This window comes from Equus przewalskii, chromosome 11 (genome assembly GCF_037783145.1).
Source record: "Equus przewalskii isolate Varuska chromosome 11, EquPr2, whole genome shotgun sequence".
Classification (NCBI taxonomy): Eukaryota; Metazoa; Chordata; class Mammalia; order Perissodactyla; family Equidae; genus Equus; species Equus przewalskii.
The window spans coordinates 32466565-32528554 of NC_091841.1; the positions used below are offsets into that span (position 1 = coordinate 32466565).

Here is a 61990-nt window from a genome sequence, read left to right on the forward strand (position 1 = left end):
CAGGGCCCTGCTCCACACAGCCAACCTCAGGCAGGCACTAGAGATGGGCCAAGACGTGAGTAGAGGGAGGGTGTGGCCCCTGGCTGTGGACAAGGATGCTGAGGCCAGTTCTTCCCTCTAGGGCAGCGTTCCCTCGACTAGACGAACACCATGCCTCTCTCCCGGAGGGAGCTGGCTTCGGGCTCCTGGACATGTCTTTGGCACGCCAGCACTCTCGGCTGCTTCAAGCGCTGGCACTCGGAGTCAGCCGGGGTTTTCTTCCAGGAAAAGGTGTGCATTCAGCTCCCAGGTCCTTGGCAATGCCAGTCCTGTGCTGGCGGCCTGGGGAGTGCACCCCGACAGATGCCACATCCCTGGGCCTGGAGGAGCTGGCTGTGAAGGCCAGGCCTCGAAAAGCCGTTCTGGGGTGCCAAGCAGAGAGGCACATCTGGGGGGGCTCCCAGCCTGCCCCTTGAGTCTCCTGGCTGCAGGGGGCTGCTCCCTCCCACCCCCAGGTCTCTGGATTTTAATTATCCAGCACCATCTCTTATCGCCTCCCCCTTTCCCCATTCCCTCTCTTCTCCCTGACCTATTAGAAGAATGTTTTTCCATTTCCTTTGATGTCTTTTACAAGTTGCATCTCATTTCCTGCTTGGGCATTTCTGACCTCGAGTGACTTCTACCAGCCAGGCTGCGGGGCTGCAGCTCCTCTTGGGGCCCCGCCCCAGACGCCCGTGTTTGGTCCTCACTGTGCAGTGGCCCAGCCAACTCAATTTCCTCCCACCTTCCCCACCTCTTCCCCGGGCCTCCGAGGGGGCAGCCCTCGGCTGGCCTTAGACCGAGTTTCCCAAGGAAAGCTCCTCATTGGGAGGCCCCATCTCCCCATGGAAACTTGCTCAGATCTGCTTCCCCAAGACCCGTGGTCTTTGTTTTCCTGACGTTATTCCCCTTTGGGCAGGCTGGTTTTGTTCATTTGGCCTCCTTGGTGGGGAGAGCTGGGTGAGAGGTGTGAGGGCAGCATGGGGAGCGTGGACCCCCGCACCTGGGCACAGAAGTCTGTTTCCGAGCCCGGAGGCTGTGGGAGGTGCAGGAACCGGGCAGAGCGGGGAGGGGGCTGGGGGCTGCTCCCTAAGCCTGGCTCCCTGCGCCCGCAAAGTGGCAGGTGTGAAACTGAAAACAAAATGAGCCAAAATGAGCCACCGAAAAGAAAAACAAAACAAGAAAAAACAAACGAGAGTGGTTGGACGGAATTCAAATGATGTGTCTTTCTCTTTCCCTCCCTCCCTCCTTCCCTCCTCCCTTCCTTCTCCTTCTCTCCTTCCTCCTTCCTTTATTTCTTGTTCGGGCACACGGCTCTGGGCCTAAAGCACCACAGAACTAATGAGAGCATCTCCCGCGAAGGCTGGGAACTGGGTGCTGGGACCCGGGACAGCCGCTGCCCCTTTGGGGTATAATAGACCAAAAAAGGACCTCCTGGTACAGGAGGGAGATGGCTGAGGGAGGTTTGCACAAGAAAACAGAGGAGACAGACATCTGCCTTTGTCTCAACCCGCAGCCGGACTCCTCCACAGGCATGGGAGTCTGGCGATGGTGAGGCTGAAACTGTGGGTCAGCATCCTGCAGAGTCCCTGCCCGCTGGGAGAGAGTCAGGGTGCGGCATGACCCCCTACCCAGAGGCGCCCCTGACCCTCCCCCCTCCGTCCCCCTCGGCCATAGCCTCAGTCAGAGGGCAACAGGTGACAGGTGAGCTCACTTCTGGCCTGTGCAGCCCCTGTTCCACAGGTGCCCCTCAGGTTTCAGCCCTGCCGTCTGGACCATGTGTGCGCTCCAGGACTGAGGGCGAAGGTGTCCGGGTTGGGTGATGGACCCCATGTGACTATCAAAGTAAAAAGCTCCCAGGTCTCCCGGTCAAGTGGCTCCCTCCCACTCGACGGGCCAATCAAGGTCTTCCAAGGTGGAATGCAGGAGGGCTGCAGGGTGGCGTCAGCACCAGGAGAAGCGGACGGTCTGAACAAAGAGGCTCAGGAGCTGATGTCAAACCACCCATGGCCTCAGAGACCCAAGAACATTCAAGCTAGAAGGCCCTCAGAGACCCTCGAACGCTCTGCTCTCCTTTCAGAGAGGAGAAACCGAGGCCCAGAGAGGGGAGGGGCTCGTGCAGGCCCCACCCCAAGGAGAGACCAGCTGGGGGAGTGTCAGACCCCAGCAAGGAGGAGGAAGGCCGGAATGGGAGACAATCAGGGACAGCCAGGCACTGGCCGTAACCAGCGCCCCCCCCCCCCCACTGCCGCCCAGCTCTCTCCCTATTCCTACTGCCACCCCACCCCCCTCCACGAGCTGGGCTGACCCCTGAAGTCCCAGTGTGGGGCTGGCATGAACACCGTGTGTTTTCTCTGTCAGCCAGGGGCCAACCAGCCCAGCCCATGCCCTTGGCCACAAGCCCCCAACACCGCGGCCCATTGCCCCTCCCCACTCTGAGAGCCCCTGGGAGGCAGGCGCTCCTGAGCCTCGGACCGTGGAGCCTGGGAAGTAGCTGCAGGCAGGCAGGTGGCAGTTTCAAGGGGAGGGGGGTAATTTGTGTTCACACGTGGACCGCAAATGTGACCCCCCGCCCCATACTCCTAGGACCAGGCAGTGTGGCTGGCATGCCTTGTGTGAAGGATGGTTTGCGTGGATAGCACTTCCATCTTTATTACTATCGCCGTCACCAAAAAGTAACTGATGGCTCAAAAAGGCACAGCAGAGCAGGGACATATCGACCAGCCAGGACTCCAGGGCTAGCGTGGGACATCCTCTACACACAGGGACCGTCCTCCCAGTGTGACACACCACAAAAGCAGCCAGAAAGAAGGGAGGCCCTCCGGGTGGCGAGGACTGTCTGGGAACGGGACCTCCCTGGACAGGGCCCCTGTGCAGGGTCTCTTAGGAAAGTGGGCAGGACAGGGGTAGGAGGTCAGCAATGGTTTTGCGTCGTTTTCAAACAAAGCACAAGGTTTTCCCTGGAAGCCAACAATATTCTTCCAGAACAAGGGAAAGGAACACTTTCCGTGACAAAGCTGAGGGACGCTGCCCTGAGGTGGGGCAGGGACCCCCAGGCGACCACCATGCGCTTGTAGGAACCACGTCTGCTTGAGTTGAAGGGGTGGATTTGCCGGTGGGAGGACCTGGGGCCTGGAAATTGCTTTAAAAAAAAAACAAAAAACAAAATTAAAAGTTGGGAGAGGGAAGCAAATCAACGTGATAAGGAAAATGTTAACAATTTTTTACAGTGGCCTGGCCGCTGGCACAGGGTCCCGTTCCACTAGCTTTCTGTATGTTTGTGAGTTCCCATGAGAATTCTTTTAAAGGAGGTTGATGGGATTCCATCACTACTCCTACGAAAATTTAAAACCAGCTACAAAGTTAACAACAAAAGAGAGAAATTATACATATGTATATACATGTGTATCCATATGTACTGTGTGGATGATACATAGACACATTGTATATATGTATGCGTGTATTGTATACAGTATGTATACACATAAAATATACTCACATACAATAAAAGAAGGCAGAAGGTGGGGCTGGTAAAGTGACCATATGGGGGTTGTTACGGTGCCATCTCAGTGGCCGTGGGGAAGAGGGGTCCACACTCTCGTGTGCACGTGCCCACAGCTCTGCCTCTCACCCGGACCCAGCTCTGATGTCTGAGCAAGAAGCCACTCCTGGTGTTTCGTCAGTTCAAAGACAAGGAGAAATGCTTGATGACCTTTTTTTTTTTTTTTTTTTCGCTATTCCTGAAAATCTGTGCTAAAGGAAAATAATTTTGTTTTAAATTTAGGTAGCAATTATTTTGTGAGTCCTGAAGTAAACCCCTCAGAATGTGCTGGGTGCTAACGGGGAACCGCCAGGAAGGGTGCTGTGGCCAAGATGGCTGCAAGCAAATTCTTTGGAGAAACAGAGGCAGGTTCACCTCCTTCGGCTCAGGGCCGATCTCCATAACTTGCCTGCTTAGGGTGATGAGGCAGCCCAGGCTGTTAGAGACCCTGCGCCTCCCACTGGGAGCTCCTGGAACCGTGCTCTCGGAACCTAGCTGCCACGCTGTGAGGAAGCCCAAGCAGGCCCACGGAGAAGCCACAAGCAAAGACCTGAGGCCCCCAGCTGGCGGCCAGCTCCGCTCTGCCAGGCATGGGAATGTGTGCCATCTTGAGACTTGATCCCCCAACGCTCATGGAACCACCCTAGCTGACACCCCCATAAAGCAGAGACAAGCTACCTGCCGGTGTTTCCCAAATTCCCGACTCATAACAGCGTAGATATAAACAAAACTGTTGTTTTCAACCACAAACCACTGGGATAGTGTTTACTTGGCAACGGATCATTGGAACAGGTGTTCTCATGCCAACGGAAGAGAAGGTCCTGGATGCCAGCGCTCACCTGACTTTACGCCCCGGGCACTGAACAGCACAGTTGTGGTCATCCTTCAGGGCTGAAGGGGGTGGCGACACAGCCATCCGACGCTGAGCGGGGCTGGCCCTGAGGAGGACCCCACCTGAGAGCTTTCGGGCAATGGCTGACACCAAAACATTTCTTCCTGAGGCCACTGGGGCAGCAGAGGCCATTTCTAGTTTTTATTCCAAGGAGCATGTCCCAGTGATGTGACGTGTATCTGGACTACCCCGGAAACGCTCTTCAGGGCCTAAACAACACCGGTGGGAAATTTCCAAATTTTCTTCTCAAGCACGCCCAACTGTGAGCAGACGCCTCGGTCTCTGGGGCTCAGACCCATCTTGATAATTTTCTTCCTTCATCAAAGAAAAGAAGAGATGAATTACTGGACACGTGTGCATGTGTGCATGTGTCTGTATGCGTTTGTCTCTGTGTGTGTGCCTCTCTGTGTGTCTCTGTCTGTATGTGTCTGTGTCTGTGTGTGTGTATCTCTGTGTGTCTGTGTGTGTGTCTGTGTGTGTCTGTGTGTGGTGTGTGTATCTGTGTGTGCCTGTGTGTGTGTCTCTGTTGTGTGTCTGCTTCTGTGTTTGTGTCTGTGTGTACGTGTGTGGTGTGTCTGTCTGTGTTTGGGTGTGTGTGGTGTGCGTCTCCATGTGTGTCTGCCTCTGTGTGTGTGTCTGCCTCTCTGTGTGTGTCTGTGTGTGTGTGTGTGGTGTGTATGTCTGTGTGTGTGTGGTATGTGTCTCTCTATGTGTCTGCCTCTGTGTGTGTCTCTGTGTTTGTATGTGGCATGTGTCTGTGTGTGTGTGGTGTGTGTCTCTGTGTCTGTCTGTCTCTGTGTGTATGTGTGTGATGTGTGTGTGTGTGTGATGTGTGTGTCTGCCTCTGTGTGTGTCTCTGTGTGTATGTGTATGGTGTGTGTCTGTGTATGTAGGATATGTGTCTCTGTGTATGTCTCCCTCTGAGTGTGTGTCTCTGTGTGTGTGGTGTGTGTGTGTGTGGTATGTGTCTCTATGTGTGCCTGTCTCTGTGTGTACGTCTCTGTGTGTATGTGTGTGGGGTGTGTGTGTGTGTGTGGTGTGTGTCTGTGTGTGTATCTGCCTCTGTGTGTGTCTCTGTGTTTGTGTGTATGTGTATGGTGTGTGTGTCTGTGTATGTATGTGTGTTTCTGTGTATGTCTGCCTCTTTGTGTATGTGTCTCTGTGTGTGGTGTGTCTGTGTGTGTGTCTCTGTATGTATGTGTATGGTGTGTGTGTGTGGCGTGTGTCTCTGTATGTATGTGTGTAGTGTGTGGTGTGTGTGTGTGTGGTATGTGTCTCTGTGTGTGTCTGCCTCTGTGTGTGTGTCTCTGTGTGTATCTGTGTGGTGTGTGTCTCCATGTGTATGTGTGTAATGTGTCTGTGTGTGGGTGTGTGTGGTGTGTGTCTCTGTGTGTCTGTCTCTGTATGTATGTGTGTGGTGTGTCTGCGTGTGGGTGTGTGTGGCATGTGTCTCTGTGTGTGTCTGTCTGTGTGTGTGTGTGGTGTGTGTCTCTGTGTGTGTGTGGTATGTGTGTGTATGTGTGTGTGTGGTGTGTGTGTGTGTCTCGCCCGTGTGTGCGTGGGTGTGGGAAGTGTCATGGGGGCAGCTCATGGGCTCCCGGCTGTGGAGGATGGAGGAGCGGGGTTGGGAAGACGGAGACGCAGAGCCGGATGAGGATCAGACAAAGGTCTCGGTCCATCCCTGGGGGCCTGGGGCTGGGAGGGACCCCAGAGTTGTCTGTTCAAGGCAAGGGCCTGGGCTGTGTCCCCAGTGTCCACCGGTCCCTGGAGGCAGGTCATCTACAAGAAAGGTCATGACTTCGGAGGAGGCAGCTCTCTCCATGGGAGAGCAGCCCTGGAGAGACGCTCCCCTGAGCCGGGCTGCCAGCCCTCCTGCCATGCCTCCGTCCTCCAGCTCTCACGTTCTGTCCACACTGTGACTCGGGAACCAAGCCTCACTGCCAGAGCCTGGGCCCCGGCCAACCAGCGTGCCAGCGCCGTGGCAGCGAGAGCAGAGGCTCTGTGGGATGACAGTCATTTGGAAGCTTGTTACCAGTTCTGTGGCCTCAGGAGAGCTCAGGTGGGAATGAACATGTGGCCACCACATCCAGTGATGCCATCAGAATCTGGGTCACTGTCACACTGGCCCTGTACAGGGACCGCCATCCTGTCCTCAAGCTCTTCCGTTCCTCTGTGCTGTTTGTCCCACCCGCAGCCCCCTCTGCCTGGATTCTCTCCTCCTCTTCTGGGGGATACAAACACTACTGCAGGACAGAAGGCATCCGGAGGGGGCACAGGACCCCACCACACGGAAGGACTCGGCCTTGGCCTCGCAGCCCCTCAACGGGACAGGCTGGAGTCAGCACCTGTAGGACAGCGGATGCAGTGCTCAGAGAGGAGTCTCTGTAAGTTCTGGTGTCCGAGTGACAACTCGACAATGCCACCAGGCCCTTACTGTCATTCTGGGGAACCCAAAACAGTGAGTCGGGATCTTCAAAGAAACTGTCTCTGTCAGCTGACTTCACTTTATGCTAAATAACAAAAATCTCAGCGGCTTACACCAGCTGCGGATGGTTCCATCACGGTGGCGGGCTGTGGCCGGGCTCCCTTCGTGTCAGTGGCGGGAGCAGCCCCTACCCCTATCAGGACCTAGCGGGTCCCAGAGTGGAGAGATAAAATCGTGGCGCCATGCGCCGGCTGGGGCAGCCTCGGTTCAGCTGTGGCTCTCGTCACGCCACTCACAGCTCAGTGGCCAGAGCAGGTCACGTGGCCAGTCTGCTATCAGCATGCAGGCCGTGGAGAACCCTCCCGCAGGGCGGGGCGGCAAATATTTGGACAATAATGCAATCCGCCGCGGAGCCAACGAGCTGAGGGGCTGACCGGCAGCTCGGGCTCCCCATCCCAGCCGGGTCAAACCAGCAAGGGCCGGAGATGGAGCCGCAGCTGTCCGTGTTAATTTTTAATGATGCTTTGTCCTTGTTCTGTCTAAATTGTAATGAGGCTTCTGTTTTTTTTTTTTTTTTTAATTCACTTGAAAACTGGTGGTTGGCATGGTCCACACGGGGGGAAAAGTTTGAAAAACAGTGTCTCGAACGGCAACTCTCATTCATTGCTGGTGGGAATACAAGAGGGGGAACGGCCCCTTTGGTGGTTTCTCACAAAACTCAGTGTTCTCTCACCACACGATCCAGCAATCGCGCTTCTTGGTATTTACCCAAAGGAGCTGAGAACTTGTGTCCACACAAAAAAACCTGCACAGCCTTATCCATAATTGCCCAAACCTGGAAGCAACCAGGATGCCCTTCAGTAGGTGAGTGGGTGAAGAAACTGCGGGACATCCAGATGACGGAAGATTATTCAGGAATAAAAGGAAATGAGCTCTCGAGCCATGAAAAGATAGGGAGGAAACTTAAAAAAGCTGAGTGAAAGAAGCCAGTCTGAAAAGGCCACATATACTGTATGATTCCAACTCTGTGACCTTCTGGAAAAGGCAAAACTATGAAGACAGTAACAAAATCAGGGGTTATGGGGTTGGGGAAGGGAGGGGTGAGTAGAAGAAGCAGACAGGACTTCTGGGGCAGTGAAATACTCTGTGTGACACTGTGACGGTGGATACGTGTCATTGTGCACGTGTCCAAACCATAGAATGTACACCACCGTGAGTGAACCCCGCTGGAAAATACAGACTGGAGTCAACCATAATGTCTACATTTTTTTTTTTAAGACACAGTGCTCTTGAGGCAGCATTGGGAGACAGCACCCGGGGCTGTGAGGCTGGCAGCACGGGCCTGTGTCCTGGCTGAGTCCTTTGCCGTGAGTGCCCCTAGGCCAGTTACGTGGCGTCTCGGAGCCCCGCAGGCCTCCGAGAATGGGGAGTGCTAACATGCCAGGCAGGTGTACTAAGAGGGCTGACCGGGCGCCCTGGCGTCCATGGGGCCTGGCTGAGAGTGGAAGTCGGGGCGGGGGTTGGGGGCTGAATTACAACTATGTCCAAGAGAAGGGGTTTTGACAGGCTCTCCCAGCTCTGAGAATGGCCCCTATTTACGCTTACACGGAACCAGACACCCCAGAGGCGTCCCCCTGCCTGCTTGCCTGGACCCCCCACCCTCACCCCGATCCCTATGTTAGCAAGTTCCACCAGGTCTCCCTCCCAAAATATCTCACAGCACCCCCGACCTCACCTCGGGCTCCAGCTCCTCTGGGCCACTATTCTGTGAAGACTCTAGGCCTCAGGGCCTTTGCACTAGCTGTTCCCTTGGCCAATGGGAAACTGTCTTCCCCCAGTTAATCCTCAGGGCTCAGAGCCCTCAATTCTGCTGAGCTCAGATGTCATCTGCTGGGGGGCTGGAAGGGGCTCCCTGGCCTGGCCTGCTTTAGACAATAGGTCCCCGGCCTGGGCTCAGCCTTGCTTACACCTAGCACTCCTCACCTTTGCTCTAGCTCACAGATCTCCCACTGCAGAGGCAGCTCCACTGGCAGGGAATTATGTCCCTTCCATGCGTTGCTGTGTCTCTGGTGCCAGAGTGGCCTTTGGCCCACTGGAGGCATCTGGAACATTTGCCAAAATGGTCCCTCTGCCTGGTGCCACAGCAGCCCCTAACCGGCCCCCATGTCCCTCTCCACCGGCAGCCCCAGGATGCTTCCTACAGTTGCCTCTGCTTTGCTCCCCCTGCTTCAATCCCTCCAGGGGACCCCCACTGCCTGCAGACAAAAGTCAACATTTGACCCCAGCCCATCAGACCCAGGAAGGTCGAGGAAACCAGTGGGAGAGGCCAGGGGGCAGGGGGGCGCCCGGCAGGCACACCCCAAAAGGCACTCTTACGTTGAATAATGTTTACACCCTGTGTAGGCCCAACACTCACCCGCAGGCCAGGCCATCCAGGGGCCGCGGCTCTCCTGCCTCATCAGGACCCTCTGGCTCTGACACACTCCCCTATGTCCCTCCTTTGTCCTCCCTCAGGCTTCATCCCACCGCTGCGCCATCTCATCCGGTGGCTTCCCTGAGCACTCCATTGAAGGGCCCTGCTGCTCCCGCCCGGGGCAGCCCCTTCTCGGCCTCTGCCTGGTCCTCATCGCTTCATGGGTTTATAGGCTAATGGCTCGACAGTCCGTCTGCCCAGCCGGGTCCCCAGCGAGCTGCTGCACCCATGGAGGCGCGCACCGTGCCTGGCACACAGCACGTGCAGGGCATGTTTGTGGAGTCACAAAGGGAACACGTCATTCTCACGGTCACGGCATGCCTTGCACGTGCCAGGCACTGTGCTCCACGCTTTGCCTGCGTGAACGCACACTCCCTCCTGTAGCCTCGGGGGCCCAGCTCCTCTCTCCATCTTGTGCCCGCCCTCCAAGGGGCAGGTTAGTGCCATGGTTTCCGACTGGAGCCCTGCTACCTCAGTCCAAAGGCCTGGGCCCTGCCAAGGTCAGCAGCTCATCCTTGGGCAGGTTGCTCCCTGCCTCAGTTTCCTCCTCAGAGAAACTGGGAACATGAAGGGACCTCATTGGAAGGACTCGTTGAGGACTACTGGTGCTCAGCACAGAGAGAGGACCCAAAGCTGCAAGCCATTGCGGCCCCATTTATGGTTGCAGTGGTTGTCACTGACATGCTGTTATGATCGTCTCGGATGCCCAAGGGAGCCGGGGTCAGACTGCGACAGAGGGCAGACTCATGCCCTGGGTGTGCCAGTCGTAGGTGCCCTGGGGACAGGGAGGAAAGGGCCCGTCCCCACAGCAGGGCCCCACTCTTGCTCTTCTCTGAGAGCACAGGTGAGAAGAGAGCTCTGCAAACGGTGTCGCACGATTATCCTCATATGAGAATCGCAGGAGTCAAAGGTGGGAAACTGAGGCCCACGGAGGGAAAGAAGGGCTTGCCTGAGGCCACATGTGCCCAGCGCCACACTCATGACTCGAAACCCAGTGCTTCTTCCCTGTGGAGGGCAACCTCTGGGTGTTTGTTGCCAGCTCCCGCCAGGGAGAAACCAGTGGAGAAATGATACTGGCATTCCCCTTCCCATCCTCACGCAGCCCTCCTGCTGCCCTTGAGAGAGCCGCCATGAGTGACACCAGGAAGCCCAGCGGCAGGGGCCGGGCTGTGAGCACAGAGCAGCGCAGCACGCCTGGCTGGCCCTGCCCGCAAAGGCAGGCCTCTGCGCCAGTCGTGTTGGGGGCTGTGAGGGGCTCCCCCCAGCCAGACTCTGTCCTTAGTAAGAATCTATAATTCAGGTAGGGTGCCCACGGACTCCCTGCCAGCACGCGGCCCAGCACCCTCCCGGCTCATGTCTCCACTGTCCTCCCTCAGCCAGGTTGTGCTTCGCCTGGTCACGCAGGAGGGTGTGGGGAGCCCCCTCAGCAGAGGAGAGGTTGGAGGCCCGAAGTCAAATCCACACAGGTCTAATTCCTAGGTTGTGCTCAGGCGGATGCTGAGCCGAAGGCGGCAAGGCCCCCCACTCTCATTTCCCAGGGGGGCATTTCTCAGGGTCAGGCCCCAGCTGGACCTTGGGGCCAGGCCCCCATCCCCCTCCTCCCTGGCCCTCTAGGCAGTTGGGGGAGGTTAAGTTAATTATGTGCCTAAATGCATCTCGAAAACCGAGGATTGAGCCCGGCCTTTGTCCCTGACCCGTGAGGGACATCAGCCTTGTGTAAAGTCCCAAATGGGTAACTTGAAAAAATACATCAGGTTCTCCCCTTCTCCTGGCCCAAGGCAGCAGCAGAAGTACTGCTAGCCGTCTGTTCCTGTGATTTTTACGTCAACTTTTCCATTGTAAGCCATAATTTTCGGAGGTTTATAGGTCAGCTATAAAAATAAATAAATAAACCTCTCCTTTTTCACTAAAAGGGAGCACTTTGAAACCAGAAGGCTGGTGGGTGCACGGGTGGACCCAGCCTTGAGTTCCTCCACGATGTGCAGACGGAGGCCACCCCTCCCCACCCTGGTCGCGGAGCCTCCGCTTGTCCTTCTCCCCTCCCGCGCAGGCCTGGAGGCTGCCCCTCCCCTCCTTCCCCCGCCCCCCAGTGCGGCGCGAATTGCCCAGCAACCCCTTAGGGGTGCTGCGATCCAACCCCGGAGGACCCGGGCCCACGAAGGTGGGCACCTTGGAGCAGTCGGGGCTCCACCTTGTGCGGGGCCTGAAAATTTTCGAGCAGTCAGCAGCGGGGGGGCCTGCGTTGGCCCAGCCCCTGCAGTGCCCACCTGAGCCCCATCGCGGCTCAGCCCAGCGCAGCTGGGGTGTGGATGGCTCCAAGGAGGAGCAAGGGAAGCAGGGATCCCGGGCTCGGGGGCTCGGCGCAGGGGCCCGCTCGCACGTGGCGAGTCGGGGGCGACAGGCGCAGGTCGAGGGCGGGGCCGCTCATCCCTAAACTGGGGGTCCTGCAGCAGGTGGGCGTAAGCCAGCCCTGCCAGGAGAAAGTCTCGCTCCCTTTGGGGCGGACAACCTAGAAACTAGCCGGGCTGCCCCGTGTGTTGTGTGTCCTATCTATCTCCCTAACTTCTGGGGGTGCCGGAGAGGAAAGCTGGAGGCAGTACAAGCACACACGGAGCTGAGATGCAGCATTTTTTTTCGGCCTCTTTATTTAGAACCCGGCGGACGAGGAGCCGGGGCAGTGGTGCAGACGGCTCAGGAACCATTTTAACAGATTTGTCTTCAAGTTTAAAATAGTCATAATAATAAAAGAGACAGCGAAAGCGCGAAGAGACTGCAAGCTAGATGGGCTTGTACGGCAGCTACAGCTTGTGAGCGACCCCCTATTCCCCAGAATCTTCTAGAAAAATAAATTTACATTTGTCGATAACCAGATGGTATGATGTGCCTTTGGCATAACCAATAACCGAGCTATGGCGTGGCAGAGCGGCCCACGCCTCGACATAAATAGAAAATATAAGTTAGTATAACTTTAAAAACTTTTTGTACAAATATACAGGTTTTTTTCTTTTTTCCTTTTTTTTTTCTTTTTTCATTTTTTTGCACTGTTTCAGCAGAGATTAAACATTTTATATAAATGACTCTTAAAGCTTTACACCTTGGGACCAGTGTACTCCTCGTGCAGAATACATTTAGATATAAAAGACGTTATTAATACATTGCACAGTTTTCAAACTTTAAAAAAACCGAACGCTGCTCCGTTGGCAGCTGCCGCCGGTTGCTGCTACATGGACGGTCCCAGCCGAGGCCCAGAGCTCCTCTCCTGTCCGCTGCTCAGCGGGCTCCCTCGAGGCTCTTTGGCCGTGAGGCTGCGGGAGAGAGACTCGTGAGCGAGAGGAAGACAGTGACCGCGAAGACCCCGCCGGGCGGCCCCCGCCCGCCCGTCCCGCTGCGCTCACCTCACCGCAGCCGCTTGCGCGGGGTTTGCTCCGCCGAGCCGACGGTCGGAGCGGCCCCAGCCGCGGCACATCCCGCGGGGACCTCGTTGGACGCCTTGGCGTCGGGCGCAGGTCTCTTGCGCTTCGCGAAGAAATCTGCGGGCGACAGCGCGCGCAGCGGGTCAGGGCGGGGCCGGCCGGGGAACCCAAGAGGGGGCCGGGAGGGGGCGCGGGCGGCTGGCCGGCCGGGGTGGGGGCGCCGTCCCCGCCCGCGCCGAGGTCCGCGGCGGGTCAGCTTTGTTTACGTCGCCGCGCAATGTGCTGTGTAAGCATTTCCCCTTGTCCCGCGGCCAAGCCCCCCGGGGCTGCCGCCGCGCTTAACCCCCTCCTCGCCGCGATCGCCGCGCCCAGCCGCGCCCGGGGAGGGGCTCCAGTGGCCGGGGCGAGGATCGCGCTCCGAGGGGGCCAGAGCGCTCCCTCCCATCCCTCCCGTGCGAGCCGCTCTAGAGTACGACAACAGGGCGGGGACCGGGTGCGGGCGCAGCCGCGCCCTGCGCGCTGCGGGCCCTTTAATGCCACGGGAGGAGGCGGGGACCAAGTGAGGCCCCCGCGAGCCGGGGAGCCCGGCCGGCCGGACAAAGCAGGGCCGGGCAGGGCTGGGGCGGGGCCGCGCGGGACTCACCGGAGATGAGAGGCCCGGGCAGCTTCTTCATCGCGGCGCCTCCGGCGGCTGCGGTGGTGGCAGCGGCAGCGGCGGTGGCGGCCGCGGCGGCAGTGCCCGGCGCGGGGCGCCCCGAAATCCCTGAGTGCAGCGGCTCGGCAAGGGGCTCCTGGCTGCGCGGCGGCGGGATTGCCTCCTCCTCATCGCTCTCCTGCGGCCCTACGGCTGGGGCCGGGGTGGGCGCCACGGCCGCACCGCTGGACGGCGGCTCCGGCGCCTCCCCGAGGCCGTCGAGGGGCTCATCGGCCGGCGGCCCGGGGGGCGGGCTATTAGCCGCACCGTCCGGGCGGGGCCGGGGCGCCAGGAGCAGGCGACAGCGCCCCACCTGCACCGTCTCGCGGTAGAAGGCGGGCACGGAGTCGCTGTCCACCTCGGTCCACTGCAGGCGTCCGGGGCCGCGCAGTGGCATGTCCTGCTGGAAGTTGTAGTCCCAGCGGCGCTGGTCCTCGGCACTCAGCTCGGCCAGGCGGATCCGCAGCTCGCGGCTCAGCTCCTCGTGGTCCACGGGCCCGAAGAGGCTGCGGCAGGCGCTGGTGCGCGCGAACAGGGGATAGGTGCGGCGGGCGACCAGGCGCTCCATTGCCAATGCGCTGCGGAGACACACGTCGGACATGGCCGGGGGCTCGCGGGCCCGGGCCGCGGGAGAGAAGAGGAGAGGGAGAGGAGGAGGAGGAAGGGAGGAGAGGAGGGCGGAGGCCGGGCGCAAGTGAGACCCCGCGGAGCCGGAATCTGCATTTGCAAAGGGACGCGGCGGGAGGGCGGGAACGGCGGCTACCTGGTTGTCCGGCTGTGGATTGCTCCTGCCTCTCGCTCGCTGTGTCGTCCGGCCGACGGCCGCGCCCCCTCAGTGCCTGTCCTCGTCTGCTTGGTCGCAGCCCTGGCTGGCACGCACCAAGCACAGAGCACTTGGCCTGTGGAACGCCCAGTCCTCGCGCGCCCCTTTATACGCGAGGGTCCCACCCCCCCCCCCCCCCGCGCGCGGGCCCCGCCGCGATTAGCATAATGTAGTATTTTCAGTTTCAACAACACCGCGGCGATTGGCGGACGCCGCGCTGCCCCCGCCCTCGGCGGCCTGGCCCCCGCGCACCGCCCATTGGCCGCGCGCACACACACCAGAGGGCAGGCGGGGCGCGCGGGCCGATTGGCGGGGCGCGGGCCGCGCGCAGTAGCGGGGAAGGGGGCGGCGAGCGGGGCGGGGCCGGAGTTAAAGGGGCGCTGCGGGCGGTAACGTGACACCGCGGCGCCCCGCCCCCTCGCCCCATCCCCCCCGCTCCCGCCCCCCGCCGGCTCCTTTGTCTGCAGGCGGGGGCTGTGCGGCGGCGGCGGCGGCGGCGGCGGCGGCCGCAGCGCGGGCGCCCCCATCGGCCGGCGCGCCCTCGTCGGCGCGGCGGGCGACAGTCCCCAGCAGGCCCGGTGTCCGGCCAGGCCCGATTTGTCCCCCGGAGGCGCCCAGCCTCGCCACCCGCGCTCGGCGTTGGTTCTCCCTCGCCCGCTGATGGGGCTTTAACCCGCCACGGCGGGCTCGTCCCTGGCTGCAGCGAGACGGGGTCTTTGGCTGCCCCCGCGCGGCCTTCTGCGCCCGGAGCTCGTGTCCCTGGCAGGGTTCCGCGCACCTGGAGCTCTAACACACCTGCTGGCCCTAAGGCCTTCGAGTGGGGAGAGAGGGACCAGGAGGAGGGAGGGTCAGCTCCACTCTCCCCAAAGAATGAAGTTGCGAAGCGGCAGACACCTTGAGAGCCGGCCCTCAGCCCCCTGGAGCCCGTGTCTGGAGCTTCAAGCTCTTGGGGCCTGCCCAACCCTGCCCAGTGGAGGGGAAACAGGCTGAGCCCATCCTGGGCTGTGCCTATGGTATCACTGACCAGGTGAGCCAGGCCACTCCAGGCTGCGGCCACAACAGGGGGGGCTCTGAGTGCCCAGGCTGGCTGGTGGCTCTTGTGTTGGATGGGGTATTGGACAGGGCCCGAGAGGTTTCTCCACTGGAGTGAGCCTGGCCCCACCTAGACTAGGGCCTTGACTGGATATGCTGATCCTCCGGGCCAGCCTGTCCCTGGTCATAGAGACCCACCAGGTTGGGAGGGGAGGAGAGTGAGGGGCGGCCTGGCTCTAACTGCGGTGGGAGGCGTACCTCTCTCCTGCATCCTGGAAGGCCCCCACCCACTCAGTTGTGCCCAATAAATGTTGGTTGTTGGGGACGGACACCCCTAAGAAGGACAGGGCATGCAAGCCAGAGGGCTCTATGGCAGGTGTCAGGGACGGGGAGGCCACCCCGGAAAGCAGGCGATCTGCAGGGCCCAGGCGCCTCACCCCCACACGGCACTCCCTGGTACAGCCCCAGGTCTCTCCTCCCGGCCAGGCCAGACCACCACGGGAGACCGTTACTTTCTGCTGCTTTTCCTTTAGCCCAGCCAGTCATGGGGCTGGAAGCCTAGGAAATGCCTCCAGCCCCCTCCACAAGCTAGGAGCCGCCCGAGGCCAGGGGGACAGGGGGCTGCCAGGCACCTGTTGGAGGGTCCAGTGGAACCCTGAGCTCTCAGCCCCTGTCCCACATGAGCCCACGAGCCCAGCAAGAAAGATGAGGTAAGGCCAAGCCAACCCCAACCACAGGGTCAGGAGGGTTCCCGGACACCCCAGGGATGGGACGCTGTAATAACAAGCAGATGTGTCCTGGAGGAGGTCTCCTGAGTCCAGGAGGCGAGGTTTGTAGTGAGAGGGGTGAACAGCATAGGGTATCAACCCAGGTGAGGGACAGAGCGGGTGCCACTCTTAGCTCTTGGTAGCAGGACCAAAGGCGATGGTTCGTGTTGACTTCTTTATTCTTTTCTGTACACTGTATTCCAAACCTCCCACAAGCATGGATGCTACAATTTTTTATCTTGAGGAATATAAAGAGAAGCTGACGAAAGCTCCCCACACCCCATGGACCCCTTGGGCAGGGCTCATATCACCTGGCCTGGGGTTAGAAGGAGGCAGGGCCATGCCAGGCCCTGGGGCCATGGCTACACTATCCTCCCCAGAAACATTGTACACAGGCAGTGACCACAAAATGTGGAACCATGTGGGCCCCAGGATTTCCCGAGAGGTGAGCATGCTCTGGCCATAGCCTTGTGGGAGGGCAGGCAGAGAAGGAGCCCACCCAGCCCCAGCCCTGCTCTGGACACCCAGGGGAGCCCATGCTCTCCTTGCTGGCAGGGACTGCCCCCTGATATGTCCTGGGTCCCCTAAGGGCAGGGGACCTAGTGAGTGCTTGATAAATGAGCAGGAGCTGGCCCTGTTCCCGGCCCCCATGGGACCCCACCCTCCCCAGCACAGTCCAGGGTTTCTCCCTGCCTTTGGTACCCACTGGACACTCGCATGGGTGCCAGCTAGTTGAGACCAGTGGGGTCCCAGGGCCCCCACAGTGACCAGCCCAACAGCATGTGACGCTGAGTTCTGCCTCGGAGTGGCATGTCATACACGCGTCGTCACTGGCGGTTGTGGAGCACTGCACAGGTTTTCGTGCATTCCCTTGCTGGGCCTCCCCTGTTTTACAGAGAAAGGAACGGAGACTGAGAGAAAGAGACTGAGAGAAAGAGAGAGCACGTGCAGAGGCTGCCAGGGCCACTCAGCAGGGAGGGAGCGGGGTTCGGACCGACCCTCCTCCAGCTGCCTGGCTTTCTCCTTTGGTTTCTATCTGGGCCTCCCACTTCATTTCTCCAGGGGCCGTGGGGCCCTCTCTCTCCGCCTCATTAGGGCAGGGAGGTGACCTTCTCTGAGTGTGTGACCCTGAATTTGATTAAGGATGGTACCCACCGGCTTCCTGAACCTGCTGGTCCCAGGAGTGGGGGTGGGTTCCTCCACCGGAGCCAAGCACAGCCCTGGGGGAGGACGGCCCAGGCAGGCTGGGGGCTGGGAGGCTGAGGCCCAGTCCTCCACCGCAAGGGGCCCCAGAGCCAGCAAACCTCTCTCCGGGCACAACAACCCAGCTCGACTTCTGTAATTAAAATTCTATCCCAAGGAAGAAAGGAAACGAGGAACAATGTTTGTTCTCTGTGCTGCTGCAGACAGCAGAAGCAACCCGGGAGGGGTCCTGGCCCCCAAGGACCGGCAAGGAAAGGCTCACGGGCTGCTCCAGCACCCCAGATCCTGCCTGCGTGGGAGTGGGGGAGCCTGTTTGGGGGAGCTCATAAGCACCCAGCCTCCCAGGCCCCTGCTGGCATCTTGCATGTACATCTCGGTAATTCTTAGCCTGTCCAAAAGAGAAGCGAGAGACAGTGGAGGAGCAGCGCGGTCCCCAGACCCCCTCCTTTCCCTCTGAGCACACACCGCGTTCCCAGCCCTTTGCAGCCACAAAGGTGGGGACACATGCTCTGCACCACTTCCAGGCCGGTGGGCCTGGCAAAACCAACCTAGGAATCCTTCTCCCCTCTCTCCACACTCCCCCCTCTGCTGGCCAGATGTGGGGTCCAGGGAGAGACCCCCCCCGCCCCCGGGGACAGGAGAGCCTCCGAATGACCACACGGAGTGGAACCACCAGCCCCACCAGCGCCCTCTGCACTGTGAGGGGAGTGAGAAACTTTGGCTGTGTCTTGAGCCGCTAAGAATATGGGGGGCTGTCTGTTACAGACACGCCTTACCCTGACGCACGTATATGGCATGGTGGGCATTTTCTACAGGAGGAAACGGAGGTCCGGGAAGATAAAGACCTTGCTGCAGCTCACAGTGGCTCGGCCACTTAATCTCGTGCCCCAGCCCTCGCGGGGCTGGCTTCTCCCCGCAAGTCCCAGCTGTGGGGAGACCTCGTGGGCTCCTACGCTTGGACAGGCTGAGGCTTGGAGGGGGGACACACTTGCCCGAGTGCGTGGCGAAGCCGCCAGGCGCGGGAAGCGCTGTCGTGGCCACATGCTGCCCCCTGGCGGCTGACGTCCGCACCAGAACCCTCCAGCTGCCCCAAACCTCCATTCTCCCCCAGAGCCCCACGTAGCTGCTTCTGGAAGCCCACTGGGGCGGTCTGTTGCCGGGGGTCCACCCCCAGCAGTGATCCCAGGGACCCTGCAAGGGGTGTCTGTGTCTGTCCCCCTCCCAGCGGCCTCTGTGACTGCTCTCCAGGGCAGTGCCCCTTCGGAGGAGGGCACAGGGACGTTACAAACGCTGACAGCCCCAGCTTCCTTGAGTCTGCCCCGCACCCGGCCTGGGCTCCTTGCCTCATTTAGGCCTTTCAGAACCTGCAAAGGGAGGTGTTTTGATGCCCATTTTGCAAGGGAGGAGCCTGAGGCTCAGAGAAGTTAAGCAACCTGCCCAAGATCACCCAGTGCTCAGTGGCAGCAGATCTGTGCCTTGCACCCAGCCCTGAGACCCTCCGCGAGACTTCTGTGAGGAGCTCGTGGGCAAAAAAGCAGGAGAGGAAAGAAGTCAAGGGTCCTGAAGTGCTAGTGGGCATCTGTGGGGGGTACAGCCCTGCCCAGGGATGGCTGACCCTTCGGGTGCATTCCACCAGGGGTGGTGACCAAGCTCCTGCCCAGCCCCGGCTGCCTTCCTTTGTGCAAGTCTTGGCCCGTCCACCTTGAGCCCCACCAGGGCAGAGCCCTCACTGCCCCATCCAACTCCCCAGCGTGCCAGGGTGCCCACGGTGTTGGAAGGGCCACCCCCTTGGCCTCAAGCCGTGTGACCCACCAGTGGTCCTTCAACAAGGCTCTGGACTGGCCTGGGAGAGCACCCCCAACCCCCGCCCCCCCCGGAGGCCGCTGCCCCTCTGAACCTCGCCTTCTCCTCCATCAGATGGGGCCTACAGGCCCCGAGGGGCGTGGGGAGTTACACATTAACTAGCCAGCCCCCAGGCACAGTCGGCGGGAGCGGGGGTGGGGGGCGCGAGGCGCGGGGGTGGGGGGTGGGAGGTTTTCCGGCACACACTTGGCGGGGGCCCAGCCCTGGGCTCAGCGAGGACGTTCCTCCCGCACCAAGTTCCCGCGCTCCGCTCGCCCCGCCCCCGGGCCCCCCAAGGACGGGCTGTTCTCGTGGCGGCTGCCAGGCACGTCCTCTGCAGGTGCTGGCCGCCCTCCGGTGAGGCGTCCACATGCCTCACAACGCGAGTCGAAAGCTCCGATTACAGGGACTGCCTTGTGCTCGGGGTCTGGGCCAGGGGTCCTCACTGCCCGGGAATGGGGGGGAGGGACTGGGCAGGCCCTGGGGGAGGAGCAGCAGGAACACAGAACAGCCCTGGCCGGGAGAGCTGTGCGCCATCTCCAAAAACCCACCGAGGGGCTGCTTCTCCCAGGGGTCTCCAGCAGTGTTACCAGCTTGCCCGGGGGCTTTTTCCATGTCACCACTGACTGACCCAGGAGACTCTGGGCCATGGGTCATCTAAACTCCGGACAGATCCTCCCAGGGCTAGGGAGGGGTCCCACGGCATGGGGGGACCCCCCTCAGGCACCCTTTGCGGCCAGCTCTGAGCCCCACCAGGCCTCCGCCCCCCTCCCCACCTGCAGGACACAGCCTGGACAGTCCCCCGGGGGGCACAGAGGCTCACTTTGCCAGGGAAACGGCAAGAAAGACGAATCTAGGGTGCCCACCGTGACCCCCGACTTCCTGTCTAGTCTTGAGTTAGTGGGGACCCCTATGAGTCGGCATCTTCTGCCCCCAGGAACCCCCACGTGGTGTTCAGAGAAGCAGGAAATGCCAGGGAGGAGATTCAGGGTCCTACCCGCACGCCCTCAGCCCTCCCTCGCCGCAGAGACCTGGCCCTCCGGTCACAGAGGCACCACAGGTCAGACCCGCAGGCCCACCAGGTCCGGGCGGGGGCTTCCTGGGCCTGGGCCCAGACCTCATCTCACACGGTGGCTGCGCACCTACGTGGTGGCATGCACTGGGCCGGCACTTGGTCCCGTGACGTCCCTGAGTGGCCCCCACGACAAGTCCGGCACGAGAGGGGCAGCCCCCTGCCCTCCACCCGGCGGTCAGGGAGCGAGGAGAGCCTGCCCCCTCCACCCACTCCTGCATGCCCGCGTCCGCGTTTCCCCAGCTCCTCCCGCTCCCAGGGGAGCAGCAGTGTCGCGACAGAGCCCCGAGGGGGACGGCGGGCTGAGCCCCTGCCCGGCCGCCCCTCCCTCCGCGACATCCCCAGGCCCTGAGACCCAAAGGTGGGCGGCTGCTGCCCCCTGGCGTCCATCGCCGGAGCCGCGCCCACCCCGCGGCCTCCCAGCCCGCCTCTCTCGCTCCTCACTGTGGGCGACCTGAGCAGTCTGTGCCCGACTCTCCTCGAGTCTAAGATGGGGGTCTTTCCAATGCGGCCAGTGGGGCTGTGGGGGGAGAGGCTCATTTTCAAGCCCCAACACCCCTCGGTGCTTGTGGGGGGCTGTGACGCACACCTTGGTGGCCGGCCTCTCCTGTGTCCAGGACCAAGGAGCAGGGAGGGGAGAGGGGAGAGACACAGAGGCTGAAAACCCGGGGTGAGGCCGGCCCTCCTCCCCTCCCCCTCCCCAGGTCCCCCCTCTTTCCCCCTCCTCCTTCCCCTCTGCTGCCCTCCAGCCCCTCCTCCCTTCCTCCTTCCCTTCCCCCCCATCCCTAACTCCTCCCCTTCCTCTTCCCGCCTTTTCCCCCCTGCGGCCCCGCCTGCATCCCAGCGCCCTCTGCCTTCCTTCCCTGCATCCCTGCTGCTGGTCAAAGCCCCCAGGCTGTCAGTGCTGACGCCAATGTGGGCCCCCTCATCATGCCCACAGCCCTGCCAGCCCCTGTCGTAGGGCCTGGGCCACCACGACTGGACACACGTGCACATACCTTCGGTTATCAAACACTGCTGCTTCTAACAACAACAGTGACCCAACCAGTAAAAACTCGCATTTCTGGGCTGGGAGCTGGTGCTGGCGGGGATCAGGGCAGACATGAGCCCTTCCAGGCAGGAGCGCCCGGCTAGGGGCGTGGAGGACAAGAAAGCAGGCCCGACGGGATGGGTCCCCACAATCTCCGTCAGCTGCCCACACCCCCCCAGAATGAACCTACAACCAAAGGGAACCCTGTGGGCCACCAAGGAAAGCCTGGGGTCCACCGCCCAGCCTCCCACAGCCAGGAACAAGCCCTGAGCCTCACAGCTACTGGGGCGCTCTATGCTCTGAAGGCGAGAAGTGGGGTACAGCCAGAGCTCCCATCAGGGAGAGGAGAGGGAACCTGGGAAGGGAGGGGGTCCCAGGCAGGGAGGTGGCCGTGCCCAGGCCCCAAGCCCATCATGGCTGGTGGCCAGAGAGTGAGCTGGGCTGAGAGAGGGCGGCAGGCCCAGCGCACAGGGCCTGGGAGTCCAGCCCAGGAGCCAGCCACGTCTTGAAGGCACCGAGGAGCCCCAGAGGGTTCTGCCCTGGGGTCCAGGGTCCTGTGATTGGATGGTGGATGCAGATGCCACAGCCAGAGATCGGGACGGAGGTGAGGATGCAGCTAAAGTCAGACAGCAAGGAAATGACTGTAGCCCAGGCCAGGGCAGAGGCCCGTGGCCGGGAAGGGTAAGATTAGAGGGCTCTGGGGCCCTGGGGGGTGGGGGTGGGAGGAAGGAGAGGGCGCGAGGAGTCTGGAGGATGGTGCTGGAGTGCAGGTGGGAAGGAAGCCGGCAGCAGGCCCTTGCTGAGGGGGCAGGAGAGTATGGACACGGCCCATGTGCCCCCACGGTGCCAGTGGGCCCGCATTCCTGCTGTTGGCCACCTGGCTTTCCACTCTGGCCACTCCATGTTGGCAGCATTCACATTGCAAGGGCAATGGGGCAGTGGGCAAGGTGGGGGCACTACCTGGCCAAGGGGCAGACCTGTGGGCTTTGGAGTCAGACAGAGTGACTGCCTCTTATGGCTGTGTGACCTTGGGCAAGTTGCTTAACCTCTCTGTGCCTTTTCTTTCTCATCTGCAAGGCTCCTGGTTAAGCTCGGAGGCCATGTCCGTATGAGACTTGCACAGTGGCCCTCTCCTTGACGAGGTGGCATCACCCTCACCATCATCGGTCTCTCCTCCAGCCCCAGAGGGGTGGGCAGGCACAATGCAGCACTGGCCACCCCTCCAGCTGCCATTGTCACTGTGGCATGTGGCATGTGGCATGTGACTGGACATTTGCTCGGAGCCCAGGGACGTGGGCTGGCAGGGAGACTCAGACCCCAACAGGGGCACTTAGCCCCTGGTCTGTGCGGTCTGTGCGGATCCTTAATAAATTGTTGGGCAGGATGAAACGGTAGTTATACACTAAGCAGCTTGGACAATGCACCCCCCAGGTTCAGGGGGGCCCCTGGGATGCAGATCACCGTGACTCTGAGGGGGTCTATCTTCACCTAAGACACAGGCCCGATCCGCCCGGCTGTGTATACCAGTGCTCAGCCGGGTCACCATCCAGCTCCAGCTGGACGCTGGTTAGTAGTACCCAGCTGCAGCTAGCGGCACACCCTCTCTGTGCCAGGCAGCCCCACGCCCTGCACGTTATGTGCGAATTATCTCATTTAATATCCTCCTGTGAGGAAGAGATTAGTGCTGTCCTCAATTCACAGATGGGGAAACTGAGGCTTGAGAGGACAGGACCCTTGTCAAGGCCTGGTAGGTCACAGAGATGCCAGCCTGGCGGGGCGGACAGCAGAGCCTGATGCGTAACCGCCGGGCGCCGTCATGAGCGCAGACTCCGGGACGCACGCCGGCTGCTGGGGGTTTGCGGCTGGGCCTCCCTGCTGAGCCGCCTTCCCCGTGCACTCAGGACAGCGACCAGGTGGAGGCAGGAGCTTGCCTCTGGCCGGACGTTGGGCCTCTAGCCTGGCGGCCACTGATAACAACACAACCTTGAGCATCTCTTCCTTCTCGAATGTCCAATCGGGGCCTAGACTTAGAGGTCTCTGATTTGTGTCCTTGTCCGTGTCCTCCTGTCCTTCCAACAGACCTCAGGGAGGCCCTCCCCACCAGGGGCTGCCAGGCCGGTGGGCGGGGGCAGAAAGAGGTGAAGTAGGCGGGGCCCGAGGAGAGAGGCTCCAGCGAGGACTTCAGAGCCATGACCTGTGCCAGTCCTGGCAGGGAAGGGGCAGGGCGGGAGGCCAGCATCTCTGCCGTCTTCAGTTTGCAAAAGGCGTGCAAGATGGATCGAGCGCCCTGGGGCTGAGCAGGGCCCAGGGCCCAGAGCAGGGAAGGCAGGCTGCTGCTTCGCGCTGCTCAAGATGTCGGGGTCGTGCCCCCAACAGAAACCAGATAGCCAGGCTCCCTGCCGCCGCCATCCAGGCTGGCCGGGGGACTCTTAGAGGAAGAGGGGGTGCGTGGGTTTGTGGTTTCTCTCCTGGCTTCCTGGAAGTCCTTCTGGCTTCTTTCTGAAGTCTCTACTGAGTTGCCAACGGGCAAGGTTCTAGAAGACGCTGGATGTGGGGTGGGGGGTAGAACATGGGCAATCCCTTCCAGCTGGGGCGTGCGGGGCAGGGAGAGGAGGAGGCGGTACTTGGGGGAGACGCAGGTGCCTAAGAGACAGGAGTTTGCAAACCTCCGGGTCCCTCAGGCACGTGCCTGCTGGGGGGACGGAGGCCCCAGGAACACAGGGGGAGAGGTGTGTTCATGCCACCTCTCCTGCCTCAGTTTCCTCCCCCACTCCAGCCTGGTGAACAGGTGTTCACCTTGGCTGCTCTGCTTTCCGTCTCTTCCTGATTCCAGGCCGCCCTTCCACCCTCTCACACCCCCTCTGAGACCCTTGCCAGGCCGGACCACGGTCTGCTGACCGCTTCCTCCTCCAGCCTCCCTGGATGGACACCCCTCCTTTGAAGCTGCTGTTTCTGCCCTTGGACAGAAGTCAGGGCGAGGCATCCCTCGACGGGGCCTGGGGATGGGGACCCATGACCTTACAGTGCCCCCCCGCCACTGCCCCAGAGTCTTCCTCTCCTTCCTCTAGGTCAAGGTCCCGCGTGAGTCTATCTGGCCTCCAGGGACCCGTGAGGGGAGGGTGACCATCCATCCCGCCTTGTCTAGGGCTGCCCCGTGCTCACGCGGAGAGCCCCACGTCCTGGGAACCCCGCAGTTCCCGGCTAGCTGGGGCAGGTGGCACCTGTGTGAGGGTCTCCCCACATGGAGACCGAGTTTCCCAAGAGCAGGGCCCCCCGATTCCTTCTCCTCTGGTCTCCCGGCCCGTGGTGGGAGAAAGGGGACACAGACACCCCTGACTACCCCCTGTCACCTGCGGGCCCCAAGTCTCCAGTCGGCAGGCCTCTGGCTATGGACACAGCCTCCAGTGGCCTTCTCGGCCACACCTCCCCATCAAGGCCTTGATCCCTCTTGGTGTGGCCATTGCTAGCAGGAACCCCTGGAGTGAGTGACCCCCAGCCCGCTGGGCAGGACCGCATCCCAGCACTGAGTCAGGACAGAGCAGAGCTCAGTGGGTGAGAAGTGGACGCTCACCCGTCCTGGGACCCCAGGCCTCTGCCCCCGAGCAGGCAGCTGCCCTCCCTCTGCCCGGATGCTGAGGCCCCTGGATCCCGGGAGGCGGGGAGAGCAGCCCGCTGGCCAGCACCACCTCCTCCCAAACGCCATTGTGCTCTGGCCTGAAGGCCTCTATCCCAGGACCCCTGTGGGGTGGGTCGGAGCCAACGCTCAGCTCCAGAGAACCAGCCATGGACCATGTCCAGCCCCGGCCCTTCCTCCAAGCAGCCCCTGTCCAGACTCCAAACCAGAAACCTATTCATGGACTCCAGTTCCTGAAGGTTCCTTGGCACCTGCCAGCCCAGCCCCTCACGTGGCACCTGCAGAGGGACTTTGAACCCACCCTCCCAGGCCCTCAACCTGACCGCCTCCAAGAGGGAGCTGACACACTGAGGCCGGGTCCCCAAGGCCTGCACTGGGCTGGAGGGCCCCTCACAAGGTTGTGACTCCAAGGACAGTGTACCAAGCCGCAGTCTGACCACCCAGGACTCTGGGCGGGGCGCACCTAAGGGGTGGAGCACAGACCTGCTGTGGGGTCCAGGCGCCCCTGCTGGCCTGAACCTCCGCCTCACCTGGGCTGAGACGGGGCTGCGGGGTCAGGGGACTGCATCCGACCCCGCCCTGTGTCCCGGTCCCACTCCAGCCAGAACCTTGTTGGCGGGGAAACCTTGTTCAGAGGAAAGTGTGACATTTGAGGCGAGCCCTCGGGGAATTACAAGAATTATAAGTGCCATTCCACGTGCTCTCCATGGGACCCCTCGCCAGCCCACTCCTGGACTCACTTCATACGGAGTCAGGGCGCTAAATGCTGTCTCAATGCAGAGGATGCTGAGTCCCACATGCAGCTCAGACCACAGCCCCAAGTCGCAGGCTCCTGCACCTGTGCTGACCTGTCTCCAGCCCGTGAGCACTGACCACCAGCAGCTTCTCCCTTGAGAGCCACCCCCGCACCCCTTCTCAGTCCCACACTGCGGGCGCTCTCCCAGGCCGCACCCAATCCATCAGGACACGCTGCCAGCTCTTCCGACCCCTCGCACCCTCTGCTGCCACCTCCCATCCAAGTCCACGTCACCCCCGTTGGGACTGCAGAGGCCTCCCTGTGCTGGTCTACCCCCTGGGTCCCTGATCAGCGTGTCAAAGGCTCCTTCTAGAACACAAGGCAAGCTCACAACCCTGAAATTGCTCCACTGCACACAGGGCAAAACCCATGTGCTCACACTCAGTGTGTCGTTTACTTATACATCACACATACTGGGTATTATCTGCTCCCCCTACACGCGTGCAAGCACATGCATGTACATGCACGCACACACATGGGCATACACATGTACACACGCACATGCATGTACATGCACAGGTGCACACACGGACATACGCACGTGCACATGCATGTTACACAGACACACACAGACATGGGCATACACACATACACTTGTGCACACACGCATACACATGTACACGCATAGACGCACACAGGGGCATACGCACGTGCGCACACATGCATGTACACTCATAGACACTCACACATGGGCATACACACATGGGCACATGCATTTGTGCACACACACAGGCACATACATGCGTGCACACACGTGTACACGCACAGGCACTTTCGGGCTCGGTATATTGAAGCTAGGTGGGCAGTTGAGTTGTGGGCTGGGTATCGCAAGCCCCTGGCACAGAGCCCAGCACACCGCAGGCGCTCAATAAGTGTCTGTGGGTTTCAGCAAGGCCTCCTGTCTCTGGGCCCAGCAGCAGCTCAGAGGCCCAGGCAGCGGTGTGGGGGTACCCTCCAGCCCATTGGATCCTTGGGCTCGCAGGGGTCTCACCCTCCAGCACACTTGAGCCAGAGTGACCCTCCTCAGGGTGCATCTCACCTGTCACTCCCCCTTCCCACCCTTCTGGGCCTCCCGAGGGCCTTTGTGGAGACCCTCTGCAATCTGGGCCTCACCGCCCCTCTCCAGGCTCAAACTTCACCCCCACCCCACCAAAGATCCTCGGTTTCCTAAACACCCCAAGCTTGGTCTCACTTCTAAGCCTTTGTCCATACTCTTCCCTCTACCCGGCATGCCCTTCCCGCACCTGGCTTATCTTCACTTGTGCTTAAGAGTCCATGGAGGCGTCACCTCCTCTGAGAAGCCCTCCTCCCCAACCCCACCTAGATTCCTCGAGTCAGCCTGGATCAGCCTCATCTGGCAGAACTGGCAGCATGTTTCTCCGAGGGGTGGGGCCTGGAACAGTGAATGCCCTGGGGTTGGGAGTGGGTCCTGGGAAAGGGCCAAGGGTTTGTTGAGTGGCTAAGTGAGTGGGTTAGCCACACTGGCCTCCAGTCAAAGCTGCTCACTCTGGAGAAAGAAGGCCGGGTCCAGGGGCTCCGGGGTTCTGAGTGCTTCTCTTTCCTCATCCAGCCCAAAGGACGATTTTCCCACACTCCCTGGGGACCAGGAAGCTCCCGCCCACATTGATCCTGTGCATGACAAATACTTAGGCTGGATCTGATTGCTTCTGCTCCAACCTGTTCCAAGCCACCCATAGGCACTGCTTGACTCAGGAGGAAGGGAGAGGTGAGTAACCAGCCCCTTCCTGCCCACCTGCACACTCCAAAGGGCCCTTGGCCTCCCCCATCTGCCCCCCACCGCCCCTCACCTCTTCACCCCCAACCCTGTCTCGGAGACCCAGGAAGAGCCAGGTCATGTTCCAGTCTCCTGATCAGGTCTGTGGGAAGCAGGCAGCCGAGAAGCTCAGTAGGTCCTGGGGAGACTGGAGCCACCTGGGGACAGTCCCTTTATTTGCCCCCTGCCATGGTGCATGGAGCCATCCAGAGTCCTGACCTTTACCCCAGGAGTCCCGAATCTCAGACCCCCTGCACCTGCTGTCAACTCTGCTTCCACAGGGAGCCCTCTTCGCGGTCCTTCCAGACCACGGCTGGTCCACCTGCCCCAGCTCTGGGCTCTCCGCATGACCCCTGGGTGGGCAGAGGACAGGGGACATGGTCCCAGGCTGCGAACGCATGTCCCCCGTTTGCACTGTGTGGACTAAAATCGTCCTTGAACACAGGCCCGCGATGCCGAGGGCCGGGATGTGAGCCACTCCCTCGCTGACCCAGGGCGCCCTTGCCCCTGTCCTGAAAGGCCCAGACAGCAGGCCATGGGCTCCCTGGCTGTGCCCTTAACTGCGGGAGGGGCTCCGCTGATGTCTGCCCCCTGTCTCCGGCCCCTGATCTTGAGCAGCTTTCTGCTCCGCTGAGCCGCAGTCCACACGTGGCAGAGAGGACTTTGGTTTGACGTTTGGCCCGTGGCCTGGCTCCTGGCTGCAGGGCGGGGCGTGGGGCAGGGAGTCCTGAAGGAGCATCTGGTTCCTCATCAGGGGAATTGTGTTTGGCCCCAAGGTGGGGTGGCTGTAAGGGGGACCAGCACAGCCCCGTGGAGGGACAACTTGAAGCCATGTGTACCTACATACCGTGGGGCTTGGTGGGCCGGGCCAAGGGGTTGTGGGGGAGGTAGCAGTGTCAAATAGGCAAAACTGGCATTTCGGCAACTGCCGGCAGCCTCTTGGTCTGTGGAGGGAAGCGGGAGGGGGTGCCAGAGCAGTTCCCAGAGATGCTCCTGTCTCCCTGCCCCTCCTCTGGGTCTCTGTGCAGACCCTAGGCCGGGGGCAAGCCAGGCAATGCCCGTCTCCTCTCCCCTTGTCGTCGTCTTTGCCCTTCCCAACACCCTTCTCCCCTCCTGTCCTTCTTCCCAGCCCCTGTCCCCCACCCCTCGCCACTTCCCCTCTCCACCCTTGCCACCTAGTACTGCTCCATGCGTCAGAGCTCCTGCCTCCTCCGCCGACCTGGGAGAAAAGCAGAAGGCGGCGAGGGCGGGAGGAGGCGGCCGGGGTCCGGGCCGGGGGGCGGGGCCAGCCGGGGGCGTGTCGGGCTCAGCCAATGAGAGCACGGAGGCCGCGCCGGCGGGGGCGGGGTGTCCCGGGTCAGCCCCGGGGCGGGGCTGGAACTCACCCCAGGAGGGTAATTGTCCCAGGTCCCCGGGAGAGCCGGAGTCCCGGGCCACCCCAGGAAGGCAGGAGTTCCAGGTCACCCTGAGCGAGGGTGCCGAGCCCAGGAAGGGGCAGGCCCGGCTCACCCCGGGAGGGCTCCCTGGACCTGCGCCGGTGCCCTTGCTGCCCTAGAGGAGGCAGGCACCGGAGCTCACTCATTCACTGTGGACCCCTGCCCAGCCAGGGACCCTTGAACCGCTGCTCGCAGCCTCTGCCCCAATCCCCCCAGTCTCCCTGCACCCTGGGGTGGGGACGGCAGCTGGGCACAGCCCTGAGTCCCCTCCTTGCTCTCACCCTACCTAACTCCTGGGCTCCGGATTCTGAAGGGCACCTTTGGGGTCAACCGTACAGTCAGGTGTTAATTTGGTATAATTTTATGGAGGCCCCGGTGGAGCTGAGAAATCTGGTTCCTGCCGAGTGGGACGTGGGGAGCAGACAGGGCAGGCGCAGGGGGAGGCAGAGCGCCCGCCCGGAGGGCCTGGAAGGCTGAGCAGCCCTCACCCCACCCCCAGACCACTCCAGGAGTGCCCGTGGGCTCTGGCTGGAGGACCAAGGGAAGGTGGGCCTTCCCCCGAGAGTATTTCTGTAATGCTGGCGGGGTGGGGGGCGTCTCTGTGGACCCACGGAGCCCCACCCCCGCACAGAGACCCAAGCTTGCCCCACACCCTCAAAGGCACCTACCGAGCTGCAGTCAGTGGCCACTCTGGGCCTCTGTTTCCCGCTAAAAGTGGGGTGCTGGTGCCTTCCTCTGTAACGCATGCTGGGGACAGGGTCTCCATCTCCCAGCCCGCAGGGGCTCTGTGCCCAGAGACCCGGAGTTGGGTGTGAAGGGAGAGGGCCACCTGCTGTGTTCTCCAAGGGCGAAACTGGCCCAAGGTCACAGAGCAGGTGACTGGAGAGCTGCCTCGGGGTCCTGCAGCACTGTCCTCTCCCGCAGGCCTTCTCCTCAGGGCGAGGCCAGGCCGGCGCCGCCCGCCTCCTGCCCCGTGACTCAGCGCCCTCGCCCAGCACAGCAGGACTTTTGCCCCGTGCCCGCTCCGCTGGTCTCCTGGTCACATCCCGCCAGGGGCTCCCGCAGCGCCTGTCCGGGATGCAGGGAGCCAGGGCCCCCAAGGCCCACGGCCAGTCCTTGGATGCGATGGGCACTCTGGGGCGGCCCTGGGTCATCCTGCTCACCTATGTGCTGACCGCCATGGAGCTCTCCTGCCTCTTCCTGCAGTTCTCCATCATCCCGGTGAGTACCCTCCCGGAGCAGCCCCGCCGCCAGCAGGCCCTCTCCGTCCCTCTCATCCTCCATCTGTGCAGTGGCAGGGGCCGGGGGTGGGGGGGTGATGCTCCCAGGCCCTCTCCCTGGGGGTCCCTGCCATGCTGAACCCAAGTTAAGGGACCCAGGAACTGTGCCTCTTGACCCCTCATCAGCACGTCCTGTGTTCTGGCTGCTCCACGCCCCCGGAGAAGGGCCGTAGGGAGCCACCCCCACAACCACACAGCCTCCTTGTGGCAGCGCGTCGCTCCTGGTGGCCTAGCTCCCTTCCTCCCGCCCCACCCAGGGGCCTTTGCCCTATCGATCCCTTGCCCCAGCAGCTGCTTGGCTCGCTTCCTCATTCTCTTCAGGCCTCTGCCTGGGTCTCCTCCAGGATGGGCCCTCCCCCGACACTACCTGGTACCTGGAACCACTTCCCCTCCATCCCTGGGCCTCGTTGGTGCGTGCTCAGGCAGATGCCCACACTCGCAGCCTATTCCATGCCATCAGATTCGTTCTGTCTCCCTCACCAGGACGTGAGGGTGCGGCTCGATCCATCTCATTCTCTGCTGCCTCCCCTGGTCTGGAACTGTGCTTGGCCATAGTAGGCGGTTGGTAAAGCGACCATAGACAGCTGCCCGGTTCCCATCCACCCACCAGCCATTCAGTGCACTCTTGCTCATTCGTTCAGCAAACCTCTGGGAGCTGGCCCAGAGGGTCCCACCCTCCTGGTGCAAGAGCATCTGAGGGGCTTTGGAAGCAACAGATCCCCAGAGTTCTGCAGGAGATTCTTATGAGCAGCCCGGGGCTGGGGATGGTGGGGGTATATCGTCCTTGTCACCATTCCCAGCATGGCAGGAGGCATGGTTGAGCCTGACCCCCTCTACCTGCCTCCCAAGCCCGGCTCACTCCCACCGAGTGGCCTGGCCGAAGCCCTGACGTGCCCCCCTGCCCCCCCCCCCCCGGCACCTGCAGCCTGGGCAGGCCCCATCATAAATGGGTCCCAGCCATCCCTCTTGGCAGGGTTGATGTGGGAGTGACGAGCGGACAGTTAATATCCTGGGAAAGACGGGCACAGAGCAAGGACCTCCCTCCTGGGGAGAGACCGTGTTTGTTCAATGAATACCCACTGAGCACCTACTGTGCGCACCTGTTCTCAGAACTTGGAGTGTGGCACAGTGACCGCAGGCTGAACAGTCCCTCCCTTGCAACGGGCAGTCAACTACGCTGGTGTGAATGGCAGGGACGGTGACCCCGCCAACAGTAAACAGTGGGCAGTCAAACTGCTGTGTGTTAGATGACAGCCAGCTGCAGAAAGGGTTTGGGGTCAGGAAGACCTCCCTAAGAAGGCGACATTGAGTAAAGGAGACAAAGGAGCGAGCCCAGCCTGTGCAAAGGTCCTGGGGCAGTCACGAGGCCAGAGCAGCTGGAGATGGGTAGTGGAGGGGAGGAGCTGAGGCCAGAGAGAAGTGACGAGGACTCCAGGAGGGTGGTGGCAGTCGGGGAGGTGAGAAGCAGCTAGAACTGGGACCTGGGGTAAAGGCTGAGACCAGAAGTGGCTGATAGATTGGAGTAGATGTGCAAGAAAGAGGAGGTCAGGGCTAAGGCTGAGGATTTGGACCTGAACCCCCGAAGAGTGGAGGCATCAGTGATGCAGCAGAGGAGCCGGTCTTCCGGGAGACCGCAAGCCAGTTCTGCGTGTGCTGAGTTCGGGGTGGTTTTAGAGGGCATGGAGAGCCGGGGCAGCTCAGGAGAGAGTCTTGGGTCAGGGGTGGAGACAGCGACCTCGTCAGGGAGTGAGAGGAGGTGGAGGCCGGGGAGCAGGAGGAACCAGGACGGTCCAGAGCAAGGAGCAGGGAGGAGCCCCCCCTGGAGGGAGCAGAGGAGGCCCAGGTGACCTCCAGGAAGGTGGAGGGAGCGCCTGGTGGGGGTGGGGTGGGAGAAGGAAGGGGAGGCAGGCGGTGGTGAGGAGGGGTTTGCTGCAAAGGGAACAACAAAGCTTTGGGGGCAGTCGCTGGAGGCGAGGGGTGAAGAGAAAGGAGAAATACCAGCCAGAGACAGAAGGCGCAAGGGGAGGAGCGCCTGGGAGCCCTGCCCTTGAGCAGGCCAGAGGCTGGAATGTGATGCCCGGGGCATGGTGGCTCAGGGGGGTGAGGACAGCGGACAGGTGGGCAGGGGTGGTCTCGGGAAGTTCTGCTTCCTCACAGCAGCGGGATGGGGAGGGCAGGGGAGGAGGAGGCAGGGTCTGAGGGAGAGAAGGAGGGATGTAGTGGGATGGGGAGAGAAGGGACTGCCCGGGGCACGTGCCGTGATCGTCCAGTCAAGTCCACAAACAGAGGAGAGCCCAGCAGACGGAGCGGCCCCGCTCACACAGGAGGGGAGGGGTCTGCCCACGGCTCTGGGACTTCCGCTGCACCGGGGAAGACCGGCTTAGGGAGAGCACACGGTGTGGGGTTGCGGGACGCAGTGTATTCGCGTCCTACGGCTGTCAAGACTGAAAACTGGGTGGCTCAGAGCAACAGAGGTTTATCGTCTCACAGGTCTGGAGGCCAGAGGTCCAAATCCACGTGTCACAGGCTTCCCTGTGACAGGAAAGCCCGTGGGAGGGACCCCTCCTGCCTCCTCCAGCACCTGGCGGCCGCAGACATTCCCTGGCTGGTGGCCACACACCCCAGTCTCTGCCTCTGTCTCTTCACATGGTCATCCCTCTGTGTCTGTGTCCAAAATTCCCCTTTACACACGGACCTCAGCCGTATAGGACTGGGGCCCACCCCGAGGACCTCACTTTACCTGGCTCACCTCTGTAGAGACTATTTCCAAATAAGGCCACATTCCCAGTACTGGGGATTAAGACTTCAAGATATTTTGGGGAGGGCACAATTCACCCCATAATAGCTGGGATTGCTGGAGGGAGGGGTCAGGAGTCAGGAACTCAGAGGCCAGGGGCCGGAAGGAGCAGCTACAGGACTATTGAGGTCACAGAGGATTTGGGCAGCATAGGACAGGAGGCCCGGGGTCCCCATGACGCCTCGGGTTCCCTGGAGGCACGCTGCACACTGCTGTTTTCCTCCCCAGAGGGGCGTCCACACAGGAGGGGCCGGGAGGGGCTGGGAAATGGGCCACCTCCTGGAGGCCATCAGGGTACTTTGGGACAATGTCTTGGTGGCCCGGAGACACTAGTCTTCACCATGCAGTTTTGAGACAATGAAGCCAAAATGGTAGGGGTGGGTGCCTCTCCTCGCCCGTTTGAGGCCTACCCTGCAGGGGAAAATGAGGGCCAGCAGCTGCCTTCGCTGACCAGCGTGTCCCTGGAGCCTGGACCCGGAGGTCCCGATGGGGACCCCCCCGACAAGAGGAGCAGCCAGGTCCCAGGGTGCAGGTGCCTTCCAAGGCACACCGAGGGGTGGTAATAGCCAGACCCTCAGTTGCCTCCCACCCGCTGCCCACCAATGACCCTGGATTCCAGATCCTGGGCTCGTTCCCATGAACCACCCCCCACCCCGGTGTTTCAGTACCTGTCTCGGAGCCTTGGCCTGGATTCTGTCGCCTTTGGCTACCAGCAGACGATCTTCGGTGTGCTTCAGCTGCTGGGTGGGCCGCTGTTCGGCAGGTACAGTGGGGAAGGGAAGTTTGAGGGGCCCTTGCCCCACAAGGACCTGGGCCCAATCCTCGGCGGTCATGGGCGGGGTCGTCCCACCGGGGTGACAACTGCTCCTGTTTCACAGATGGGCACGCTGAGGCACAGAAGAGCTTTGGCCCCCTGGAGGGCTGGGGGTCCCCCGCCCATGACTGACACTAATTCTGGTTTGTGGGGAGACAGAGGATTTAGCTGGTGCGACTCACGCCTGTAAACACCCAGCCCTGCTGAGCTGGGTGTCCCACCGGCAGCTTTTATGGACATGCAGTTCTGGAAACTGGGGCCTTCGGGGTCCCAGGCAGGAGCTCCGAGAACTGGGGAGCCCCCAGACCCCCACTAATCTCAGTGCTGCAGGGGCGCTGGGCTCAGGGACATGATTGCAGACATCTTCCCGCAAACCAAACAGTGGCAGGAGTCAGATCGCTAGAGTGATGCTGGCAGAAAAGAAGTCAAGTGAAACGGGGGGGCTCGGGGGGTCAGCTGCCTAGGGACGGATGGAGGAAAGCTGGGGCCTGGGAAACGCTCTGTACACCACACACATCCCCTCGGTCCATTCAGGTCCCACAAGGAGTGAGAATGCCACCCCGAGGTCACAGAAAACTGTCCCATTGGAAGGATGGGGAAACTGAGGCCCTGAGAGGAGTGATGCCTGCCCAGGGCCCCCGCCCACCTTCACAGGACCCCACCCTGCCTGATCAGCCCTGTGGGGAGCACTGTAGCCTGGCTCCCTGGCAGCCCAGCATGGAGGGCAGAGGAGGGGGGAGCCAGCCTGATACCTGGAGGCTCACAGGTGTGGGGTCCCCCAGGTTTGCAGACCAGCGTGGGGCGCGGGCCGCGCTCACGCTCTCCTTCGTGGCGGCCTCGGCACTCTACCTGCTCCTGGCAGCCGCCTGCAGCCCAGGTCTGCCCGGCGTGGCTTTGCTTTTTGCCTCCCGCCTGCCCGCCGTGCTCATGCACACACTGCCAGGTAGGGCCCTCTGGGGGCAGGTGCGAACAGTCAGGACCAAGTATAGGCCTTCGGGCCTGTGGCAGGCCCAGGGGTTGCGATGGGGGCAAATCCAGGTAGCCTGGGCAGAGGGCGGGACCAGAGGGAGTGGGGGACCTAGCTGTGGGGCATGGCCTGAACCAGAGGGTGGGGCGAAGGTCACTCCCACGGTGCTAGTCTAGTCCGGAGAGCAGGACACAGGTCCCGGGATGAGGTGGGGGCGTGGCCTGGGGGCAGGGAGTAAGGTGGGGGCGTGGCCTGCCGGGGGATTGGGGGGGAATGGTGCTGTGGGGGGCTTCCAGAGGAAGGTGACAAGGAGGAGGAGGTGATGTGGAGGCGGGTCTGGGGTACAGGGGATGTGTGAGGAGGCGGGGCCTGGCCCGCAGGCCGCATGGGGTCAGCTAGGCAGGCCGCACCCCTCAGCCCCGCCCCGCCCCCAGCCGCCCAGATGATCATCACGGACCTGTCTGCGCCCGAGGAGCGGCCCGCGGCCCTGAGCCGACTCGGCCTGTGCTTCGGCGTCGGCAGCATCATCGGCTCCCTGCTCGGCGGGACCCTGAGCGCTGCATACGGGTGAGTGGCCCGGGCGGGAACAAGGCCGGGGGCGGGCCAGCGGGGCAGAGTGCGGGGGACACTGGTTAGGGCGGCCGAGGCTGGGTCGTTTGGGCGCTCTGGACCCTCGGCCCAGCCTCGCCACCACCGGGGCCTCGGTTTCCCCATCTGCACGTTGAGCAAGTCAGGCCGGCCAGAGGGTGACCCTCTGGACCTACCCGGTGGGCGTGGCCGGAGGGCGGAGCCTGTGGCCCCTGGGCCGGGCTTGGCTAGCTCAAGACCGCCTCCGGCGGCTTGTCCCCAGCGGTCCCAGGCTAGGGGGCTCTGCCTGGCGGTCCTGGGCCTGACGGAGATCAGGCTGGCCCGACAGGAAAAAGGACGGCAGCCCCTGGAGGCTGGATCCCAGGGTGACAGGGGCCCTGTGATGGGGACACTGCAGGCAGCCAGACCCCGAGCCTCTGGAGAGTGTGAGGGCAGCTTGAGGGGGTTTAATAACTGGTGTGTGTGAAGTAAAGGCCTCTACGGCCCCCCGCCCCAGCTTGGCACACCCAGAGGTCCAGGGTCTTCCCAGCCCCAGTCCCGCAGCCCCTGCCCTGTAAGTCTCAGATTCCGCCCAGCACCTTGAGAGCACCGGGCCGGCAGCCCCCACACGTGGTCTGCAGAGTGGACCCACTCCAGGGCTCCTGAACCTGCGGTAAGGCTGGACAGAGTGGTCTGTCCAAGCGGTCCTGGGTGCGCCTCCTAGGGGAAGAGCTTACCCTTGGACCCAGGACGCCCAGCCCTGGAGAGGCCCCATGCTGTGCCACCCACATCCCTCCCCATCCACGATTGCTCCCGTGCCCACCCAAAATTGGCTTCCTTCACAGGCGTGGACTCTGCGCCTCTCCATCCGGGCCAAGCCTTTGGTCTTGGTCTAGGGGGCGAGTGGCCCGCCCAGCTATGGGTGGAGACCCCTACCTGCTCCCTGACGAGAGGCCCTGTGCCAGCTGGTGACCCACCCACCCTGTGTGGGCCTAGGGGAGCTGCCCTGGGACTCTGTTCAGAGGAGGGGCCTTCCTAGTGACGTGATGCCAGCCCCTGGGCCTGAGTTCCCCCAGACCAGCCCCAACAGTGGTGGAAGAAACTGGGTGATGGCTGAGTCCCAGGGACTGGGGGAAGGGAGGGCACGGTGGCCTTGTCACAGCACCTTCTTCCCTGGAGGGAGATCTCTGTTCAAGGCCCCTCTCCCCACCCCGCCCCAGCATTTTCATCAGAGCCTGGGTGGGGACAGCTGTCTCTGCTGAGCGCCACCGTGAGCAAGAGGCTTGGGAGGGAAGGCAGCACCCCCTCGTCCATTTGTTTCCTCTCTGACTTTGTTAAACACCTGCTGAGTGCCCCTGAGATTCTGGGTACAGTGGGAAACAAGACAGGCTGAGTCCTCGGGTGACAGGAGTGTGATACGTATTCCTGTAACGTCAGGTTGAATTTCATGGTGTAAAAAGTATTACAGTAGCATCGGGGGCCAGATATACAGGTGGTCTCAGTGCCTCTCCTGAAGGAGGTGAGGGGGAGACAGGGGGACATCTGGGGAGGCAGAGGCAGCAAGTGCAAAGGCCCTGAGTGTGGGGAAGCAAGGAGGCCCGTGTGGCTGGAGTGGGAAGCAAGGAGGCCCGTGTGGCTGGAGTGGGAAGCAGGGAGGGGATGGAGGAGGGGTTAGCAGGAGTCCAGGCCATGAGCCCTGGGCGGGCTTGAGCAGGGGCTAGGTGTGACCTGGCCACTGTGTTGAGAATGTAGGGGCTAGGGCCACCGCAGGGAGAGCGGGGGGGGGGGGGGGGGGGGGATGGCGGCCGGACCACAGACGGCCATAGAGGGAGAGGGCAGAGGCCAGGCCCGGGCTCAGTTTGCTGATGAGTGGGGTGTGAGTGTGAACTGAAGGCTGTGTCCCGACTCTGGGGTGGCCCTGGGGGAGCCGTGGGCCTTGCTGAGATCTGAGCAGCCCGGGGAACCTGCGGGAGGTGGGGCTCCGTCAGGCTGAGTCCGGCGCCCATTAGGAGCATGAGGGAGCCCTGGAGTGGGCCTCTGGGTAAGGGAGTCTGAGCTGAGGGGGAGGACAGGGCTGTGTCCTCACCGGGGTGGTGTCCAAGCCCTGAGAACTGGTTCAGATTGGGGCTGGTGCCGAGCACTTTGTGCAAGGGGCCGGGGGTGAGGAGGAGGCACAGTAAGAAAAGAAGGAGATCCCAAGGCCGGGAGGGGCCCGTGACTGTGGATTCAGCCTGGACCTGCGCTGCCTCTCTTTGTGCGCAGGCGCGGGAGCCTGACTCGGTAGATGGATCAGGGTCAAGAGAAAGAGGGCCTCTGTCCCCCCAGGGAGAGAGAAAGAGGGCCAGGGGCCACGGCAAGGAGGGGGCGTCAGGGCATGAAGAGGGTGCAGGGCAGGGAGAGGCAGGGCAGGAAGGAGTCCCCCCCCACGCCTCACCCCCACCAGGAGCCTCAGTCCCCCGGGCAGGTGGTTCACCTCCCAGCCCGCTACCTGCTACCATGGGCCATGGGGCATCTTTCCTCGCCTCGCCAGGTACTCTCACCTGTGAAATGGGCCCGTCAGCCCTCGCTCACTCCCAGGGGTGCTGTGGGGTGTGAGGGCCGGGCCCTGTGTCCAGGGCGCACACACGCACACGCTGGCCTCCCCTTATCAGCCCTGACCCATGCCACCTCCTGTCATCATCCGCCTTTTTCTCCATCCCAGATGCTGACCCAGAAGACATCACTCACTTTCCTCTCCCTCCCAGTAGACCCCAAGATCACCTCCACCCCTGCCCTCACCTTCCAGAACATTCCATTAGCTTCCCTATCTTCTTTCATCCCAAGATCTTAAGGCACTTTATAACCTTGACACTTCCTTTGATGGGTGGGGAAACTGAGGCCTTAGAGAGGGTGAGGCTCCTCCATGGAGCTCCGGGTCCCCGTACAAGGCCCAGGCTGCGGGGCCCAGGAGAGGCGGGCTCCAGGACCCTGAAGACCCATGGCAAGGGTCACACACTCTCCTCCTTGCTGACCTGCAGCCTGTTAGGCCTCCTGGCACAGCCAGTGACAAGGTGTGAAGGCCACATCCCCACCCTCCTTCTCCTTCCTTCATAAGAACCGAGGCACGATGTGAGGTCTGCCTGGCTGCAGCACCCTCCCTGCCCATCCCCCCACCCCCATGTCCAGTCCCCCCCCAAAGGCCCCAGCCATGCCCCACCCCCACTGCGGGGAGAAGGTGACGGGAGGAAGTGGCCTTGGCAGCCACAGCTGTGGGCCTGGCAGTGGTATAACTGGTTTGGGCCCAGCCTGGAGCCCGGGGCTGGGAGGCCTGGCTCCCGCAGAAGGCACAGATCTGCACCCTGAGTCACTCAGCAGGTGGGGGGAGCTCTGCGACTCGTGGCCCTGAGCCCAGCATCTCACAGCCTGGGGAGGCCTCCATCACCCCTTCCCCACTAGTGAGCCGTGTGCCTCGGGGATAGGCAGCACCAGCCTGCCGAGCCCACCAGAGTCAGGTCCCGGGGATGGGGTCCTGAGGAAGGGGGGTCCTAGGAGCCAAGGAAAGACAGGGGGAGCCACCTGTCAGAGGCTGCTGATGGTGGAATCAGGCAAAACCCGAGGCCTGATGGTTGGACTTCATGTGGGGGACCTTTGGCAGGACCCCTGCTCCTCTGAGCACGGAGGGGCTGCCCCACACAGCCGGTCACAGGCACAGCTGGGCCCACAGTCCGAGGCCCTCCAAGGTGGCCAGTCATTTAGTCCCGGGAGAATCCGAGCACTGGGCTGGGGGAGCATCCAGCCACAGACCCTGGAAGTCAGGCAGAGCCGGGTCTCAGTGTCACCTGCCAGCCTCCTGGGCACTAACTGGCCGGCAGGTAGCCCCACTCTACCCCCAGCCCCGAGCTGCGCCCCCTGGGCCCTCAGTGATCCAGCAGGTGTTTACCTCACTCGGTAACTGGAGGCCTGGGCACGCCGGCCTCCCTGAGGACCCTTATCTCAGCCGGGCAGTCTGGGCGAGGGGACGGGAAGCTCTTATCCTGAGGTTCCGCCCCAGCGACACGCCAGCTTCCGCTGAAGTTAATGAGTAGACATGCCAGGCTGCCCTGAACGGCTCTGGGACAGGAGTGACTCACGGGTCACCCAGGCCTCCTGCCCCACTTGGTGCTCACGAGGGCTCAGCGAGACTGTGCAGGGCCAGCCAGGCCAGCCCAGGGGCGGCGCAGACCCTTCAGAAATGACCTGGGTGTTCCAGGCACCGGGAAGTACACAGGGCACAAATGGCCAGTGGGAATGGGGCCGGGGCCTCAGCTTAGACCTGAGAGGTAGAAGTCAGCCGTTGAAGGAGGGGCTGGGGCAGTGCTGGGGGCAGAGGGGAGGCAGGGCAGAAGCCCCGGGCAGGAAGGGGCTGGGGTGCGTGGAGGCCTGTGCAGGCCGCAGTGGAGGGATCGGGCGCTCAGGGACATGTGGCTGCCAAGGGTTATGCCAGACATGGCTTTAGGGTCTTTGTCTGAGATGTGGAAGCCAAAGGGAGGCTGAACGAGGAGTGGCCCCACATGACTTCTACTTTCAGACTTTGTTCTAGCCACAATGTCTCGAGGCGTGGATTGGGCGGAACAGAGTGACCTCTGCCCCGAGCCCCAGGCTGGACATGCGGTGACTCTAGAGAGCATCCTCACAGCCAGATGTTATGTGAAACTGGCTCTCAGCTGATCCCAGCCTGTCCCCCAGGCTGGACAGAGAGGGGCGCGCAGCCCGGGAGGCCCTGAGCCCCACCTTCGGCCAGGCCAGGGGGACCTTGGCTATGGACAGTCCCCTCTCGGGGCCTTGAGCAGGTGGGATGGGCAGCTCCAGCTTCACAGGGAATTGTCACCCTGGAGCCGGCAGGAGCCCGGACAGGGTCAGGTGAAAAGGACAAAAGCGCAGAGTCCACCCAGAGTAGGCGGGTGGCCAGGGCTGTCGTCCTCCTGATATAGTCCCGTCGGCGAACCCTGGGCCTCGAGATAAGGATGAAAGGCAGTGCTGCGGCCGCCGCTGTTGGACCAGCACTGCCGACCTTCCTGAGGAAGCGTGATTCCAAGGGGACACGGGGTGGGCAGGGATCCGGGACAGCCAGGCAGCCCCCAGTGACTGGTGTAGCCTTGGGGTTGGGGACAAGGTGTCCTGGGAGGGTGGGACCCCAGAGTTCAGCCCTCATTTGCATCTGAGGAAAGGATGTTACCCAGGAAGGTAGCTACAGAGAAGGGCAGGGGGACAGAAGGACTTGGGTGCCCTGAGTCCTGCCTGGTACCTTTTCACAGCATCCGTGAGTCCGTCCGCCCAGCCTCTGTCCATCTATTCAACCAAAAATAAAACGGGGGTGGACAAAACCACGCTAATGGGTGCCTGCCCTCAGTTTGTAAAACAGGGCCAATGAGCCAACAAAAACCCTGCAGCCTCACCCGTGTGACCCTGCATCACGACAGTCCCCACTCTGGCGGTGCGTGGACCGGAAGGCCCTGGGGAGGGCACCCGGGCTGTGTCCTGGAGGACAGAGCGGCACCCAGGGTGGGGGCGCAAGGCTGGAGGGCATTCCCAGCGGAGGGGACCCTCCAGGCAGAGGCTGGAGCTGCTGCTGAGCCTCCCTTCCGTGTCGCTCTCCTTTCTGGCGTTGTGTCCTGGGGGAGTCAGAGAGAGCTCTGAGTGGGGAAGGACACCTCGGCTCCCCGTAGGGGCCCCCCAGGTCCCTGTTCTCCTTTCAGTTCACAAGCCACCGTGCAAGGGACAGGCGAGATCCCAAGAGAAGGGGCCTGGCTCCCTGCCACCCGCCCCTCACTTGTCACCAGCCTCCCAAAATAGCCATCTAAGTGGCTGCCTCGGCTCCCTCGCATTTCCGGGGCATCTGGCAAAGAAAGCAGGTTTTGTCCCTGCCCGGCCAGGCCCTGAACAGTGACACCCAGGCCCCTGGGGCCAGAGTCCTGAAGAAAGGGCCCTTCTCTCTGGGACCAGCCAACAGGGCTGGGGTGTCCCTGCTCACGTCACAGATCAGTTCCTGATGGCCAGAGGAGGGGGCTATGGGGCCTGTACCCAGCCTTGGCCCTCCCCAGGCTCTGAGCGGAGGCCTCACTCTGGGGTCCAGCGCCCTCTGACCCTCAGGCCTGGCCGTCAGTGGAAATGCTTGTTCATTTGGGACCCCAGCGGTCAGAAAGTGGGAACACCCAGTGTCCTAGGCGGTGAGCGCTGGCCAAAGATGGGCCGGTGGGGGCAGAGAGGGCTCAGTGGCACATGCAGGCTGGACAAGTGTCAGCGTCACCACTGACCGACTATGTGAGCCCAGGCAGGTCCAAGAAGCAGGCGGTGGCCGAGGCCCACCCTCTCCAGTGCAGGGGTCCCCACTGGCTTCCCAGAGCCCTTCCCCTCTCAGGTTTCCCACCGGAGCTCTGGCAATGGGGGTGTGTGTGTGTGTGTGCACATGTGTCCATGTGTGCATGCGTGTGCACCTGCATGTCTGTACGCTCATGCAGCCAGGCACAGAGGGCCAGGAAGGCCTCTCTGAACCCTGCAGAGGCCTGTCGGGAGGAGCGGGTTGCGTCTCCCAAGACGCTGACGAGGTCTGGGGCTGGACTTTGTCCATGTGAATGGCTCACCCATTTGTTCCACCATCTAATGCCCACTGGGGGCTTGGCACAGGGTCCCACTGGGCCCACTTGCCCTGAGGGGCTGGATACTGGCCATCTGATGGAGTGAGCCCTTCTCAGAGGACGGAGTGCCCACTGGGGAGGAGAGATGGGGTGTCCTGGAGAAGGGCCCTTGCAGAATGTATAGGTGTTTTCTCTGCTGCTGAGGGCCAGGGTGTTCCAGCCATGCACCAGCCTAGGGGGCCAAGCAGCCTGGCTCAGTAAGAATGTTTTGCTCCTCATATTCCCCTGGGGAGGGTGCTGGGCTGGTCCTCAGGAGGAAATGGTGACCATTCAGAAGGGCCAGCCCCCAGCACCTGGTTCCCAGGTGACATGGCCTGCCCACACCTTCCAGAGGGGTCCAGGGCAGAGTTCCCATGTGGTGACTCCTGGAGGGGAGAGAAAGCAGAGGAGAGAGCCGGAGCATGGTGGTGGTACGGGCAGGTGGGTGGCCTGAGGGTCGTGTCCTGGGCCCTGTGGGGCCAGCGTGGCCCACCCCCTCCAGGGAGCAGGTGGGCGAGAAAGGGGGCTCCTGAAGCCCACTAAGCTCAGGCCCCTCCTTGCCCACGAGGGGAAAGAGATGGGATGGTTCCCATGACACAGACGAGGCCGTGCGGCCGTCCCACGGTCTCCCACGCTGGTGGAGCCCAGATTCAAATCCAGCCTCTTGCCGACCTGCCCAGGCCGGGAGCACACGCACACACACACACATAAACGCGCACGCAGGTCCTGGGGGTGTCTTTCCTGCCCCTCAGTAGCCTGAGAGCCAACCGTCCCCCCAGAGAATCCGCCCCCACCCTGCAGGGGCTCATCCTGCCTCCCCCGCCACCCACCCTCAGAGGCCCCCAGGACCTACATGCTGTGGCCACCTAGGGCTGCAGCCACCACGAGGGGTCAGGATGGCGAGAGCTTCATCTGTTCCTTCATCGTCACCTGAGACGTGTGCCCTGAGGGTCCTGGTCCTGCCCTCTGAGTTGCAGGCTCTGGGGACGTGGGTGGCGGAGTTTGAGCTGTTCTGAGCCATCGAGGCCTAAGGGTGACTGAAGGAGCAGGTTGGGGAGATACTGCAGGCGGCACCCACACCCTGGGACCCTGCGTGACTGTGACTGTCGTCCCCAGCATTCAGTGTCCAGCCTTAGTGGCTCTTGGCATCAACCTCCTGGGAACCGTCCTCAGCTTCACCTGCATCCCTGCTAACACCAAGGGGGCCGGCGCCCGTGCCCAGGCTGCCCCGCCAGGTAAGCCCCGCCAGGTCTGCTGCGCCGGGATGCTTGCCAGTGGAGGTGTGAGCCCGCCCCTCCCACCAGCCTGCACGGGGACCTCGGGCCAGGCCTCTGCTACTGGAGCCCTCCTTCAGGGACAGCCTGTACCAAAGCGTCCACAGTAGCTTCCTGTCCACTGAGGCAGGTGTGGGGGCTCCGGGCAATGGGCCTGTGGGGCATGGGGGCATTCAGGGCCACTCATACCCTCTCTCCATCCTTGAGCCCCTCCGGGGGCCGAGCATTTCCTAGCTGCCGACACCATCAGAGCCGAGCTGGATGTGGTCTTGGAGGGGTCTTCGTGGAGCAGAGGATGTGGGGGTCAGACAGGCTGGGGGCCCAGGCAGGGGAGGTGTTAGGAGGGATGGCCTGGGGAGGCCTGCGCAGGACTGGGAGGGACCAGGGGGTGGGCGGGGGCACGTTAGCCAGGATCCGGAGGCCCACAGCAGCCAGGTGCCATGGCGAGAGGGGAGCACCCAGGTGGGGACAGGGCGCATGCAGCCAGGTTGGGGCGTGTGAGGCTCGATATGCCTCCTGGGGCTTCGCGGAGGGGCCCCTCCAGGGTGTCCCAGCCCAGCCACTACATGCCTGGCACAAAGTAGGGCCCTGTGCCTCTTGGCCCAGTGTCCGAGGGCACGTTCTGGAATGGAGAGACCCAGCTGGGAGCCACGCTGGGACAGGAGGACCCTGAGCCGTGGCTGTGACCGAGTGACCCAGAGTCAGGAGGGAGGACCTGAGGTGGGGGCCAGCACACAGGAGGGCCCGGGAAAAGCCGGGCAGGGAGAGGGCAGGGGGCAGGGCCAGCCAGACACATGTGGGAGGCCGATGGCACAAAAGCGTCCATTGGGTCACTCGGCGCCAAGAGTGGCCCCTGCTCCCCTGTGCCTGCCTCACTGGCCTGGTCATGCTCTTGCTGGGCTGGGGAAGCGAGGGCCCAGGTCCCGGCCAGGTTGCCTGAGAGCAGAGGCGCTGGGTTTCCCAGGCGCCTCCTGGAATTCGGGGGTCCTCAGGGTCAGCAGGCCTGAGGGCCCAGACCTGGGAATGTGGTGAGCTGCCCGTGCCCCCCAGGGGGGCCAGTGGAGAGGGGGACCAGGAGTGTTACCAGCTCGCCTTCCTGGGAGCAGGCGCCGAAGCCAGAGGGAGGAGAAGCTGCTGCGAGCTCCACGCGTGACGGGGGGGGACTCTGTGCTCCCCCAACCCTGCGGCCCGGGAGGAGTGACACCTGCAGGCCTGGCCCCCACAGCCAGGACGGGCAGGCCGGGGTCTGGGCCGAGGGCCTCTGGGTAGTCTGACGGGCCTCTCCGTGCCCCAGGCAGCTCCAGGGCCAGCGTGTTCGACCTGAAGGCCATCATCCGCCTGCTGCTGCAGCCTGGCGTCCTGCCCGTGTTCCTGGTCAAGGTGGTCTCCGGCTTCCCCTCAGGTGAGTCCCGACTGCCCGGGGCGCAGTGGAGAGTTCTGGGCAGGGACCGGAGTCCACGCTCAGGGTGGCGCCCTCCCTCTGCCCTGCGCCCCGGGCCCCAGGCCGGCCTTGTCTCCTGCCTGCCCTGCCCCAAAACCAGTGACATTTGTCCCCGAGAGGGAGATGGCCTGGGTCTCGCCAACGTGGCCGTGCGGGCGAGGAGGAGGAAGAAGGGAGGCGCAGGTGCCTTCCTGCTCTCGGGCAGCCCCTCAGGGCCACTCACTCCAGCTTTACAGCCCGTCTGGCTGTCATGCCCGGAGGTTCCCAAGTCCTCTGGGGACAGTCTGAGAGGCAGAGAAGGCAGTGACTGTGACGGGGAGCACGTGTTCTGCAGACTCCTGTGTCTGGCCGTCCGGTGAAGTGGCCATCTCTAGGGACCCTGAGGGCATCACCCATCACCATCGTACCCATAGCGACCCCTCAGAGCCCCTCTCTGGGGTCCTTAAACTCGGGGAGCAGCCCAGACAACAAACTCATGAGGTCCCATTCAGGTGCTCTCAGATGCTGCACGTGGGCTGAAGGGCTGAGCCCTCGCCCATGCGGGGAGGTCTCCCCACGGCCCTGCGGAGCTGCTGGAGCTCCTGGGGTCTCGGGGTCCAAGGCTGAGGCAAGGAGCTTCGCGGCCAGCTCCGTCTCGGACCCAGGCCAGCTCTTTGGAGCACGGTGACTGGAACCGCATCACTGACATCAGTAAAAGGGCCTTTAAGGGCCACCGGTAGGTCTGGGGCCAAATCCTCCCACATCATCAGCCCTGGGTTCCCGTCCCCTGACTGCCCTCCTCCGGGATGCCTTGGGCTCCGGCCACCCTGTCCATGGGTAGCTTCCACACCTGCCTGCTCACAGCCGACAGCAGCCCACAGGGGAGACACTTCCCCCACCAGGGATCCAGAAAAATCTCAGGGAAGGCTCTCATTGGTCCCACTGGGGTCACATGCCCCTCCCTGAACCTGTCACTGTGACCAGGGCCCCTGGTACCCTGATTGGCCACCCTGGGGCTCCCACCCCAGCTGACAGGAGGAAGGAGAGGGCGGGACAACAGCAGCCTGATGCCCCCCTTGCCCCCCAGGTCTCTTCATGGTCATGTTCTCCATCATCTGCATGGACTTCTTCCAGCTGGAGGCCGCCCAGTCCGGCTACCTCATGTCCTTCTTCGGGGTTCTCCAGATGGTGAGTGGGTGCCAGGTGCACAGGGCAAGCCACGGGGTGGGCGGGGGGCTCCAGACGTGATGGACCCCATGCCCGCCTGACTCGGTTTCTCACCAGTGCTCGTGCTGTCGTGCGCTCCCCTTTTTTGGAGATTCTGCGCTGTTCACTTCCGGCTCCCCTCCCACCTCTCTGAGCAGCCTGGCCCTCTCCGCCTGCTCGCGGCTCCCAGGGTCTGCTCCCAGGCCACTGCACGGCCCCAGGCCTGAGTGCCCGCAGCCTCCCTGCCCCATCTGCCAGGGGGGCCCGTCTCAGGGGCGTGAGGCTCTCCCCACTGGAGGCTGGGAGGCCTTAGCCTCCCGTCTGGAAGCAGGTCAGGGGTCTGTGGTCCACTGAGTGTGCATCTGGGCACCAGCAGGGGACAGGACCCGGCGGGGAACAGGCCCTCCTGGGTGGTGGGGGGCGTGTTACAGGAGAAGGGCCGGGCTCTGCATCCTGCCAGCCGTGTGACCAGGGCAGGCTTACCAGGCTCTCCGAACCCCCATCTGTCAAACCATAGCGCCCTTCATGGGCCGTGGGACAGAGTAAAGGAGCTAATGTGACAGAGCCCCTGGGGGGGGTCCCATCGAGCGACGCTGTCACTCTGTCATTATGGGATGTCTGACCCTCACAGCTCCAGGTCTGGAGGTGCCAAGAAGCACTTTAAAGTGGGGCGGGTGTCCTGCCTGCCAGGCCCAGGGCGAGCCCTGCCCGAGCCCAGCCACCCCCAGCTCCTCCTGGGCATCTGGACCAGGCCCTGGGGCGATGGGGACAGGTGGTGACGTGCCGCCGTCACCCGGGACATCTGCCTGACAGCCGGAGCGCGGGAGGGGCTATTCTGGGACCCGCCTGAGCCGGGGAGGGGCTCCCGACCTCTCCGGAAGTGGGCGGCATTCCCGGCACCTCCAAGCCATCTGCTCCCCTGCCTCTGGGCTGGGGACTGGCCAGACCCTCCTGCTAAAATAGCTGCTCCTGGGAAGGGCCAGCCCCCACACCATGTGGGAGGAGAGGGCCCCTGCGCTGTGGGCCGGGAGGGGCCGCCCTGTGGGGAGAAACAAACAATAATAATACCACTCCGACAGTGAGGGCGGCTGGAGCCATGCTGCACACGGCTGCCCCAGCCTCCTGGGCCAGGGCGCCAGCCTGAGCTCTGTCCTGGACTCCCTGGGCCCGGCTGAAGCCAGAAGACCCCTCAAGACCCTCAGGGACAGACACTGGTAGCCTCTGGCCTGCCACGGCCACAATGGTGACCCCACTTGAGAGGTGCTGGGCCTCCGGCATCTGTAGGGATGGTGACCGACACTGCAGGGGAGCCGGTCTGGTGGTGGTGGGATAGGAGTGGGGGAAGGAGCCCCCGGGGAGATCTGAGGAAGGGAGGAGGACCTTCGGAGAAGGAGCGGGGAGCCTGCGGTGTGTCGGACCCCCAGGCCCTAAGTCCAGCTGGGGTGGGGGCAGCTGAGGCCTGGAGCCGTGTCTGGAACCTCTGCCGGTGGAGGGCAGGGCCTTGGGGGCCCGGGGGCTTGGGGCCTGGGTTTTGTGTTTGCAGAGAGAGGCCTGAAGCCATCATCTGGCACCTCCCTGCCCCAACCATGCTTCAGCCACCACGGCCGCAGGTGTGTCCACAACCCCCCGGGGTTGGTCATTGAGGGTCCCAGAGAGGCAGCCCGCTGAGGGCGAACCATGCCTCCCCCCTGGTCCCGCCCCTGCTGCCGCCCTCCGCAAAGCATCCCCACCCCGAGGGCTGGCCACTGCAGCCTGATCCCAAAAGGGCCATGGCATCCCACCCCTGCTCCCTGTGGCGCGGCGGGGCATTGGGGTTGGGAGCTGGTGGGGAGTGGCAGCCCAGATGGTCCTAATGCGAGGGGACAGCGGTCACCCCGGTGGGCTTGCAGACCCCTCTGCCTCCCAGACCTTCCTGCGGGAGCCCCCGCTCAGCCTGCGTCTACGCTCCAGGCCTGGAGCCACCGGGGGGATAGGGACTTCCGTCATACTGGGGGGAGACCGCCACCTCTGCACCTGCTGTGTCAGGGGTGACTGACCAGGACTCGAAGGAGTCTGAGGGTCCTTGGAAGGGCAGAGGGGCCGTCAGTGGGGGGCTCTCCGCTGGAGCAGAGACCTGGAGATGAGGGAACCACAGTGGGGGGGTGGCATGTGCAGAGCCCTGGGGATGGCGACACACCCGTGGCCGCCGTGGCTGAGCCGGCCTGAAGGGAGAGGACTGGGCTCTGAAGACCCAGCCAGGGGTGGTCAGAAGGGCCAGGAAGGGCGGGCTTTACTGGGAGGGGGCCGGGGCCGCGGGAGGCTGAGTGTGGACCACCAGGTCCCTCCGGCTCTGGCTGCCGTCAGAGGGGCCAGCGCGGAACCGCTGCTCCGAGTGGCCGATGGCACCGCGAGGGCAGCCCTGGAGGCTGGGGCAGGGCCAGCGAGGAGGGGGAGGGAGGGCTGGGAGAAAGCGGAACATCTGGCGAGTTTGTTAATTCTCATTTCGTGGGATAAGCTGTGAGGCACGGAAGTTTAGGCTTCTTTCAAGTTAATAGGAAAATCGGGAGACAACACCGATACGTTAGCGTCTTGGTCCGGTGTGTGTAGGAAATGGTGAGGCTGATTTCAATCTCTCGCACTGTGATTTCCTCCCAGGCGTGCTACACTCAGGGAAACCTGCCAAACAGCCCTTCCTGTAAACAAACAAACAAAACTGCGAGAAAGCAGGTCTGAAAGTAGGATCTTTTTTTAGGAAGGACTTCCATGGCTCTGGTTTGAAACAGTTTCCTTATGCCAAGCGAGCAGAGTGGTGGATCCTGTTCTGCAGGACTGGGCCCGCCCCCAGACACACAGCCCAGCCAGGGGCACTGACCCCCCGCCCCTCCAGCCCCACGGGCACTGACCTCGAGCCCCCCAGCCCCGTGGGCACTGACGGCCAGCACCCCCAGCCCCGTGGGCACTGACCCCCCAGCTCCCCAGCCCCGCAGGCGCTGCCCCCTGCACCCCCAGCCCCACAGGCACTGACTGCCAGTGCCCCCAGCCCCACGGACACTGACCTCCAGCCCGTCCCCCTAGCCCAGTGGGTGCTGCTCCAAGCCCACAGTGCCCTGGGCACTTCCTGCCTGCCTGGTGGAGGAGGTGAGAGGACCAGATAGGAAGCCTCACCCTGGCCTGGGAGCGGCCTGAGGGCTGGGCCTGCACGCTGAGTCACGTTCCTGGTGTCCCTGGGTGTCCCTGGTGAGGGCCCTTCCTCCCACACTCATGCAGAGGAGCGGGGGGCAGGAAGGGGAGCACCGAGTGGACGCCTTAACCTTACCCCAGCTACTAGCTGTGTGGCTGTGCCCCGGGGAGGGCAAGGAGGACACAGCTGGGAGTGGGGGGCTGAGTGAGGATGGGGGTAACAGCAGGCGGCCTCGGGGAGTCTGGCTGCCCCCTGCCTCTGGGGACCTTGCCTGACCAGGCTCAGGACCGGGCACTGGGTGCTGGGTGCCGGGTTTCACTGTCCACCATCCTGGGTTCCACCCCAGCTCCATCGCTGGCCAGCTCTGGGACTCTAGGCAAGTGGCATCAGCCCTCTGGGCCTCAATTTACCCAGTTGTAACTGGGGTAGTGGCCTTCTAGGGTGTGACGAGGAGGTCCAGTCCCCAGCGCAGGGATAGCCTCCCTGTAGACAGTAGCTGATGTGCCTTCAGGGGCCAGGCCTTGGTCCAGTCAGCTGGGCAGAGGACCCCACAGAGTCACCAGGACACTGGGCTCAGGTCCCAGTCCAACACTGCTGTCTGCACCCTGGTCTTCCTGTCCATGAAATGGGCAGGTCCCACCTCCCAGATCAGGGGCTACAGAGGAGGCTGAGGAAGAGCGGCTGGAGGGGAGGGGGCACACGGGAGCCAGGTGACACGGGAGGGGGCTGCACAGGGCCATAGTGGTCCTCGGGCTTGGGGTGAGGGCCACGCTGCGAGCATTTTCAGATGATCAAAAACGTTTTTTGCACCATAAGCCATGGCCTCCCCCAACCCTTATTGGCAGTTAACTGGCCCCTCTTGGACTGAAATGTTTATCACGCCTGAAATATAAGAGACGAGATTCGTTTTGTGAGTGTGAAAATTGGACCTATGAGTGGCTGGCCAAGCACGTGTATGTGCATGTGTGTGTGCACCTGCATGTGCGTGTGGGTGTGCATGTGTGTGTGTGCGAGCATGCATGTGTGTGCGCGTGCATGTGCAGGTGTGTGTGTGTGCGCGCGTGCACGTGCGCAGGTATGCATGTGCTTGTGTGTGCACAGGTGTGTGACACACACCCACCCCCACCCTCCCGCTCTCCCCCGCCTAGGTCATCCAGGGCCTGGTCATCGGGCGGTTGAGCCGCCACTTCTCGGAGGCCGCGCTGCTCCGGGCCAGCGTGCTGGTCTTCATGGTGGTGGGGCTGGCCATGGTGAGAGCTCCCCCTCGGGCGACCCCCCAGAGAGCAGGGTCCCAGGTTGCTCCCCTGACCCTCTGTACATGCCCAGTTTGCTCTTGAGCCCCTAGGCCCCTCATCCCCTCCACCCCCACCCAGGGCCACTTCTATGGGACCTCAGGGATGGCCCTCCCATCCTGGTCCCGTGTGGCTCCTGATCACCATGACCACCTGCCCTGCCCCATGCCAGGTGCTGATGTCCAACATCTTCCACTTCTGCCTGCTGATGCCCGGCCTGGTCTTCAGCCTGTGTGCCCTCAATGTGGTCACCGACAGCATGCTGACCAAGGCTGTCTCGGCCTCCGACACGGGTGAGTGCGGTACCCCAGGCCTGGTGCGGGGCGGGTCGTGGGGAGACCCCGGCCCTCCTCTCTGGGAAGCGTGCTGGGCAGTTTCAGGTGGAGCAGCTGTCCTGATTTCCGGCTGGGTCTGTGCAGACCCAGTGGGTGCTGAGTTGGGTGGGCGGCCAGGGGTCCAAGTGGGCGGGATGGGGGTGGTGGGCCGCAAGAGCCCTCAGGTGAGAATTCTGCCCACCACCCAGCCGAGCTGGGCCCCACCAGCCCTGCACCAGGCCCTGCTGACCAGTCCAGGGCCAGGCCCGAGGGATGGGAGCAGGGCTTCTGGGAGGTGGCATCTGACCGGGTTCTGAAGCATGGGTAGGATTTCACTAGAAAGGGAGAGTGACATTCGAGGCTGGGCCCCAGCTGAGCAGAGGTGTGGAGGTGTGGGTCAGACCGGGGCCAGCAGAGGCCGCTTAGGAGGACAGCCCAGCGGGCAGGGGACGCGAAAGTGCCAGAAATGGGTGGTCGGCACAGGGAGGGGCTTGCCTGGCAGGCTGGGAGCGGGAGCGGGTCTTCAGTCCCCTCCCCAGCACATGGCTGGCACAGGGAGTGTCCTGAGTGAAGGAGTGAGTGAATGAATGCACACCACTAGTGAAATCTAGGAAGCCCCAAGGCCACCCAGTAGGACAAATGGACCCCCAGCCCTCACTCTGCACCCAGCTTTCTTTCTTGAGGCCTAGGAGTCTCCCATCCAGACTGGGGGGCCCTGGGCCTGAGGGTCCTGAGGTTCCTTCCCCCACTCTCTCCTGGGCTCCTCATGGGTTGAGCTGGGGGCTCCTGCGGGCTGGTTGAAGTCAAAGGCCTCCCAGCAGCAGGCCCAGAAGGCCCAGGGGGCCTGGCCGACCTTCAGTCCATCCACCTCTTTGTCTGAGAGGAGCACATTGAGGTCTAGAGGCCTGGATGGGAACAGAGCGGCTGACAGGCAGCAGCTCTTCTCAGGGCTGCCTTGGGGGCGTATGGGAGGCCAGGCTGGTCTTGGAGGGCTCCCTGGAGGTGGTGGGCTGGCACTCTGGCGAGGCTAGGAGGAGGAGCCTGGAGAGATGGGGGCAGGTCTGGCAGGGAGGAGGGAGGAGCAGACCCAGGCCACTAGCGCCACACTGTGCCCCAGCACCACCCTTCAGCTTCGAAGGAGCCAGGCGCTGGTTCCCAGCGTCAGCCTGGGAACCGGAGACCGCAGAGGGGGCGGTAATTGCTCCCCGGTGTCTGCAGGGCGTGTGGGCGATGGGAGAGGCTGCTCTTAAATTTCCCCCACCCCAGGCCCTGAGCCCAGGCGGGGCCTCACCAGGCGGCTCCCAGCTGACCCGGCCCTGGCTTTCCACCTCCCGGAACCCTGGGTTTCTGAAGCCCCTGGAGCCAGCGACTCTCCGGGCAGATGCCGTCAGGGTGGACAGTAGCCACACACATGCTCGCCCACCCAGGGCACAGCTGACAAGAGGGGCGTGGAGATGGAGCAGTCAGGGAACCGGGCATAGGCAGCTAGGGGACCCTGAGAAGTGGGTGCAGAGAGGCAGGTGGGGGTGTGCCCCCGAAGCCCCTCCCAGCCCTGCGGGAGGCGTTCCCTCCAGATGTATGTGGGCGGTGGGGGCTGTAGGGGGAGACACTGGGATGTCCTGGCCCACCTTGCACCCCAGCCCCAGCCCTCACCGCAGTGGCTCAGAAGGACCTCTCCTTGCAGGCCCACCTGCCCAGGCCCCCCGCACCCACACTGGGGTGCCATCTCCCTGGCAGGCCTGGGAGAGCAGACCTGGCCCATGACCCATGGGCCTGTTCCCAGGCTCCTCTTGTACTTGGGAACTTTCAGGGGCAGAGCGGAGGCTCAGCCCCACATCCAAGAAGCACCCAGTGTGGCCCCTGCGTGGCTGGGTGGTCCAACCCGCAGGCCCAGGTGGAGGGAGCTGGGGGCAGAGAGGGAGGACAGGCAGCCTGGGGAGGCCCTGGCTGTGTCCAGAAGGTGGGCAGCTGAGGCAGTGATGCTGGGGGACCTGCCCAGGCCTGACTTACCCCCCTCCCTGCCCCACAGGGACCATGCTGGGCCTCTGCGCCTCTGTGCACCCACTGACTCGGACCCTGGGGCCCACCCTGGGCGGCCTCCTGTACCGCAGCTTCGGCGTCCCTATCTTTGGCCACGTGCAGTTCACCGTCAACTTCCTTGTCCTCCTTTTCCTCTGGAGGCAGCCTATGCTTCAGAAGATGGACAAAGTCCGGTGACCACAGCCCCTGGGGCGCAGACTGGCAATAAACTCATTTGGGACCTCTTCCGGCCTGATTTCTGCAGGCTCCCACGTGGGGCCCGCCTGCATCTGGTCAGGCAGGGCGCCTGGAGGTGAGGGATGGGGCCTTGAATGCTTGAGGGCTTCCTGGAGAAAGGCACCTGGAGCCGGACCCCAGAGCTTCGGGAAGGACAGAATTACCCAAATTCCTCCCGGTGGGAGGCAGGCCCTGCCCTGAGTCCGTCACCGTGGCCAGTGAGGAGGCCTCCCTGCCGCCTAGACGGCTCTGCTCACATTCCCAGAGACGGGGAGCTCTCTGCCCCCCGCCGCCAACACTGGTCCCCGGCCCACACACCCTCATTGACTCTGGCCGTCGCTCCCGATCAAACAGAAACGGGGGCCTTGGAGAAGATAAGGAGCTGGAGGCTGGGGAGACATCTAGGGAAAGGGCCCTCGCTCTGTGTTGGGGAGCCCAGCGGGGAGACCCAGGCAGCAGGTCCCAAGAACCAGGGAGCATTCGCCAGCTCCTGCCTCCCAGCCTGGGCTCTACGGAGAAGGGCACAGGGCACAGAGAGCCCAGCAGCTGCTGTGACGGATGACCAGTGTGGACAGCACAACCTCATCAGGGTCTGTAAAGGCTCCTGAGACGCTGAAGGCCACCCCCTCCCCCATAGGCTGCCTTTCGAAGCAGCTATTAAAACTCGGAACCCCCAACCTCTGAATTCCATGGTCCCCACTCCAGAAGGGGCTCAGGGAGCCCAGGGTCCATCACCCTTGCAGCCCAAGAACTCAGGCCAGACCCCGCCTCCACTTGGACCCCACCAGGAACGGGGTGACTCATCCAGAGGAGGGTCTGGCGAGAGAGGTCTCCAAGGTGGGGCGGGGTAGGGGGCCACCCTGGGGTGAGTGCGGGTCCTGGGGCTGGTCTTTTCTCCTCTCTGGAGGAGCCCCTCCCCGTCTACACACGGGCTTCACAGACAGCACCGCTGAGGAGAAAATGCGCTGCAAGGGAGAGTTCCTCTCTGAACCCAGGCCTCCGGCAAAGGGACAGCCTCTGCCTCAGTCTGACCGCTTTGACCCCACTAGGAGGCCTGTGAGGGCTCTCCCCTGATCAAGGGCAAACGACTGACATTGGACCCCAATTTTGATGCTTCACTCCTCTCGCCTCTGCCTCCCACACTGAGCAGCCCTCCAGCCACAAAGGTCCCCAAAATGAAGGGCCCCTGACCGGGCAACGTTGGACACACACTGTCTCGGGCCACCCCCCGTTTTACTGAGGAGGCAGCCAGGAAGGGAGGACGGAAGTTGCTGGCTTGTTGGGTCCTTCTGACCTCCCCACCCAAAGGCACAGTCTTGGGCCAGCCCCTGGACACTGAGGGTCCTCAGCCTCCTGCCAAACCGTAGGAAATTGCGCAGGACTCTCCCCCCGTTCACCAGAAGCAACACCGTGGGCACTGGCCAGCGGGGCCTGGCAACTGGACCGCCTGGAGCGGCCATGGCTCAGCCCCGGTGGGGTCAAGAGGAGCGGCAGGGCAGGCAGCCAACCAGAGGGCAACGGCTGGGCAGCGGGGCTGGGCAGGGGGCGTGTGGATGGGAAGGGGCAGCTGGGGCCCAGCACCCCGAATGATTCAGGAGCAGCTCAGACGGGAGGAGTGCACTGACCTCGGTGGGGCAGTTTGTCAGTGACCTCCTGCAGCAAGCCCTGCCACCCGCCCTGCCCTCCCAGGCCTCTCCCAGGAGCGGAAGTCAGCCAGGGCCAAACCCAGGGCACTTCCCGGCCTCTGGAGAGGCTGCTCAGCGAGGAGGGTGTGGACGCCCGGCTGATGACACTGTGTTCATTCAAAGGGAGCTCCCTTGCCCTTCCGTTTCGGAGTGGCTCCCCCTCCACACGCACTGAGCGAGGGTCCCCCAGCTCCTACAGGAATCTCACAGCATCACACGAAGCTGGTAGAAAGACAGCTTAAGCGATTTATTTGGAATGGACACATCGATGCAAAAACAAAATATTAAGACAGATGGTTTGACGACTAATAACCATCATAATAAATACATAGATAATCTAATAATTTAAGGTGCCCGCGCAGCGGGGCGAAACTCTACAGGTCTGCATGGGAAGGCTCCCTCTGCGGGGCAGGGACACGGCCTCCGTCCTCGCCGTGGTCAGTGGGAGGGAGCCCACCGGGCCCCCCGCGGTGGAGGGGAGCCCCTGGGCTCCTGCCAGCGCCGCCCCGCATCCGGCTCGACTCCTCCAGTGTATAGCTCCTGTGGGGAGAGGAGGTGGTCAGGGAGCTGTGCCCAAGCCCGAGGCAGAGCGGGCGGGGTTCCAGCCTGTGGGTCCCCCAAGACCCCGATGAGAGAAGTGCAAGCGACGCTCCTTCCGAGCGTCCCAGACACCCCGCACCCGGTCCCCTCTCGAAAGTATCGCCTAGATGAAACAGGGCCTCCCCCGGACGTCAGCAGTAAAAACTGTCTTTCCCCAAGGACCGCGTCCCAGCTGGTGGATCGCGGCCCGGGGCGCTCGGGACGGGCAGGACGGGCAGGCGGCCCCGAGGGTGTTGGAGACGGACAGGGGGCGCGGAGGGCGCTCGGGACGGGCAGGGGGCGCGGAGGGCGCTCTCGGCGGCCGGCACTCACCGGGTGGCGCTCAGGGCACGCGGGCGGTCCGGGCCCCGGGCTGCTCGGCAGTCGCCTCGCGCTGCTGGCGGCTGTGGAAGTCCTCCAGGGCGCGGCGGTTCTGGAAGTCGATGAGCGCCAGAGTGATGGCCGCGTTCCAGCAGCTCTCGCCCGCGCAGCGGAAGTCGATCTCCTTGCGGTCGGTGGTGACGATAGTGAAGTAGACGTACTTGCCCGTGCGCTCCACGCAGTCCACCTTGAGGATGGAGTGGAAGCGCAGCTCCTTGGGGCGCGCGCCGGGGCCGGCGGGGAACAGGCTCAGGCGGTCGGGGGTGAGCACGCCGCGCTTCTTCTTCCACACCTGGAAGAGGCTGTCGCTGCGCTTCTCCAGCTCGCCCTCGCGCAGCACCTCGCCGGGGGTCTTCATGGCAGCAGGTGGCGGGCACAGACCTAGGCTCACGGGCAGCTGCGACGCCGGCAATGCGCTCTGGCGGCCCCGGCGCGGCCTTTATAACGACCCCGCCCTCACCCCGCCCACTCGAGACCCCGCCCCGCACGGGCACGCCCCCTCCAGACCACGCCCCTAACCTTCAGCCCGCACCCCCGCTCCTGTGCCCCCTCTCCCGCGGGCGCCCCTGAGCGCCCGTCGCCTGCACGAGGTCGCCCCCTCCTCGGTGGCTGCGGCCCGCGCGCCCCTGCTCCCCTGGCGCCCCGGCTCCCCTGGCACCCCGGCTCCCCAGCCCCGTGGGGTGACTCTTGGTCTCCACCCCACCCCGGACGCCGGCCCTGCGGAGGAATGCGCTGCGGCCGCCCTGCCCGCAGTGACTCACCGCCCGGGAGCCCCGGGACAGCCCGCAGCCCGGCTGGCCCAGGGCGGGGAGCCGGCAGGGCGCAGACGCCCCTCTCCGGGCGCCCCGATGGCAGCCCTGCCGCTCCAGGCTGGTGGGCAGGAGGAGATCGCGGGGCGTTGGTTCTTCCACGCCCCAGGGCCCTTCCCCGGGAGACCCTCGGGTGGTCCTGCCCCAGCATGCCCGATCTCCCAGCCTGCCACCCGCCGGCCTGCCTGGAAGGACCTTCTTGGCGGCAGGAGAACAGGTGTTCTGAACCTCAATTTTCTATCAAATGGGGACAGTAATACTTTCGTTAGATTAGGTGACACACGGAAAGTGCTAGGACGGCACCCCGTGGTGCTCAGTGATGTGTGGGGAGGAGGCCGCTCCCGCCTCCCTTCCTGGGGGCCTGTCCTCCCTGGGCCCTCGTCACGTCCGACGGGGGCGCGGGGCGGGGGGGCGACTCTGACCGCGGCCGGGCCTGACCGGCGGCGCGAGGCCCCGGGAGCCGAGGGGGCGCAGGGCGCTTGGTGCGGGAGGGTCCGCCTGGCGGGGCGAGGGGCGGCGGGGGCGGCTGAGTCATCCTCCCAGCAGCGCGGGCTGGCGTTTTTTATTTACCCTCTTCCTTTAAAGGGTTTAATAGGAGCAGGAAGTGATCGCTGGCTGCTCTGGGGTTCCCAGGGGTGGGGGTGCAGCCGGCCAGGGGATCTCTGAGGGCCACAGCAGCTCTAGGGCCCCCACCATCCAGTATGACCCCCCCCCCCACCCCAGCCGCCCCCAGCTGTGGCCTGGTCAGGTGCTGGAAAAAGGGCAAGGAAGGGCCCAAGTTCCATGCGGGTAGTGAGAACCAACCCCAGCCTCATAATTTGCAGAGCTGACGCAAGATGAAAATGAAGGTCCCCTGGTTCTGAAAGTATTACAAAGTTCAAGACAGAGAGAGCAGAGCCTAAAACCCAGCACAGGACCTTCTGGGTCCAGCCTGTGGAGCTGGCCCTGGAACCAACCTGCCCCACTGCCCTGGCTGTGTGGCCTTGGGCAGGGCCCCTAACCTCTCAGAGAGCAGTCCAGACCGCTGGCCCTTCAAGGTCTCTGTGAGGAACAAGGGGCGCCAGTGGCTCAGAGGAGGGGCCTGGGCCAGACCTGTGCAACTGGCATCTAGGTGGCAGCTGCCCACTGGTCCCCACAAGTGTGGCCAAGGGACCCGCCGGGGAGTGAAAGGGCAGGGCGGCTGAAAGGGTAGAGATGGTGCCCAGGACCTTGGCCTGCGGGAGGGAGGACTGGACCAATGTAGGGACTGCTGGTCAGTGTTCTTGCCCGGAGCTGGATCTGCAGGCCTGTGGGCTGAGGGAGGGAGCCCGAGGGGGCAGCAGGCACAGGCTGGGTGGGGGAAACAGATTTCCCCTCAAGACAACACAGGGCAGACTTGAAAGGGGGTGAGTTCCCCATCACTACGGGCATCCCAACAGAGCTGGCCAGCCCTTGACAGGTCGAGGGGACTCCAGCATACAGACTGTGAGGCAGCTGGCCGTCCCTCCCCCAGGCGCCCTGCCACCGGAGAGCCCATGCTGTCCTTAGTGGGTCCTGGACTGCCGGGCAAGGAGACCTGGGCAAGAGGCTCCTCTGGGCAGCGGGACACTGGCCTCACTTCTCCCTCCCAGTCACCCCACAAGGTGAGGGCTGGTGGGGTTGCTTTCTTGGATTTGCAGGGACTCAGAGAAGTTAAGTAACTCATCTGACGTCACACAGCCAGCCAGTAGGATTCAAATCCCTTCTCCCGCACACGAGGCCTGGGTGCAGGAGGTAGCCACCCCCCAACCCGAGCGGGGAGCGGGCTCTGGGCTGGGGACATTTGCTGGCCGCTTCTCAGAACGGGCAGGGGGCCGCGCTGGCCTTTGCCTCACGCCAGTGGCGTCAGGCAGCGTCAGTCAGAGCCCAGCTTACTAATATTTATTTGAGGGCCACATCCGGGATTCCCATGGAACCCGACTGTGGGGACCCCACTGCAGGCAGAGACTGTCCCCAAACATCCGGCCAGGGACACTGGCCAGCCGTCCCATCCAGCTGGGTGAGGATGTTGGGGGCTGGGGCAGAATGAGGGCGCCTCTTCGAAACTCCCTGCATGAGGTCATCTCCACTTCGATGACGGTGACAGGCCAAGCCCAGCCCCGCAGCCTGTTGCCCAACCAGCCCAGCAAACGGCAGCCCGAGGAAGCTGTGCGTCACGGCCTCCATGCCTGGGGCTCCATACCCTCCTCCCCCTGCGGGCGGCCGTGTTCAGGCACGGCCCGGGGGAGGGGTCCCCTGCTCACCTCTCTCCTCCTCCAGAAAGCCCTCTCAGATTTCCACGGCCTGTCCTTAGGCTGGCTCCCCCCGGCTGCATAACTGCTGGGACCCTGTGGCCCCTGAGCCTGGGAAGGTGAGAGGCCCAGGCTGTTTAGAGTCACAGCACCTGAGAGGGGGTCTGATGCCACCGGACTTGAGCCTGACATGGCCCATTGGCTACGTCTTGTGACTCAGGTCTGCCCTCCATCCATGTCCTTGCAGCGGCAGCTGGGAAAAGCGACAGGCCCAAGGGGGGAGGCAGGAGGCCTGTCCTCATCCGGTTTCAGGCTCTCATGGTCAGCCTGGCCTTGGCCCCTCAGGGCTGTGTCCTTTGTCCCTCTATCTGGCTCCCTGAGCCCCTGGGCTGGAATCTGACAGGCAGGCCCCACATCGCAGGTGCTGGCGATGGAATGAGAAAGTGATGCTACCCAGGGCACCCTTCCCCTCCTTGGCTCCCTGGCCAGCTCCTATTCATCCCTGAGGACTCTGCTCAGAAGTCACTATCAGTTCCTGGAATGCAGTGACGGTGTCTTATTCTTTGGGGCCCCCAGGGCACAGCCCAGGCAGTCAGGAAATGTTTTTGGAAACAAGTGGACCTTTCTACCTCAATTTCTAAGACCCAGCTCTCTGGGCAGAGCACCGGAGGTTGGTGGAGACTGTTTGCTTGTCTGTGAAACCAGAACACGGGAGGGGTCTGGGGCGGACAGGGCCAGGCAGGTCCAGTCCTGGGGGAGCCAAGCGCAGGGGCCTCTCCCACCAGTCACAGGATGGGGAGGAGGGCAGGAGTCAGCTGGCATTCCTGTCACTCAGCAGAAACTGCCCAGGGCCTGGTCCACAAGGACATGGGGCCTCTGGAAGCTTGAATCAATGGATTAATGAATAAATGAATTACAGAGAGCGCGTGCGCGCGCGCAAGGGAGAGGGCAGAAGTGGACAAGGCATTGCTGCCACCCTCTGGACGGTCATCAGCCCTTAGTGCTGCCTGGGCAGCCTCATCGCAGGACAGGTAAGATGTCTGGATTCTACCCCCTCGGACCCCCAGCTTCTCGTTCAGCAGGCCTGGGGCAGGGCCCTGGCAGGGCTGTTCCGTCACACTCTTTCCCACTTAATTACCACCTTAGAAAATGAATTAACCAACTGACTAAGAACTTTAAAATAATATGCAAATAAAAGTTAATAAACTAGGAATTTAAAATAAATTAATAAACTGAGAGCTTTAAAAAATAAAATTAAAAAGTTTAAGAATCTTTAAAAAATAAATTTAAAAAATAACTAAGAACTTAAAATAATTATTAAGAACTTTTAAAAAATAAAAATAAATTATAAAATGGAAAAATTACCCAAATAGAAACCAATTGCTGACATAAAAAGTAAAAATGGCTGAAATGATTTCAAAGTTCTGAAGGCTCATCTCTCATGTCTCCACCCCCGGGCCCACCCGTGCTGCGGTGAGTGACCTCTGATCCTTTTTTAAAAATGCATTTGCATTTCCTCCCCAAATTAAACAGAATCACCACATAATCCAGCAATCTCACTTCTGGGTCTCTCCCCAAAAGAAGCGAAAGCAGGGTCTCAGAGAGTTACTTGCACACCTACGTTCACAGCAGCATTATTCACAACAGCCCAGAGGTGGAAACAACCTAAGTGTCCATTGATGGACCAATGGATACACCAAAGATGGTCTACCTGCACCATGGAATATTACTCAGCCATAAAAAGGAAGGAAATTCTGGCATGTGCTACCACATGGATGAACCTTGAGGACATCATGCTCTGTGAAGTAAGCCAGTCACAAAAAGACAAATACTTCCGCATATATGAGGTCCCTGGTGGGTCAAAATCATCGAGACAGAAAGTGGGATGGTGGGCGCCAGGGGCTGGGGGAGGGGGATAGTGTTTAACAGGGACAGAGTTTCAGTTTGGGAAGAGGGAAAGGTCTGGGGATGGATGGTGGCAAGGGTTGTACAACATTGTCAATGTGCTTAGGCCACTGAACTGTGCATTAAAAATGGTTAAGATGGTAGACTTTATGTGTATTTTACAATTTTAACAAGGTGATTACATATGAATATCCCTGCATGACAGATAGGAGCTTGCATTTTTAATTTGTTTGATAGAAAGGGAGACATAATGTATTGTTTTCTTCTGTGGCTCGGGCACTTCCCCCTGAACCTGCCTGCCTTTCACAGGGACACTCCATCATTTCCCGTGAGGGACCTCAGGCCGCATCTAGGCTTTTGCTGTTGTCATCAGCGGTGCCGCACGAATATCCGAGTACCTTCAACTCTACGCACATGTGCAGAATTTCACCAGGACAGCTTGCAAGATGTGGAATTGCTGGGCCGAATGGGTGACAACTCTGACAAGGTCGCCTGCTGACCAGTTTACACTCCCACCTGGAGGCACACGGCGCCCACTTCCACACAGTTGGCCCAATAACGGACACTCTGTGTGTATTTTTTTTTTTTTTTTACCAACTTGGTGGCCAAAAGCTGGGGTCTCATCTCCACGGGCATTTCTCCGCCTATCTCTCCGGTTATTTATGGGCCTTTCCTGTGTTTCTCGCCTTTCCTCTTCACGTGCTGGTGTCTCTTTGGAAAGCCTCTGTAGCGGGCAAGCAGGGGCTCCCGAAAAGACGTGTCTGTCCTAACCCCCAGAGCCTGTGAATGTGACCTTACAGGGTGAAAGAGTGAATACTAACTCACATGGCAAAGGATGCAATGAAGGTAAGGACCTTGAGAGAGATGATCCCAGATGATCCAGGTGGGCCCTGAGTGCCATCACGTGTCCTTATCAGAGAGACACACAGAGATGAGGCGGCAGCCTTGTGACCACAGAGGCAGAGACTGGGGTGATGCGGCCACAGCCAAGGAACGCCTGGAGCCCCCAGAAGCTGGACAAGACAGGAAGGAGCGTCCCCTGGAGCCTCCTGGAGGGAGCGCAGCCCCGCAACACCTTCATTTTGGACTGCTGGCCTCCAGAACTGGGAGAGTGAATTTCTGTTGTTCTAAGCCACCCATCATGTGTTCATTTGTTACGGCTGCCCCAGGACACTGATACAGCACCAGGTGGTCTGGTGCTGACCCTGCCCTGGGCCTGGAGCACACAGTCCAGTGGCAGACGAGGACAGGACAGAGTGACAGGGGCATTAGCCAGCCTTGGTTGTGAGGTCAAGTCTTCCCAGGTACCACCAGTGACTTTTGAGCTAGAGTTTCAAGGATGAGTAGGAGTTCTCCACATCACCTGGCCTTCCCCAGGCACAGACAAGGGACACAGATGTCCAGAGTGCTCTGTAAATGTCTGGAAATCCAGACGGACGTGCTGCCCAGCCCAGGTGGGGAGCCGGAGGCTGGCCCCAGACTTGGCCTGACGGGACATGGCATTGTGGCAGTCCAGCTCATGTGCCTGGGAGGGCAGG

The 61990-nt window shown here is 62.3% G+C and overlaps 3 protein-coding genes and 1 long non-coding RNA gene across 7 annotated transcripts; 1 reads left to right on the forward strand and 3 right to left on the reverse strand.

Annotated features, from left to right (window-relative positions):
• Window positions 1–11964: 11964 nt before the first annotated feature.
• Window positions 11965–14620, reverse strand: CDKN1C (cyclin dependent kinase inhibitor 1C). 2 transcript variants are annotated; one of them, XM_070564503.1, is made up of 4 exons: window positions 14220–14620; window positions 13406–14034; window positions 12745–12879; window positions 11965–12654 (listed from the first exon to the last, which is right to left on the reverse strand). In XM_070564503.1, the coding sequence occupies exons 2-3, from the start codon at window positions 14022–14024 to the stop codon at window positions 12746–12748; spliced, it is 753 nt and encodes a 250-aa protein (XP_070420604.1). In that variant the 5' UTR covers window positions 14025–14034; window positions 14220–14620; the 3' UTR covers window positions 11965–12654; window position 12745. The 2 variants fall into 2 exon arrangements, with proteins under 2 accessions (XP_070420604.1, XP_070420603.1); XM_070564502.1 differs by lacking the exon at window positions 14220–14620 and having other exon boundaries at window positions 13406–14072.
• Window positions 14621–27145: 12525 nt separating this feature from the next.
• Window positions 27146–52852, forward strand: SLC22A18 (solute carrier family 22 member 18). 3 transcript variants are annotated; one of them, XM_070564504.1, is made up of 11 exons: window positions 27146–27381; window positions 29790–30086; window positions 33608–33705; window positions 34539–34699; window positions 35158–35290; window positions 43039–43157; window positions 44491–44598; window positions 45704–45804; window positions 50131–50232; window positions 50447–50567; window positions 52618–52852. In XM_070564504.1, exons 2-11 carry the CDS (start codon window positions 29943–29945, stop codon window positions 52803–52805), a joined length of 1275 nt encoding a protein of 424 aa, XP_070420605.1. In that variant the 5' UTR covers window positions 27146–27381; window positions 29790–29942; the 3' UTR covers window positions 52806–52852. The 3 variants fall into 3 exon arrangements, with proteins under 3 accessions (XP_070420605.1, XP_070420606.1, XP_070420607.1); XM_070564505.1 differs by lacking the exons at window positions 50131–50232; window positions 50447–50567; window positions 52618–52852 and adding exons at window positions 45901–46153; window positions 46902–47432; XM_070564506.1 differs by lacking the exon at window positions 27146–27381 and having other exon boundaries at window positions 29787–30086.
• On the reverse strand, window positions 32945–39316 carry LOC139074408 (uncharacterized). Its single transcript, XR_011524000.1, has 3 exons — window positions 39210–39316; window positions 33611–33809; window positions 32945–33353 (listed from the first exon to the last, which is right to left on the reverse strand). It is a non-coding gene; the product is annotated as an uncharacterized lncRNA (long non-coding RNA).
• A 1900-nt stretch (window positions 52853–54752) lies between the features above and the next one.
• Window positions 54753–55939, reverse strand: PHLDA2 (pleckstrin homology like domain family A member 2). Its single transcript, XM_008538944.2, has 2 exons — window positions 55442–55939; window positions 54753–55069 (listed from the first exon to the last, which is right to left on the reverse strand). The coding sequence occupies exon 1, from the start codon at window positions 55845–55847 to the stop codon at window positions 55452–55454; it is 396 nt and encodes a 131-aa protein (XP_008537166.2). The 5' UTR covers window positions 55848–55939; the 3' UTR covers window positions 54753–55069; window positions 55442–55451.
• Between the last annotated feature and the right edge of the window lie 6051 nt (window positions 55940–61990).

What these genes read in the sequence shown, in the direction of transcription:
- CDKN1C (XM_070564502.1), bottom strand. Translation starts at nt 14,057, where the DNA reads ATGTCCGACGTGTGTCTCCGCAGCGCATTGGCAATGGAGCGCCTGGTC. An exon ending in GCCCGGGCCTCTCATCTCCG is followed by an intron (nt 12,880 to 13,405) that starts GTGAGTCCCGCG and finishes TGTCGCCCGCAG; the next exon opens with ATTTCTTCGCGAAGCGCAAG.
- SLC22A18 (XM_070564504.1), top strand. Translation starts at nt 29,943, where the DNA reads ATGCAGGGAGCCAGGGCCCCCAAGGCCCACGGCCAGTCCTTGGATGCG. An exon ending in TGCCCAGGCTGCCCCGCCAG is followed by an intron (nt 43,158 to 44,490) that starts GTAAGCCCCGCC and finishes TCCGTGCCCCAG; the next exon opens with GCAGCTCCAGGGCCAGCGTG. An exon ending in TCTTCGGGGTTCTCCAGATG is followed by an intron (nt 45,805 to 50,130) that starts GTGAGTGGGTGC and finishes TCCCCCGCCTAG; the next exon opens with GTCATCCAGGGCCTGGTCAT.
- PHLDA2 (XM_008538944.2), bottom strand. Translation starts at nt 55,847, where the DNA reads ATGAAGACCCCCGGCGAGGTGCTGCGCGAGGGCGAGCTGGAGAAGCGC.